We start from the raw sequence: 72,089 nt of genomic DNA, 5'->3' as shown, positions 1-72,089 counted from the left end.
GCCAATATCTTGATCTTGGACTCCCCAGCCTTTACAACTGTAAGAAATAAATTTCTATTGTTTATAAGATACCCAGTTTATAGTATTTTATTACAGGAACCCAAAGAGACTAAGACAGTACATGTTGTTTAGACAGGAGTATAATGAGGATTTAGTAAGAATACAGTAAGGTGAAAACAAAATGCAATCAATTGTGGAACAGAGGGGAGAAATGTTGCCTCTGCTTGGAGAGAGGGTTGGAAGGCTTCATAGCAGGGATAACCTTTGAACTAGGGGTTTCTGAAATAAACGTGTACAGGGTAGAATTTCCAAGCAGCAGAACACATGAAGAAAAGCATCAAGAAGTCATAAAATAGGTTGTTCTTGGCAAATGATACAAAGTTATAGGTGTGGGAATGTTGGTCGTGAGAGGAAGTTTCGTTCTCAGAATCAAAATCAGTAGCAGCTAGGTACTCATCTCACAGTGTTGCTTCAGAAAAATACAATTGTAAACTTATTCCTTGAAATATTGCAGGCTGCTCATTTTTCCTGGGTTTCTCTCTGTGACTGTCCACTTATCACTTCCTCTTTCCTTAGCTATTGTGCTTGCCATGTCTTCTATTACTCAGTAACTCAGGAGAGAGATATGGGCTTAAATTACCAAGGTCTAACAGGATGGGAGACGAGGCTTGTTGAATAAAAAAAAAAAAAAAGGAGTAATTCAACATACATGATGGGATTTGAAGATTTTAATTCATGTCAAAATTCTTTCTGGATTCCAGCTTTGGCTGCAAATTTCGTAAGAAATCGTTAAAGTATAGGTATTTGTAGTTAAAGGATCTCGACGGACAAGACATACTGTGGTCTTTAACCCCTGTGCTCCAGAAACTTAGATCCCTGGTGTTCCAGGCCAGTGTTCTTTTTATCCTGTTTTATCCCTGCTTAGGCCTGCAAAATCGAGAATAAACAGGGTTTCTTCCTTCGGTGGAAACAGGGTCACAAGCCACCAGGTGGCAGTGGTCGTTAAAAGTGGATACGAGTTACAGGACAAGAATATTCTGTACTCCTTCCTCTTTTCATTCTGGCCATATTGGAAAAGTTTTTCATGTTCTAAAATTTCATGAACATCTCCAGCTGGATCCTACTTTTCTATGGGCAATGCCATTCTTTCAGTTTCTCAAGTTCGTGTATTATTTACCTTTCTCATTATTTATTTTTTAATCCAATTACTCTGGTTCTTACTAACGCATTGTTTTTATCACATGAATTTTCTCAAATACTTGCAATGGCTTCTTAGCAACTACTTTGTTCTTGTAAAGTTGCTGTGAAGTTGTTAACAATTGCTTTGTAGTTAAGTCGTTTTCAAGCTCTTCAGGCTAATAACCAAAGCTCATACAACCTAGACCAATCCACCTTTACATAAGCATAGAATCGCATACTGTTGTACATTGAAAGTACTTAGTAAAATTTTTAGAAATTATAAACTTACAAATTTGTAGTAAAATAATCACTACACATAAAATAATAAAATACGTAAATATTATTCAAATCTATCAAAATATGTATTTAAAATATCAATCATTAAAATGGCATATAATTGATATTTGTATATAATTATAAATATACAAATTTATAGAAATGAAAATATAAGGGTTTTGGCCCTTATATTTTTTAACACCAATAAGTCACTTAAAGCTGTCGACTGAAAAGTGAAATAACAGGCACTAAAACTTAGAGAAATTATGGTTAGGTTTATTTTGAGCCAAGTTTGGGGTCTTAAGCCTGGAAACACAGACTCAGTGCAGACTGAGAATGAGCCTCCAAAGTAGGTTCCATGAGGCACAGTATATAATTTCCTAACAGAAGGATGCAGGTGGTACAGAAGGTGGGAGAAGCAGGGTCATGAAGCAGCAGTTACATTCCTGTGATTCTGACTGGTGCTCAGTGACACTATCCATAGGTGATATATATACATAAGGTGTACATGCAGTTGAGCGGGTAGGGAGTAAGGTTAGGCATCTGAGGGTCTGGTACAGGGTGAGCGATTCCATCTTGTCTTTGTTCTACCTCTGATACACGTTTATAACCTGTACCTGTTGGTGAAATACTTAACAAACTCCAGTTACACAGGTAAGAGGTCAAATTTAGTTTATAGGCCTAGGTTTTATTACCCATGTGCCTGACTGCAACCATCGTGGCCACTGTTAAAATTTTCTTTAGATTTTATTTTATTTTTTCTGACAAAGCCTATAGGCCCTTGAGGTTTAAAGATTACACCTTATAAAATTTCAGCCAGGTACAGCAGCTCACACCTGTAATCCTAGAGCTTTGGGAGGCTGAGGTGGAAGTATGGTGGGAGGCCAGGAGTTCAAGACTAGCCTGGGTAACATTGAGAGACCCCATGTCTAATAAAATAAAATAAAATAAAATAAAATATGTCAGTGTCATATCAGAATTTAACCACAGAGCTGTGGTATAAAACAATACATCATCCTGTGACAAGAGCTAGCTGTTTTTACATAGAATAAACTAGCTTGATTCATTCACATCCAGGAAACAAGCTCACCAACTGATTTAAGATTCTATGCTGACTGTAATAGTTATAATAGTTTCATCTTGTATGTATAGAATAATTTATAAAGGGATAAGGTGATACTTATTAGATCATTTGAGCCTCACAGGTGTCATATGAGGTTGACAGAAGAGTATTATTCATGTTCTGTTTTACAGAGAGAAGAATTTAAGTTCAGCAGAAGTAAGGTATTTGTCCAAGTAGGGATGACTAAGAAGTGGCAGAAATCAGATCTACACTGGGTCTCCAGAATCCAGGTAACAAATAGAAGTAGACAACTGCTAGGGCCCTTTACTACTAGATCTTCCATGGGAACCTGGAGGACTTGGGGCTGGCAGGTTCTGTCTTGGTATTCAGAGAAAGTCTAGAAAAATTCAACAAGTTTAGTAAAGATAAAATAACTTCTTTCCTGCCACCGACATGTAGTTTCCAAACTTTTTTTTTTTTGGCACAGCAGAAATCCTTTTTCATGGGAAAACTAAGTTGATCTGCTCTGGTTGCAGGAGAACCCAGGGAGCTGTTGGCTTGGGTTGACTGTACCCTCTCCACATGGCTCCTGAGAGACCTGCAGAATGGAAAGGTTCCAAGAAATACAGTCAGAAAAAAATGGTTTAAAAACACTTGTAGTATTCAGGATCCCTCTTTATAAGCAATAGAAACAGACACTAGCCCACCTAGGCAGAGAAGGGATTTATTTGAATCCTCTGAATGGTTTTGCTTCACTCACAGCATCACGGGGAGGCCTGGAGAAGTGGACCTGCTGCTCGCCAAACAGAAACCTGAAACAGCACCTGGAAGAGGTGTGGTGAGGAAAACTCTGTTTCATGTCTTGTGCTCTATTGGGCCTTGGTGCTTTGAGCCCATCCATATCTCTCCCCTGAGTTACTGAGTAATAGAAGACATGGCAAGCACCATAGCTAAGAAAAGGGGAAGTAATAGGTGGACAGAGTCTCCGTGAGAAAGATAGGAAAAATGAGCAGCCTGAAATATTTCAAGGAATAACTTAAAGAACTGTATTTTTCTGAAGCAACATGGTGACATAGATACATAGCGGCTATTGAGCTTGATTCTGAGAATAAACCTTTCTTCTCACAGCCAACATTCCATCATCTATAATTTCTTATCATTTCCCAAGAGCAACAGGCTTTTTTTTTTTTTTTTTTTTAGACAGAGCCTTGCTCTGTTGCCCAGGCTGGAGTGCAGTCGAGCAATCTCGGCTTACTGCAACCCCCACCTCCTGGGTTCGAGCGATTCTCCTGCCTCAGCCTCACGAGTAGCTGGGATTACAGGTGTGTGCCATCACACCTGGCTAATTTTTGTATTTTCAGTAGAGATGCGGTTTCACCATATTGGCCAGGCTGGTCTTCAACTCCTGACCACAAGTGATCCACCCGCCTCGGCCTCCCGAAGTGCTGGGATTACAGGCATGAGCCACTGCACCCGGCCTAAAATTTCTTAATGTCTTTATATTTTAAATGTTTTTAAAATTTCAATAGCTTTTGGGATACAAGTGGGTTTTGGTTACACGGATGAATTGTATAGTGGTGAAGTCTGAAATTGCAGTGCATCTGTCACCCGAGTAGTGTACACTGTACTCAATATGTAGTTTTTTAATCTCTCGCCCTCCTCCCACCCTTCCACTTCTGAGTCTCCAATGTCCATTATACTACTGCATGCCTTTGTGTACCTATAGCTTAGCTTCCACTTATAAGTGAGAACATGTAGTATTTGGTTTTCCATTCCTGAGTTACTTCACTTAGGATAATGACCTCCAGCTCCATTCAAGTTGCTGCAAAAGACATTACTTTGTTCTTTTTCATGGCTGAGTAGTATTCCATGGTGTATATATACCACATTTTCTTTATCCAATCATTGGGAGATAGACACTTAGGTTGGTTCCATATCTTTGCAATTGTGAATTGTGCTTAATAAACATATGTGTACAGGTGTCTTTTTGCTATAATGATTTCTTTTCCTTTGAGCAGATACCCAGTAGTGGGATTGCTGGATCAAATGGTAGGACTACTTTTAGTTCTTTAAGAAATCTCCATACTGTTTTCCATAGAGGTTGTACCAAATTACATTCCCACCAGCAGTGTGTTAGCATTCCTTTTTCACCACATCCTCACCAATGTCTGTTGTTTTTTAACTTCTTAAGTAAAAAAACATTCTTGCAGGAGTGAGATGGTATCTCTTGATGCCTTTCTTAATGCCTTCTGCTGCTTGGAAATTCGACCCTGCCACCTACACATTTCTTTCAGAAACTCTTAGCTCAGAGGTTACCCATGGTGAAAAGCATGATTCATACCTCAAGTCAAACTTCCACATCCTAGTCCCGTGACCAGTGGCAATTCACTGTTCTGGGCCATGGTCTCTTCATCTGGAAAATGCGGGCAATGCAGGTTGATGGAGTATTAAAGAGGTTAATTGAAGATGACTATAAACTATAACACAGTTTACAAATATAAGGTATGATTATTATAATATCCTTCTCTTCTTCTCTCTTTAGACTCACAGGGTTCTTGCAAAAAATAAAAAAGAGTGAAAGTATGCCCCTCTCCCACCCACACACACTTTCTCTATGATCCTTTTCCATCAGCACATTCTCCTGACTTTTGGAACATTCCTTCTCAGGTCTGAATTCTTTAATCACCATGATTAATCTGAGGCCTTGGCTCTCAAAGTTGGTGTTTTTCTGTTTGTTTTGTTTGTTTGTTTGGTGTGTGTGCAAAGGAAGAGAAGTCAGGAAATCCTAGCAAAATTTAAGGAAGTGGGAAACTGAGGAGAGGTGGGAAGAAGGAATTAGGGAGGCGGAGGGGACAGGTTAAACGTCAAGTCTACTGATGAGCATGTCTAACCTAAAGCAAAACTGACACACTTTTTCAAAGTTTCCAAGTTGACAATGTTCACTTTTTTATTCTTAAAAATTTACATACAGTAAAATCCATTCTTTTTGGTGTACAGTTCTAGGAGTTTTGACAAATGCCACTGAGATGACAAGTCTTCTCCCGATCGAAGGTCTTTTCTCGATCCAATGGTTCGTGGTCTCACGGGCTTCAAGGAACGAAGCTGTGGACTGCAGCGGTGAGTGTTACAGCTCGATGAGAGAAACGTGGATCCAAAGAGTGTGCGGCCGCAAGATTTATTAAAGTGAAAGCGGAAGTAAAACTTCCACGTGGTGGAAGCGGACCTGGAAGGCTTGTCGTTTCTCGCTTGGGTGTCTTATGCTTATATCCCCTTATGACCCCTCCTTTTTCCTTTTTTAGTCCTATAGAATTAGCTTATTTTCTATCCACTTGTGGATTGGCAGGCCTGATTAGTTAAAAACATCAGGCTGCAGCTAGAACTTAAACTCCCTATATGATTGGTTGAAGTTTCAATCCCTTAGCTTGCAGCTATGACTCACTTTGGCTTAGGGGAAAGTCCCCTTAGGGAAGTCCCTATTGACCCAGGAAGTCCAGCCAGCTTAGCCAATTAGTCCCTCACCACCATTATTTTCAGAATGCAGAATGGTGCTATCTCTCCCTACAAACTCCCTCTTGCTGTTCCTTTGTAGCTCACCCTCCCACAGTCTTTAATCCCTGAAAGCCACTGATCTGCTCTGGTTCTCTCTTGGAATTTAAAAATTGGAAATGAAAATTTTTTACCTGAGCAGCAGATGTGATTTACCTCTTACCTCAGTATTGCCTGTGCTCTGGATTTTTGTCGTAGGTACTTATAGTAATAAAGTATGTACTTATAGTAATAAAGTTTAGAGAAGAGCTATTGTCTTCAGAGCATTCCTATCATTATTTTGGCAAATGCTCTTCTGTCTGGGTGCTAAAGGAAGGTCCTGAGGGCAGGGAGGATATATTGTGTCTGCAAAAATGAACAAGATCTCATAGAAAGGCCATTTTTAGCACAGAATTGCAACCCTGGTCTAAAATTAAAATTGCTTCTCCATGAGAAACAACCTTTATTAAAGTAAGTACAAATTCTTTCAGGAGGATCCCAGGTTTGATATAATTTTTAATTAAATTTCTCAAAAGCTGGAGCTCATTTATTCTTCCCTCTGTCTGCCACCTAGCAGCAAGCTGCAACACCCTGTATTCATGGGGATCTTGCTTTGAATTCTAATTTCAAGTTGAGTTTTCGTACATAATTTTGGCTCATTCCAAATTTACTGAAATTATTTTCTTGAATATCATCAATATCTACTTTCGGCTCACATTTTCACTACGGAAGTCTCCCTGGATATGGCTATTAAGAAGTTTGAGCTATATCTCCTTTCAATACTGGATTGCAGTTAGTATTTTAAAACAAATTAAACAAAATGAATTCCCCCAAAAAATTAAATTCCAATATGCATTAATTTCCTATCCTGACTAGAGTTAAAAGGTGATAAAAATGAAACTTAGAAAAATGATTCTAGCAGCAATATTATGAAAAACATCAGCTTTTCACTGTTTATCTGACTAGTAAAAGACCAAATACGTACTGTGAAAAGTTTTAATCAACTTTGACATTTTGTTCCTGGTCCAAACTGAGGGTCAGGCAGCTATCTCTTGCGGGCCAATAATGAGATGCAGATGAATTGTGGAGAAACAGAGTTTTTATTTCTGTAACCAGTCACAGGGAGAAGGCCTGGATCACCAGACCAACTCAAAATTACAGTTTTCCAGAGCTTATATACCTTCTAAGCTATATGTCTACATGTAAGTGTGCATTCATCTAATGTTGTAAGTGATTAACTTCTTTTAATCTGTAACTAAGGCCTGAGTCCTGAAGACCTCTGGAGCCTCAGTAAATTTACTTCATGTAAATGGATCCAGGTGCTGGAGTGATTACCCTTATCTTGTCTCCTGCAAAATCATGGAGGTTTGGGGAGTTCCCACAGACCTCCAATAGACTTGTTTGTGGAGGCCTGGGGAGTTGCTTCAGACCCACAATAAAACTTTTTTAATCCCGAATAGGTTCTGTTAAGAGTTCCTTTGTTATTTTGTCATGTTTTAAGGCCCAGGAAAGGCCTAAGCAAAACTCTTGGTGGGCGTTTGTTACATTCCAGCCTTTGTATAAGGGTACTGGCTTTTAATATTTAACTTAACCACTCAGTCAGTACTGAAACAGTTGTTACCGAGGCCTGCATTAGTGAGACCTGGCCTGCCACAATTTCAACCAGCATTTCATTAGGCACCATAACTAGAAACACAGTATAAAATGGAGCACACATTTGTGAGAGGCAAAAATCACTGTACTTTTAAAAATTGTCTTTTCTTCCTTTTTTTTTGTTTTAATAGTATGGAGTTTTGGAGACAAGATAATCCACAGATCAATTCAGAATTATCAAAAAGCAAATTTTCAAAAATTATTGAGTTGATCTCCATAAACCTTCACCATCTTTGACCCAATCTGCATTTCACTGCTGCTAGAACTACACCAGTGGAAGTATTAATTTGGAGTAGTAGAGCAGAGAGGCTTTAAGTGCACTTTTGGGAACATTATACCTCTGTTTTTAACCATGTGTTTGTTAACTACAAATTTCACTTGATGGCACAAAATGTGTGCCAAATTGATAACTCTGAAATGTATTTTGCCAGAGATCATCTTTGAGCTACTTGAACTGACTGACACCCCATGCATAATGTCTGATTATACAACATCCTGGGAAAGGAGCTACTTCTTCTATAGGCATTGACTATATTTAAAAAGAACTGCTTTGGGAGGCTGACGCAGGAGGATTGCTTGAGGCCAGGAGTTCAAGACCAGACTGGGCAACACAGTGAGACTTCCCAACTCTACAAAAAAAAAAAAAAAATTAAAGTAGCCAGGCATGGTGTGTTATGCCTGTAGTCCTAGCTACTTGGGAGGCTTAGGCAAGGGGATTGCTTGAACTCCTGAGTTCAAGGCTACAGTGCGTGGTGATGGTGCCACTGTACTCAGCCTGGGTGACTGAGTGAGACCCTGTCTCTAAAGACAACAACAACAACAACAACAACAACAACAACAACTCTTAGAGTCCTATGTAGAAAATAATAAAATAAACATTGAATTCATATGCATTTTGTTTTTAATTAGCCATATTGATAAACAGACTTTAATTATTTTCGACTGCCTGAGAACATATGGGTAATTACTTTGATCCCCTTACGTTTTCCAAATTGTTAGTGCATCACAATGGTATAATCTATGCTTAGAAATGCAAAGTAGCTTTGAATTTGTATTAGGGAAGGAGGAGCACCAAAGAGTCAGAGAATGAGACACATCGAGTGCCAAATGTCTTACAAATGGCATCCTAATTCCAGCCTGAAATATGAGCCATGTCTCTGATTAACAGGTGTAAACTCAAGTAGTCTTAGAATTTTAGAACTGGAAGTGAATTATGGCATCTAGTTCTCTACATTTGAAGAAATTCAAGGCAACTGAATTAAGTGCTTGCTCGAAGTCACACAGGGAGTTAGTAAGCAGTGTAACATGGAGAGAAGCAGGAGCAGGAGTCGCCCATTAGTCCATCTCCTGACCCCCTGTGAGCACAGGAGGAGAAAGGGACAGACAGCTCTGAAATTCTCAGATCTGAAAAGGAATCCCGTCATCATGGGACTCCTAATGACCTCCCATTATCGGGTGCCTGCTGATGAGTTTCCCAAAACCCTGATAGATTCCCAAGAAATAGTTTTCAGCCAAATACCCTCATCAAACAAAGTCAGTCTTCTTAAAGAGTTCATGAGTACTAGCCCTCATTGACCTGTAGCTATCATAACAGACATCTTTTGTTTTCACTATTTTATCTGGCATTCAGTGAGTACTTAATACATTCTAGGTATTTTGCTTTATGCTTTTTTTTTTCTTTTTCCACTCTCAACAAATTAATTTACTATAGTTGGTGCTTGTTCTGGTTATTGCCTGTTTGATGCTAGATACATTTCTGGTCCTTCTCATCCTCTACTAAGTACTTTAAAAAGTTGAATCCTACAAGTTATATCACCCATGCTTCCTTGCCAACTGGTTTTCAGCTAGTTTTAGTAAAGTGGGAAAATTGGTTGAGATGAGGGGTCAGGAAGAGGAGACACTGGGTACTTCTGCCCATGTCCCGATGTTTCAGGCAGCATCCTCAAGAGTGCTTGTTCTACTTCCCACTATGCAGCTTGAGGTCCAGAACTTTGGTAACACCTGCTCCTACAAGTGGTACAGGTGGCAAGGGCATCCTGTCCTGAGGGCTTGCTCACCTTCCTTGTTTGCTTTTCAGTTCTTCCAACACCTTTATCATGAGCTACCCATATTCAAAATTATCTCTGGAATCCTGGACAGAGTTTTTGCCATTTGTATTGAAACCTGACTAATATAGCATTATTGTGTTCATCCCATAAATGAAAGAACTGAAAGTTAAAGAAGTCAACCTCACACCAGAGAGTTTATTATATGCCAGGTACTAGGCTGAAAACTTGATACACATTATTTCTTTTAATCCTCACAAATTTTTATGAGGTAGGAATTATTATCTCTATTTCACAGGTAAGAAAATAAGGCTCAGCCAAACCATATTACAAGGCATCTCAGATAGGAGAATGTTCTAGCCCAGGAGAATGTTCTAGTCCTGGGATTTGATAGACTATCTATATTTTTTGGTATATGGATCACATACTTCTTCACCAGATGCCAGAGAAGTTTGCTTACCAGAACCCCTCTATTTATAAAATTCCTTTTACATGAAACTTTTCCCTTCACCAGATCCCCACCTCCACACTGGTGCTACCCCTTATGGTGGTCACTGAAGTTTGCATCATCTGTAACATGGACAGTAAGGCAAAAGCTCATTTCATGAATTGTATTATTGTATTTTGGTTTGATTTTTTGTTTTGATAGCTGTCCAGTTCTTGCTCATTTTCCAGGTTCTAAATACTTACTGACCTTTACCTTTGAGAGGAGATCTAGTACTTTCAAGGTGACAAAATTTTTTTTGATTATTAAATGGAAAATTAGTTCACAGACTCTTTCTTTTTTGTTGTGCCTTATTCTTTGTTCATATCCTTAAATATTTCATATAAGCTTTATATCTCTAGAATTTCACTGATTACTCTTTATGTCTTTTAACAGGATTTGTCTGTCCATCTGCTCTCTTCCTTCTCAATTAATTATCCTCCAAGTATTTCGTCTCTATCACAAGATGGTTTGGTTTGTCCCTGATTGGGTATTTCGGGCCTTTCCTTTCTTGTTTTAAGTTAATTAAAACAAAACTATTATAAACTCCACATTAATAAAGTATAATTGAAACAACTAAGTCATTAATAGTAACAAGATATATGGCATTATTACCAGCTGTGTGACCTTAAGCAACTCACACTGGTACACTTGCCTAATACCATGAAGTCAAGGGGCTGCTTACCCAGAGACTATCTTTAGGTTATCATTTATGATTTATTGACAATCTTTAGATACAGTGGCTCTACTAGCTATGAATATATATACAACTACTTTTAGTTTCACAAGCCCACAAAAATTTATCTTTTTAGAAGACGGAAGGCATTTAACTAGAACTTCAAGAAAACTTAAAGATCATCTCACCTCTCTCATCTTTCCACATTTTTTTATATATGGAAAAAAAAGTTTAGAGCAGATTTACCTAGTAAGATGCTAGGCTTGTATAGCATTCCATTTTCTTGCTTCTTATTTCCATACTTATGAGAAACTTACCTAAGTCTCCTGTGGAATGTACGATTCCTGATGCCTACTATATTTGGCTGAAATTACCAGTCTAATCAAGCTCTAAAATTTTATGTGCTATAATTCCAATCCTTCCTTTGAGACCACAGTTGGGTCAATCTTCCTGATAACTTTCAAATAAGCTAGCAGATCAAGTAAATCAACCAATTTGTATAAAATACTGTCTTCCTACATTCTTGTCAAGTGAAAAGAAAATGTGATTCTTTGACCTATTTGACTAAGATATTTCAACACTATTGCTGTTAACATATACCTACGTAGTATGCTACTTAGATGATGGGACATAAGAATAAGAAGTTAGACCAATGAGCATGGTGTTCAGAAGACTAAAGACCAGGATGAATAGAAATATCTGAACAATGCTGTGTAGAAGAAAATGGGTCCTGAAGACTTTGCTACTGTTTTTTCGTCTCTTTTGTTCATTTGTTTATTTTTTGGTATACCACATACAGAGGAAGAAGAATGAACAAGGGAAAGCCTTTGTCTTTTGACCTAGCACAGATGGTGTTCTATTTAAAGGTGATAGAAATAACACAGAATTATTCCACTTTCTCTTTGCTCCTATCTTTGGAACATGGAAAATAATCTTCATATTGGAAAGACACAGAGTGGTGAGAGGTAATATGGCATAATTTTTTAAATGAGCCTTGGAATCAAACATTAATTTGGACTGAGGCTCTTCTCTTAGGAGTTATGTGGTCTTAAACTATTTATCTGCTCTGAGTCTCACTTGATGGTGTCAATAGTTCCATCCCCCAGAGTGTTAGAAGTATATAAGGTGCTTTGACACAGTAACAGCTTAATAATTGATATATAATAGGGGATAGATGCCCAAAATAAGTAAGAAAATAAATAAGAATTTTAAATTAGGCAATAATTTAAGGTCTAAAAAAATTACATTTCAATGTGCTGAAAGAACGTATAAAAGTAATACTGATGTCATTGCTGATAACTTTTGAAAAGTCATGGCAAATGATAGATGTCATAGATTGTTGCTTTAATTTTCCAAAAAAAAAGGGAAAAAAAGATTTTCAAGATTCAGTAATTCCAACCAGCCAGCTAGAAGGAAATTCCAGATGCAGTATGGATTATGAAACAGATATTCTATATGCAATTTTAAAAGGAAGTTGTGATTGCTGAAACCAGCACTTAATCAAACACAAATCATGCTGAAAGCAACAAGATTTCTTCTTTTTTTTTCTTTTGAGGGGCTGCAAGACTAATCAGAGAAATGTCATCGCCATGATATATTTGCATCTGAAGAGGACATGTGACAAAGGTTTTATGAATCTTTAATATACTAATGTGCATTATGAATATCCAGAGGAAGCTACTGAATTCAGCACTTTTTAAATTATTTGACCATGAAACCCATTTTTTGCAGAGTAAAATCTGAAAGAAGTTGGGTTGGGCAGAACTTTGGGAAACACTAGTGTATGCCTGGAAAATAAATCTCCACTTTTTATGTAGCTTTGGGGATATTGCATTTATTTTCAAACATCACCTTTTAAAGGAACCCAGACAAACTAGAATCTTTCCAAAGGAGGGGCCAGATTAATGAATTATATAATGCTATATTGTAGAATAAATAATTAGGAACTATGAAAGAGACACCTTGGGGAGTAAGGTTGTCCTGACAGTTGATTTCAAGTTTCTTAATGGTTGTTAGATGGAGAAAGAACTGGATTACTTCTGTTTAGTTTAAGCAACCAGAAATAGGAGTAGTATCTAAGAATTACAGGGCAGCAGGTTTTGGCTGAATACAAAAATTGTTGTGAGAGTGCTAGTCCTGGGGTTTGACAGACTATAATTCAACACCAGTCCCGCAGTTTTTGGCTACGTGGCTTAATCTCTCAGAAACTTGGTTTTCCCATTTGTAATAGGGGGAAGCTGATGGAAGTACCACAAAGAGTAAATTCTACATTAAATTTGAAAAGATCCATATAATTCCTGGCACATAGTAAGTGCTCAATAAATGGAATTCTGGTGTTATTGGTAACATATAGAGCTACTCAATAATGAAAAGGATGGAGGACATCTGATAGCAGAGAACAACTCAGTACTGTAAATGTTCAAGCATATTCTTAATTATTTAAAAAAGAACTGAAAGTCTACTTTGGGCAACACATCAGGGGAAGTAACTGTGACTCAGTTCCTGTCTTTATGAGCTAAGTCACATGGGGACAAGCAGGGGAGTTAAGGCAAATATGTTAAACAACAATAACACAAGGATGAATGCTTGCAAGAATCTCAGAAATTACGAGCGTGAGTGCTGATTATTTTGAGGGAAATATGGAAGGCTATATGAAAGTGGTAGCATATGAAGAATAGAAAATTTTTCAATGGATGCAGTAAGAAAGGAAGCAGCATGTTACAGAAGGGACTATTATGAGGAGATGCTGTAGGCAAAAAAGCATAGGAATGTATCCAGAGAAGCAGCACAATTTGAAGGGGATATAAATGCAAAACTAGAGGTAAACGAGACACAATTCTGTATAATTATGGGGGGACTGAAGAATGGATCTTGTACTTGACGTGGGGGTCAGTGGGGAGATTAAATATTATGAGAGAAAGAAAAGAGTGTCTTTATCCAAACTTACTCAAAAAAAAAAAAAAAAAAAACCTTGAAGTTGACAGTGGCAATAAAATCAGTTAGGATCTGTGTGATTCCTAAAGCAGGAAAGCCAATAAAAAAATAACACACTATAGTATAACTGGCCAGCCAAATACAGAAGGTTGAAACTGCATCCCTTCTTTACACCATATATAAAAATTAACTCAAGATGGATTAAAGACTTAAATATAAAACCCAAAACTATAGAAACTCTGGAAGACAACCTAGGCAATACCATGCAGGACATACACATGGACAAAGATTTCATGATGAAGACACCAAAAGCAATTGCAACAAAAGCAAAAGTTGACAAATGAGATCTAATTACACTAAGGATCTTCTCCACAGCAAAAGAAACTATGAACAGAATAAATAACCTACAGAATGGGGGAAATTTTTGCAAACTATGCACCTGACAAAGATCTAGGATCCATCATCTATAAGGAACTTAAACAAATTTACAAGAATAAAAAAAACCATTAAAAAGTGGACAGAGGACATGAATAGACACTTTTCAAAAGAAGACATACATGCAGCCAACAATCATATGAAAAAAAGCTCAACATCACTGATCATTAGAGAAATCCAAATAAAAACTACAATGAGATACCATCTCATACCAGTCACAGTGGCTATTATGAAAAAGTAAAAAAATAACAGGTGCTGGCAAAGTTGTGGAGAAAAGGAAACACTTATACCCTGTTGGTCGGAGTGTAAATTAGTTCAACTATTGTGGAAGACAGTGTGACAATTCCTCAAAGACCAAAAGACAGAAATCCCATTCAACCCAGCAATCCCATTACTGGGTATATACCCAAAGGAATATAAATTGTTCTGTTATAAAGACACATGCATGTGAATGTTTATTGCAGCACTATATGCAATAACAAAGACATGTAATCAACCTAAATGCTCATCAATGATAGACTGGACAAAGAAAATGTGACATATGTATACTATGGAATACTATGCAGCCATAAAAAAGAATGGGGTCATGTCTTTTGTGGGGACATGGATGGAACTGGAGGCCATTATCCTTAGCAAACTAATGCAAGAACAGAAACCCAAATACTGCATATTATCACTTATAAGTGGGAGCTAAATAATGAGAAAATATGGAAACATTAGATGGGAACAACACACACTGGGGCCTATTAAAGGTGGAGTGTGGGAAGAGGGAGAGAATCAGGAAAAGTAACTAATGGGTACTAGGCTTAATACCTGGGTGGTGACATAATCTGTAAAGCAAACCCCAATGAAACATGTTTACCTATGTAACAAATCTGTGCATGTACCCTTGAACTTAATTTTTATTTTTAAATAGCACAATAAGTGAAAAATAAAGAGAATCTCAAGTAAGGTGGAAACAGTGGAAATGGAAAGGAAGTCCTCACTGGTATCCACATGAAGAACTAGCTCTGTTGGAGAATATTTGACAGCAGGCAAGGGAGGTGATGGTCTCAGAAGACCAAGTTTCAGTTAAGGGAGGTCTTAGCAGCAGCTTTCCAAGAGAAAGTCATGTCAGGAGTATTCCTCAGCAGAATAGCAAATAGCGACTCTTACTAAACTTTTATTCAATAGGTGAATACATTATTGGCCATTTTTGGTTTTGGTTAAAATGAAACAAAAACAGATAGATGTACACATGAATGAATGAATGATTTGGGTTGAGCTCTAAAGAGAAAAATGGAAGATGGTAATAGAAGCAAAAGTTTGTCAGAGCCAATCTGAGGAAAGGGAAGGCTGGTTGGATAGAGATGTGAGTAAAGAACTAGCAAAGACCTTATCTAAGGATGAGTGAAAGGCAGAGGAGATAAATCAGGGCTTGGCCAAATAGGGCCTGTGGCCAAACCCAGTCCTACCCAACTGATTTGTGCAGCCCATGAGCTACCAATAACTTTTGTGTTTTTAAATGGTTAAAGTAAATTCAAAGAAGGATAATATTTCATGACATGTGAAAATGATATGAATCTCAAATTTCATTGTCCGTGAATAAAGTGACGATTGTTTTTGTCATTTTATATATATAATATTATATATAATATTATATATATATATTTTTTTTTTGCAGAAGGGACTGGTTTGCACTTTTCAAACATTAGTTATATTATTCTCCGTACAACCCTATGAGATAAAATTCGTTGTTCCAGTTTTACTGATGAGCAAACTGCAGCTTATGTTTCAGCCAAAGTCAGACAGCTCATTAAGGGCAGAGTCATCCATGGCAATCTGCCTGTCCAGATATTCCACTTTCCCCCAGGGTAAAAAACTGGCTCTCAGAATAGCGAGAACAAAACATAACTTATAAAAGGGAGCTGGGGGCTGGGCATGGTGGCTCACACTTGTAATCCCAGCACTTTGGGAGGCCGAGGTGGGTGGATCACTTGAGGTCAGGAGTTCGAGACCAGCCTGGCCAACATGGTGAAACCCTGTCTCTATTAAAAGTACAAAAATTAGCCAGGAGTGGTGGCAGGTGCCTGTAATCCCAGTTATTCGGGAGGCTGAGACAGGAGAATCACTTGAGCCCAGGAAGCAGAGGTTGCAGTGAGTGGAGATCGCGCCACTGCACTCCAGGCTGGGCGATAGAGCAATACTCCGTCTCAAAAAAAAAAAAAAAGGGAGTTGGGGAGTGTTTTGAATGCTTAGAGGGCAGCTTGGAAACTCAATTAGAAGAAGGGACGGTTTAAGCAGACGTATTTCTAAGAGACTTGTATGAGTTAACTCATTTGATCCTCACTATTCCTCCATGAGTTGGATGCTATTATTAACAAACCTATATTAGATAAAGGATAACCTTCTTAAACACCACTTCCCAGGAAAAAGACTGTGTGTGGGTACTCTGAAGCTTTGGCTCTTCTGGTGGGGACACCACTGGGTTTCCAAGGGCTCATCCAGCCAAGCGAAGTATCTATGACCTCGTCTTGTTCGGCGTGCTTAGGGAAGGATTCTATGGACTGGACTTTTACCCTGGCGTCCTGCATTCTTGCTCCAAGACTTCTCTCACCACTCTCATTCCCCTAAATGCAGCTTCTGACACCTTCTAGCTATGAGTTCTTGGGCTCCTCCTCCATGACTTCCTCTTAAGATAATTTCTGAGTTACAACAAATCAGCATTTGAAGAAATGCAGCAGATAAGTTGAAAATTCAAGTGCTGAGGGATGTAAAGGCCCAAAACAATCCCGTAGAAAGCACAGAGGCAGATGACAGTCTTTCGTTAAAGATTTCACTGCTGTAGATTTCTGAGAGTGCTGAGTAGCTATCCTCTTTATCCTGGTGTTTGCCACTTCGAACAGTCACTTTCCCACTTGGAACTTACTTGTGGCTCTGCTGACAAAACAGGAAGTGATTTGAATACAGTTTGTTTTTATGACCTTTCAACCTCAGGAATTTGAAAAGTTTTGGCAGTGGATTTACAGCCTTGCTTAATGCTTCTATTTCTTACAAAACAACCGTGTAGGGGTTAAAGTATCAGTGCAAAGTCCTGTTCAAATACTGACTCAGTAATGAGCTCTGCACGCCAGCCTTTGTGGCATGTTAAATTCAAAACAAGCTTAGCATTTTTTTTTTTTTTTTGGATAGAAACTGGTGGGGGTGGGGAAAGAAAGAGGGAACTGGGAAGAGAAGGAGGGGAACTTAAACCTTGCTTCCTGCTCTCTTTCTCAGAAAACCAAATATGGCATCTTCCATGAGGAGCTTGTTTTCTGACCACGGGAAATATGTTGAATCTTTCCGGAGGTTTCTCAACCATTCCACGGAACACCAGTGCATGCAGGAATTCATGGACAAGAAGCTGCCAGGCATAATAGCAAGGTAACAAAAGGGACGTTGTTGTCAAAGGGACAAGCCTCAGACTGGCTGTGCGTCAGTGATAGATGGGTCTCGCTCAGCCTCGCAGGCTGGGCACAGGGATAAGGGCGAATTACTGATAGCAGCTCCCCCTCGTCCCCTCCTCTCTGCCCTGCCCTGCCTTTCTCCTGCAGTGCTTTGGTTCCACGTTTGCTTTAAACACTCAAAGGCTCCCATTTGTGCTGTATTTCCAGCTGCATAGAGATAAGCGTTAACCATTTGAAGGCACAAATCCATGTTCATTTGGGAAAAGATAAGATGCTAATCTTCGAACTCAGATTTTTCAGCCCTCCTCCAAATTTTACATCCCAAAAAAGTCCCAAAGGGAGTATGGTATGCTTTTCATTAGAATCAAATATAAATAATTGCCAAAGTACGATTTGCCCTGAGGATTGAGTGCCTCGGTTCTCATAATATCCATTTAAATTAATTTTCCTTATCCATTGTTATAGTTATCACTCTCTTCCCCAAAATTGTCTTTTTCTTTCAACTTAATATTAGCAATGTGTTCCTTAAAAAAAGAACCATTTTCCCATTATCAGTGAAACTCACTGGTTCCTATCCTTCTTGCAGAGTTCTTTTTTTTGGGTGATTAATGTGTTCAATTTGTGCCAGAGCTGATAAGCATTATGAGAGTAACAGATTCCACATGCTAAAGATAATCAAATCACCTATCTGGGGGTGATTTGCTGTAACTCACTCTACTTCAGGAAATAATAATGGAAAACTGGGAAGAAATGACTATGGATCCAATTTGCAAACAGCAAAGGAAAGTGGTATTTTATCTTTTGCTGAATTTCTCTATTGTAGGGCTGAAATTCTTTCACCAGGGCAGTACCTATGTCTGACCAGAGCAGGCATTATTAGATGTATATAAAATTTTATTTCCTTTTCTATGAACATGATTCAGATTTTAAATGTTAGCTTTCAAAAAATAGGATATTATATATTAAAAATTAATATGTAATAGGATACGGATGCAAACATCAAAGCAAACAGCGAATATAGGTAACTTCTTACCTAGGAACTAATTATAGTTAACCTCTTTGGGTTTCTTTGCTCATTTCTAAAGTTAAAGGTAATGAGTTAATTTCCCAATTCTTTTTCAGTACTAAAAGTATTTGCTCATGTCTGTAGCTTACCAGATCCTTGGTTTTCTTCATCCATACACAGTTTGGTTTGAAGAGGTACCGTGGATGGAGATAACATAATCGATGATGAATGATCCCTTCCTTATCTTCAAAGTTTAAATCTAACTGGAAATATTATAAAATCTGTGAAAGACTGAAGAATTTTTAAGGGCATTTTAACCTTATGTTATAATTTTTAAGGGCATTTTAACCTTATGTTATAAGGGTTTGTCTTAGTAGTATATAGTTAGGAATGATCAGACGCAGTGTCATTTATTTAAAAAGTAATTTTTTTCCTGAAGGTAGTGTTTGAAAGAAGATTTAGCTGAAGGACCTTTAAAATTGTTACTTAGAGTTGTCTATAAGTTATGAAGTACCAAAATGTGATTAGGATACTCTTTGTGTATGTTAGGGCAGGGTTTGTTGAGTTGGTGGCTCACTGTGCTAATTGAGTGTGGAGCGAGCCTATTCAATTTTTATTAAAGCAAGACATGTTCATATTTTAAAACATCAAATGGTTCTCAAAACCATCAAATGGTTCTAAAGTGGGTGGGGACTATAACAAACCCCACCCACTCCATTCTTGATTCCCACTCTCTGGAAGCAACCACTTTCAGCACTTTGAAATCTTTTAGTTATTTATGGAATTTTCCTTCATAATTCAAAATAACATGTTATTGTTCTATTTCTTCATTTTGCTGTATTAAAATAGCTAAGTAAGCATGCATATTTCCCACCCTATCATGTCACTATATGTAGTCAGAATTTTGGTTAAATAATTTGAGTGTTTATGTTATTTTGCCTATGTACATATTCTTAATAATTGAGCAATATATTAGACTATGCTTACATTTCCTTTTATGTACAACTTTTTGTTTTCCCTAGAGTTGACTACTGCCTTGATTTTGGTTTCTTTTCTTAGTTCTCTATGTACATATTACTATTTTGATCCCCAAGCAGACATATATATTAATCTCCTCTCAATACATACAAACATATCAAGGAATCTGTTTATTTTACCCCAAGGGAACAACTTTTCTGAAGCCCTCTGTTCTTTTTTTCGGTTCAGGAAGATCTGTTTTGGCCTGCTATATAACTATTAAGGAGGGAGTTTATTTCACTTTCTGAGAATCATTTTTTTTCTCCAGTATTTGATTCCCTGATTCTGTATCTCATGCCTTTCTTTTCTTTGTTTCCTCGGTCCTTTGTTTCCTGAAGAATTCTTTAAGAGCTTTAAGAGTGAACGAGAGGTAAACTTTTTGAGACTTTGTATGTTTAAAAATCCCTTGGTTCTATGTTCATCGTTTGACTGGATATAGAACTCTATACTGAAAATGGTTTTGTATCATAGATCTAAAGGTACTTTTCCACTGTCTTTTAGATACCAGAATTGCTGTTAACAAATAAAATACTGGCCAGATGTGTTGGTTCACGCCTGTAATCCCAGCACTTTGGGAGGCTGAGGCGGGAGGATTACTTGAGCCTAGGAGTTTGAGACCAGCCTGGGCAACATAGCAAGATCCCATCTCTACACAAAAGTGAAAAAATTAGCTAAACAAGGTGGCATGCATATGCTACTCCAGACGCTGAAGTGGGAAGATTACTTAAGTCTGCGAGATCAAGGCTTCAGTGAGATATGATTGAGACACTGCACTCAGCCTGGATGACAGAGTGAGATCCAGTCTCAATAAGAGAAAAAAATACATCAAATACTACTCAAAATTCTCATCCTTGGCATGTGGAATAATTTTTACATTGTTATGTGTTTTGTTTTCCCTATTTTGAACTTTTTAGAATCTTCTTATGTCTAGTATTCTGAAATGTTAAACTACTGAGTTGTGAAATGGTTCCTTTTTACCCATTTTGTGGGTACTCCCTGGCTATTTCAATTGAGATTCAGATCCTTCAGTTATGAGGAACTTTGGTAATCATTCTTCCCCACTGTTTTCTTTTTCTGGAACTTTTATTCGTCAAATACTTCCTGGATTGATTACCTAATTTCCTTATATTTCCAGTTTGCTACAACTTTCCTCTTTCAGCCCATCTATTAATTTTTTACTATTATATTTTTAATTTCCAAGCATGTTTTCTATAGCATTCTTTTCATCATTCCCAGATGTAATACCTTCTTATTCATTACAAAATGTTCCTCTGCTCTCTCTGCCTCTTTCCATCTCTGTTTCTTATGTTAGAGGGCTCCCCAACCACCTAATGAGCCTTGGTTTTCTATTCAATCAAATAATGAGGCACTAAAGGGTAGTCAGATTCTCTTTGTGTAAGTCTGGGCAGAATTTGTTGAGTGAGTAGCTCACTGATGAATTGAGTGTGGACTCAGCTCTTTCCTGGGAGATCCTCAGATATAAAATCATGTTAACTTTATCACTGAGATGATTTGTTTCCTTATAGAGGAATTCTTCAGTCCCCTATTTGGGGGTAGATGGTGGGGCAAGGCTTGGAGGCAGGAAAAATTACAGTATATAACTATAAACAGTAAAGTTGGTTATTGTTGTTGTATATAAAACATTTAAATCCTTGGCTAGAAAATAGTAAGTTTTCAATAATTATTTGACATCATTATAATAGGTGAAATGGGATGAATAATAGTATCTAACTCATAGAGGAATTTTAAGGATTCAAAGAGTTAATTCACATAAATCACTTACATGTGCCTAGTATCATAATAATTGCTAATATATGTGGAGTGCTTGTCATGTGCAGATACATTTCTAAGAGATTTACATGAATTAAATCATTGACTCCTCACTTCTCCATGAGTTAGAAACAGTTATTAATAATCCTACAAGAGAGATGATATTATTATCTTATTTCACAGAGATGTCAAATAACTTGCTCAAGGTAACATATCAGTAACCTGGGATTTCAACTTTGGTGCTCTGCTTCGTAGCCTCCCTATGCTGTCACAGATGTAAGCATTTTAAAGAATGAACAAAAGGTGTAGATAGAAATAGATGTGTTAGGACTCAGGATTATGAGTTGGAGGATAATTAGAACTGAAGAAGGCAAATCATTTATAGGTGTTCTTGACCCTAGACTTTGCAAGATTCCTTTTGAACCTTACTTCAACCTTTGTTCCCATCCTATGACTGTGCAGGCTTTTGCACTGTAGACAAAACACAGTTTTGTTTACCATCCCAAAGTCCAAAGAAACAAACACCATCCTTTTCCCTTCATGGTTCCCCTATAGCAGTCATCTCTTTTCCTTCTCTTTCTTTCATCCTGTTTCAATAGACTCTAGATCTGCTTCCTCATTTTTGAGCTCACTTTTAATCCCACTGCCATCTGACTTCAGTCCTCAATCTTCTTTTAAAACTGCTATTATTAAAGACACTCGTATTGCCAAATTCGATGGAGATTTTTCCTTTTTTAAGTAGTACACTCTGCTGTTTTTGCCATGACGATGGGCTTTCTCTGCCTCCAATTACTCTAGTACCTCTCTGTGCTTTATTTCTTTTCTTCTGTGTCTTCTTTGTATATTCTTCACAATCCAGTGATCTTTAGAAGTTGGTATTGCATCACCATCCACTACTACTCCAACTGTGCAATATCTTTGGGTGAGGGAATCTACTCTTCTAGCGTTGACCATTACTTTATGATGATGATTCTCTAGAATACATCATTGACCCTGATTTCTCTCCTCCCCACTTAAATCTTGCAAATCCAAATGTCTGCTGAATTCATATTTTTTTTTAAAAGCCCTGACAAAACATAAGCTTGCTGCCAAACTATATTTCTCAGCTTCCTTTTTGGCATCACCCTTTGCCCAGTCATCCAAGCCTGAAACAGGGAAGTCATTGCGCATTCATATTTTTTTCTGACCTCTTCACATCAATCTAACAGCAAGTCCTACTGGCTTATTTCCCAATCTGTCCACTCCACTCTATTTCTAGTACCTGAGTGATAATTCGGGCTTTATTATCTCACATTTCATTTTGAGAGCAAAGTGATATCTGTTTTTTTAATGCCTAGGATAGAATACACATAATGCATGTTTAATAAACACTTATTCATTAAAAGGAAGGTTAAAAAAAGGAGGAGGAAAGAAGGCAGACATTATAGATGGTGCGAACCACCTGAGCCTTTCCTTTATCTACGATGAGTGGCTTATTATATGACTAGACTCAAAAATCCACTTTTTCTACTCTTGTTCTCCAAACCATATCCAAACAAATGGCATTTTCTACCTCTGAGATATACATACTGCCATTTCCAAGTCTCCCAATTCAAGATTGTTAATGAATAAAACCTATATTTTGAAATATACTCTAAAGATGGCAATATAACTGATATAATTGGGACATTTCATGTTGGCCTAGTTTTCATTCATTGTATTTTTAGTCTGTTCTCTTCAACTAGACTAGATAATCAGATTTCACAAAGCACCTAACACATTTTTCTAAAACTACATAATTTTTTTCTTTCAGGATTGGAGACACAAAATCAGAAATTAAGATTCTAAGCATAGGCGGAGGTGCAGGTATGAATAATATATTTTTAAAGTTCATATTTCACTTCAAACATTATGCTGTGTGATGACAATATTGCTCATTTTTTTAGGAAGCCTTTTTTTTTTTTTTTTTTTTTTGCTTTTGGAAGAGATCGGCTTATTAAAACTAGCAATATTACTTCAACTAACATTAACGCCCCCATAGATTTACAGGGTTTAGGACATTAGCCTTCATTACTATCTCTATTGTGAATAAGGGATGTGACTTGTTCTTTTGATAGATGAAAAATCAAATAGGATAACTTTAAGGATAACTCTTATCCAAAATGATTAAAATACTCACAGAAAAGGAAAATCTCATAATAAGCTTCTTAAGTTTGTGCCACTTAAAGCCTTGTTCATGGACTGGTTACTGTTTTTCAAACTGTTATTGGTCCATGTGAAGATTTGATATGTGCACTGGAGGCTGGGCACGGTGGCTCACGCCTGTAATCCCAGCACTTTGGGAGGCCGAGGTGGGTGGATCACGAGGTCAGGAGATCAACACCATCCTGGCTAATGCAGTGAAACCCTGTCTCTATTACAAATACAAAAAATTAGCCAGGTGTGGTGGTGGGCGCCTGTAGTCCCAGCTACTTGGGAGGCTGAGGCAGGAGAATGGCATGAATCCTGGAGGCGGAGCTTGAAGTGAGCTGAGATCGCGCCACTGCACTCCAGCCTGGGTGACAGAGCGAGACTCCATCTCAAAAAAAAAAAGACAGAAAGAAAAAAGAAATGTGTACTGGAATATAAACTGATGCACAGCTTTTTTCATTGAGAAAGTCTCACCATGGGGAAAAATGTGCTCAATGACAGAGTTAATTTACATTCTTGTGGACTCATTCTTTGAGTGGCATGGGCCTAATCTCTTCCCTTCCTCTTACTCAGTTCCAAAACTGAATGCTTAGAATTACCTGTAGCATTCAGATAACTCCTAAGCACTTTTTTTTTTTTTTTTTTTGATGGATTCTCACTCTGTCGCCCAGGCCGAAGTGTGCAGTGGTGCAATCTTGGCTCACTGCAACCTCCACCTCCCGGGTTCAAGCAATTCTCCTGCCTCAGCATCCTGAGTAGCTGGGATTACAGGCACCAACCACGGCACCTGGCTAATTTTTGTATTTTTAATAGAGACGGGGTTTCACCATCTTGGCCAGGCTGGTCTCGAACTCCTGACCTCGTGACCACTCACCTTGGCCTCCGGAATTGCTGGGATTACAGGCATGAGCCACACGCCCAGCCCTAAGCATCCTTTTATAGGCATTTTATAGTCTCATTACTTTTAGATCCAGCGCTTTCATTCTAGGGGAAAATTGAAAGTCTGGAAAGGTAGATGGACACAGGTAACTCGGCCTCCAGTGAACTGTATGATCTTGGCTGAAACATCAGTAAAATGGGAACAATGAATTTTATCTCATAAGGTTGTAGTGAGAGTGATATAGGTAACATTTACAAAGTGCTCAGGACATTCTTATTGCTCCTGGAGGGTGAAGGCTATTCCCTTCCGCAAAAGTAAAATAAGTTTCATCTCAAGACTTTTCCTCATATCAACTCCTGAACAGGGTTTGCTTTATTTTTAAGTCATCTGGAAGTTTGGGTTAATACATTAATATATAAAATATGTAGATGTATTATTTATATATTTATCTTTAGTTATTTTCTTTTGTCTGAGTGATAGTTCAGTAATGGTTACAACTTGATATCAAGTGGACAGTATTGTCACTTGTAACTTAATGCCAAGTGGTAATCCCTTGAACCTCTTAAGTATAAGTGTTCTAGTGCCCCATGCATGAGTTGAATTGTGGCTCATATTAACACAAAGATAACCAAGAGCTCTCTAATGAAATGAGATCACTGATTTTTTGTTTTTGTTTTTTTGTTTGTCTTTTGAGACGGAGTCTCGCTCTGTTGCCCAGGCTAGAGTGCAGTGGCACGATCTTGGCTCACTGCAACCTCCACCTCCTGGGTTCAAGCAATTCTCCCTGCCTCAGCCTCCCGAGTAGCTGGGATTACAGGAACCTGCCACCACACCAGGCTAATTTCTGTATTTTTTAGTAGAGAAGGGGTTTCGCCATGTTGGCCGGTCTAGTCTCGAACTCCTGACCTCAGGTGATTCACCTGCCTCGGCCTCCCAAAGTGCTGAGATTACAGGCATGAGCCACCACGCCCGACAGAGATCACTGATTTTTAATGTCATTATTTGTTAATTTTTCATGAAATACACTGTGATATAGTGTAATAAGAACTAATCGTTAAAATCATTTTACTTTATTATCATTTTTCACCAAGAAAATAGAAACCAACAAAGACAGACAATGAAGGGGATTGTCATGAACAATACCATAGAGTGTATTTAAGCTAAAATACTTCATTATTGGTTATACTTTAAGTCCCCAAAATTATAATAGTTACGAATTGTCTTTAGAATGTCTTATTAATTCATTTAACCAAGACAGTTATTTCCTGTGTGTTTTGGATATGAGTTTCAGGCAACCAACAGGCAATGAGACTATCATTTGATAGAGTCACTTGTGCTTGGACAAGAAGAGAAGCCCTACAAGAAAAAGTAATTAAAAACAATCTCTATCATGGCCAAGTTAATTGACCTTTTAATATAAAGTTAATTGAATTTCTAATGCAAATTTATCCAGATGCTTATAAGCTATCTAGACAAAGGAACATTTGGCCTGCACAGTGAGTCCTTACATAAAGGTGCACATGGAAGCTAATATAGAGAACTTAACAAAATAAAAGGAACAACTCTTGGAGTTCTTCTGGCTGAGCCCTAATAATGTACTAATAACAAACTCCACCTTGGGGAGAGTGTGGGTGCCCTTTAAGGTCACTTTTCCTAAGAAATCAATCAGAAATGTAAGAAAAACTCCAAGAAAAATTCAAGTTATATATACTTAGCTTTCACTACCCAACTAAGTTATATGAAATCAAAAGCAATGCATTTAAAATCGCTAGGTCTAGGTGTCTGTTGCTTGAAAGAGCAGTGTTTTGAGGGGAGAGGACACTCTACTTCATTTAGTTTGAGTGCTCATGTAGCAACTGGGAGATGGTTATCTAATCACCTATTATGGCCTGACTGCAAGCATCAGGCAGAACAACGCATTACTATACAGCAAGGAACTTTCTATCCTTGCCTTAGAGAAATGGTCTCCCCACATATTCTATGATCTACAGGGTGCCTGAGAGTTTTGTATTGTCCCATGGCTTGAGTATCCTTCCAAATCATTCATTAAACTCCAGTCCCTAGCAAATGAGGCCATTGATCCTGTTGAGTCCTTTGTGCTCAGCTCCTGTAATGCATCTCATAGGGTCCCATTTCTGTCTTAGTTTACAGGTTCTACTACCTCAATTTTCTTTCCTTGTTTGCACAAATAGATAGGCACATGGCTTTGGTGCAAATATCCTCTAAGCATTCATAATGATGCTACCACTTCTCCCACCGTGCTTCAAAAACACACAAAAGCAAACCAGCTGAAAGCCTTCCTAGATGAAACTGCTACTTTTATACCACTTAATTCTCATTTTTTTTTTTGGGGGGGGTGGTCTATTTGATTTTTTTCAGAAACATGAGCAGGGAGGGGATGCACATATGCCCTATCGATTAGCCTCTCCTCTTGAGTCTGGTGTTTGTGTGGAAAGAGTTTTCATAGTTTAAGAGAGAATGTGAGGTTTTTGCAAAGGTGCTTGGCACTTCAGTTTAGAAGCCAAGCAATTATTAGGGCTCTGAGAAATTCAAAAGAAAAGAAATAGATGGCAAACTCTTTGAGTCATCTACCATATCAATAAATTATACTGGTAAATAACACTGTTATCCATAGATTACACATTCTAATGTTAGGAAAATGTATGAAATAAATATTATGTGAACCCAATAGGAAGAAAGAGAGGAAAACAAACCATGAACAGAAAAACAGACCATGTAGCTTTTACAGAGAACAAACTCGGAAGTGTAAAGTTATGCATGTATGTTTATGTATATGAGTTTGTGTGCTTTAATGAGACACAATGAGTGGTCAGAATTGCTTTATTCAGGGTCTTGAAGTATTCATGTTGTTAATTTCTGCAATTGTTTTTAGGTTTTGAGAGTAATGCATATATTTTAAATCTCATAGAACATGCTTTTGGGTCCATCAACATTGATGCTTCTTTAAATTAAACCTCTTGATGGGAGTTTTCATTATTACTCAACTTCTAATGAGTGTTGTCTTCATGCTAGATGGTATGTGGGAAAAAGAAACTCATATACTTTTTGGTAAGAGAGAATGCTATTAATTTACAGTGCATATATTTATACCTGAAAACATGTTCCAGAAAGCAGTCACGGCCAATGTGTTCTCCTTGCTCTGGACTCTGCTTAAAGGATAATCATTTTATCTGTCCCACTGTTTGGTTCTTATGTTCAAATGCCAGAAAGTTTTTTAAGAGTTAGACAGAACTATAACTCAAATAATCATATTTAATCCAGCTTCCTACTTCTATTTTCATTAACCTATTGTATACTAACTCAACCACTATACCATTGCTATACCAATAATTTTATATGTGTTTATAGATAATTTTTTAACCCATTCAAGCAACTCATATATGAAATACAGGTGTTATCAACCCTCATAATATTTTTTGTAATAATTTTTCTGACATATGTTGAGAGCAGTTTGATGGTTCTCCTGTTCTGCAGTATATAGACACCAGCATTTCTACAGAGGTTAAAACCTAGAAGAAAATTTAGAGACCATCAACACTCTCACTTCACAAATAAGAAACCTAGGGGCCATCAAGGCAGAACAAAACCCAGATCTCTTGACTTTAGTCCAGTCCAACAAATTGTACTAAACAGATTTAATAGTTAATTCTTAACCTGGTAAAGGAGAAAGTGTCTGAGACAGCTCTCAATCAATTTAGAGGTTTATTTTACCAAGGTTGAAGATGCAACTGAGAAAAAGAGACATAGGTTGCAGTAGCATCTGTGATCTGTGCTTTTTCCAAAGAGGTGTTTGAGGGCTTCAATATTTAAAGGGGGAAGAGCAGCAGGAGAGGAGGAAAGAAAAAAATAGGGAGGGTAGGGAGTGAGGTAAGTGGTCACTTTCTTGTGAGGGTTTGATTAGTACTCACTGAATCCACATGTTATATGTAAAAGGAATGGGGCCACCTGGAAAAACAGTGGCCCTCTGTCATTGCACCTATCTGTTTAGGTACAAAAGGGAAAGCAGTTTTTGTGTGACCCAGTTCTCAAGTGTAACTCTTCCTTTTAGCATAGTGAGTTTGCAGTCCCAAGATTTTATTTTCCTTTCACGGGAGAGATTAGGTACTTAGCAATGACTAGCTATTTGAAAATCTAACCTTATCAGATTATTAACCTTGTCTCCTTTCATAAATAACATGTTAAGGTAACACAGAAGCTTAATACTTTAAGCTGATTGGATGGCAGTAGAATGAATGTAATTCAAGTAGGAACTGGGAGATCCAGTGTGTCAGGTTTAGAAACTAGGAGGTGGCAGGAAGCAAAGGTTAATGTTTACCAATGATCCATAGTAAGCCAACAGTACAGATCAACAAACTTAAAATGTGCGAGAAAATACAGGGAATTGAGGTAGTTTTTGCTTGGAAAAAAGAATTTGATTGTGCTTATTGCCATTTTCGTATATTTTCTGATGGGCAAACAATAGAATATTTGCCCTCAAAGGCTAATGGTTGAAAGCTTCAGAGAGTGATTTCTTGGCTCGGTGTAAGAGCATGTTCGCTGGGCCTGGTGGCTCACGCCTGTAATCCCAGCACTTTGGGAGGCCGAGTGGGGTGGATCACCTGAAGTCAGGAGTTCGAGACCAGCCTGGCCAACATAGTGAAACCCGGCTCTTCTAAAAATACAAAAATTAGCCGGGCATGGTGGCACATGCCTGCAATCCCAGCTACTCGGGAAGCTGATGCAGGAGAATCTCTTGAACCTGGGAGGAGGAGGTTGCAGTGAGCCAAGATCGGGCCATTGCACTCCAGCCTGGGCAACAGAGCAAGTCTCCGTCTCAAAAAAAAAAAAAAAAAAAAAAAAAAAAAAAACCTGTCCATAAATAGAAAATAACTTCCACTCCTTGGGAGATAAAATGTTATCTGTCATTCTAGTGGTGTCAGCATAGGTTGGAGAAATACTTTACAGATATGTTATGGAAGGGACTTAGGCACTGATTTCTTGTGTGTTTTGGCTGTCAAACGTGCTTTCAGTCTTGAAATCTTGTTTTATGAGTCACCTTCTAGAAAAGAGGTAGGAATTTTTTTCGGAGTAGTGTGGCTATTACCATGTTTGTTGTATTGAGGAAGTGGTATTCTAATGGGGTTTCTAGACTGCAGACAACTTTGGGAATGGATTTTAATTGCTTATAACTAAAAATGAGTAAAAACTAGTACTTATATGCAGCATCATAGCAGTTAACTCCTTTACCAGAAGGATATAGATTATAATCATAAACTAATCTACAAGATTTAGAACTGCTTTAGATAAACACAGTTATAGTTTGGGGCATCATTTTATTAAAGGCATTTGTTAAATATATGATTAAAAATAAAGTATTCTTCTTAAATAATTTTACCAAAATAGCTTACCCCATTGTATTGTATTTAAAACTTTCAGTGAGCATTGAGGTATTGTTAAAGACAGGTAAGTTACAGATTCGAGAGAATGGAACATAGTGTTAGAACACTGGAGTGATTGTCATTAAAAGCAGAGTGAACAAGATTGCTTTGTCTAATTCAACAAAGTTAGAAACAGCAAAACAAGGGATAATGAACCAAGTGAGGACAAAACTATCATTGCAGATTAAATGACTGTATACTTACAAAAGCAAATAAACTTAGTTCTAAAGCCTTAGAATTAATAAGAATGCAGCAATGGGCTTAAACAGGTAAAATAGAAAAAAAGCAGTATGGTAGGTTCTCATTTTGTTTTGTTGTTGTTAACGTTAGAGTGTTTTCCATTCCCAATTCTGATTATTTACAATCTACCTAAAAGTCCATGGCATGTGTTTATCTGTAATTTTGCTGAAGGACAAATTTGTATCTTGCCAGTTTTTGTGCCACTTTGGTCTGCAGTCTCTTAATCAGTGCACAAGTTTCCTCAACAGTCACGCTGAATAAAACTTTGCAATTTAATATACACAGTCATGCAACTCTGGTGTAGGTGACTTGTTGTTATCTTCATTTTATAGATAGTGAGCCTAATAATATATGCCTGAAGGGGACTGGGGGGCGTTGCAGGGATTGAGATCAATTCCCTGGGTCTCCTTCAGCTTGATCTCTATTAACAATAACAATCTGAGAGAAATGACGAAAAAATATTTGGTTCATTAGCTAATAATATATTTTATTCAAAATATAAAAAATTTAAAGAAATTTCAAATGTTTGCTAAGAATAATTCAAAAAGACTTAAAAAGCCAATAACATATAATACTGATGAGGTTATAGTGATATGGAAGTTTTCATGTGCAAAAGGTAAGGGTATGAAATTAAAATTTCCCTGAAAGTAATTTGGCATTATATAGCAAGAGCAGTTCCGATTTTCATCTAATATGCCCTGGCCTGGCCCTGCTGGTTGTTAAAAATATTGAAATTCTTGATCAACAGCTACTCTTCTCCACATTACCACAGCCCCAGATACTGCTTCTGTGCTTTCTCCTGGACATCCCACCTTGCCTCCTCACCCCGCATCTCCAGGGCTCCAGCAATTGGCCTGGCCTTGCCAGTCCAGGAGGGCTGTTAGGACTGTGCTACAGTTCCTCAGCCTGCATCCTTTCTGAGCACCTGCCACCCTTGGACTTGAGCTTTTTGTGGTTGTTGTTGTTGTTTATCACTGTTTTTAAAAATATCATCACAGATTAAGAGTCTTATTCCAATCATTAATTCCCATTATGGAAATTAACTTTAAAAATTAAGATTTTTATGCAAAAATTTGTGGCTTATTTTCAGTCTCCTCACAATAGGAAAATATCTGAAACTATATATGAGACTAATGATAGTCAATTTTAAGTATATTTATATGTGTATATATTAACTATACTATACTATATACAATTATATAATATATAATATATTATATAATATGGCATATAATTATATAATATTACATAATTATATAATATATACGATTATATAATATAGTATTATATAATACTTTATAATTATGTAATATAGTATAATTATATAATTTAGTATTATATAATATAGTCATATAATATATAGTATAAAGTATACTCCATATTACATAATTATAATAAGTAGTATACATAAAATAAGCAATCTATTATATTGCATATAATAAGTAATATATAATATATAATTGGTAATACATTATATATTTATATCATATACTATATAAGCATACTATATTATATAATATAGTAAATTGTATAATATATAGTAAGTTTACATATGTTATATAGTATAGTTAGTATATATATTATGTGTTATATATAGTATATAATATATAAAGTATAATTTATGTATATATAAGACAAACTATGTAAAATTATATATTCACATATAAAAATATATCCATATATATTTCCATATATAAAGTACATATAAATACAAATATAAATATATTTTACATAAATGTATACATTTATTTATTTATTTATTTATTTATTTATTTATTTGTTTTTTTGAGACGGAGTCTCGCTCTGTCGCCCAGGCTGGAGTGCAGTGGTGCCATCTCGGCTCACTGCAAGCTCTGCCTCCCGGGTTCACGCCATTCTCCTGCCTCAGCCTCCTGAATATCTGGGACTACAGGCGCCCGCCACCACTCCCAGCTAATTTCTTTTTGTATTTTTAGTAGAGCCGGGGTTTCACCGTGTTAGCCAAGATGGTCTCGATTTCCTGACCTCGTGATCCACCTGCCTTGGCCTCCCAAAGTGCTGGGATTATAGGAGTGAGCCACTGCGCCCAGCCATATTTTTATTTTATTTATATTATATATGAAATATTAATAGTTAAATGAATTATTTCACATGTCCATTTAAGAGAATATAGTATAGCCACTACAAATAACACATTAAAATAAATTTTGATATATTCATAGTTTAACACTCAAGAGAAAGGCAAAATAATTTATATACATAATAATCTCACCTAGATAGACTAAGAAAAAAATTGATTTGATCAATGGAGAAAAATAAAAGTTTAGGAAGCAGTGAGATGTTTCTTTTCTACTTTTTACCTTTCTCTATGTCCTGAGTTTTCTGCATTGTTAATTTTTAGCCAGAGAGAGAAAAAGACAAAACTATAATTTTATATACGAGAGATGATGGTAAGGACTAGACCCCCGGCCTCTCCTTCATCTCCTTCAGCTGAACAGCTGAAGCCCAAAGCACTGCTTCAACAAGTGTGTTTTCCTGACAGTTTTTCTTCCGAAGATTTTGATTCACCTGTAACAGGTTTTTTTTTTTTTTTTTTTTTTTTTTTTTGAGACAGCGTCTCCCTCTGTCACCCAGGCTGGAGTGCAGTGGTGCGATCTTGGCTCACTGCAAGTTCCACCACCCAGGTTCATGTCATTCTCCTGCCTCACCCTCCCCAGTAGCTGGGACTACAGGCGTCCACCACTGTGCCCGGCTAATTTTTAAATGTTTTTTAGTAGAGACGGGGTTTCACCATGCAGGATGGTCTCGATCTCCTGACCTCGTGATCCTCCCGCCTTGGCCTCCCAAAGTGCTGGGATTACAGGCGTGAGCCACCACGCCCAGTCCTGTAATGGTTTTATACCTGTGCAAATACTTAAAGAGCAATCCCAGCTATGTTGTAGATAAGCAGAGCTTTTCTTCAGAGCCTATAGATTCTTAGTGCCTAGCACCGAGTATACTTCAGCTCTGAGGACAGTGAGGATGCTGCTGATCAAGAGAATGGTGGCTATCCTCTGTCTCTTGAGGTATTTGATGTATCTTTTCTGAGTTTTCCATCAAATATCTGTACATTTCAGTCTTCAGCACCCTTTGAAGCATTTTCTCTAAGTTTGTGTTTTGTAGAACATTTTGGTTGCATGACTTTTCTTAGACTTCCTGAAGTTGCAAAACCCTCAGGCAGTAGATTTCCTGGACCAAGGGCCAGAAGACACGTGAAAACAAATGGCAACACCCTTTTGACTAAGAATTTATATTTATAATCCCCTTCTTGAAACTCTACAGCTATTTTAATATTTTATACTCATATTTTCATACAGACAGAATTGCTTCAATACTGAGGTACCCAGGGGGTTGGAGGGAGATAGAGAGAGAAAGAGAGAAGTAAAGAAAAGAAAGGATCTTGTCAGGAATCTTCTATCTTTCATATTGCAGTTCACAATCAGATTGTTCTTGCTCTGGCTGCAAACCCACAGCTGAAATTATTTTTCATCTCCAAGCACGGAGTTATATGAGCAATCACTCTTCCTAGAAACTATTTTTTTCTGCCTGATATTCTAGTAGAGGGAACAAAAATGATAATAATCTTAATGCAACATGTAATAGAATTAAATTTTTCCTGCTGATAATATATATTTCCATATGAGAAATGAAGCAGGGATAGGCTGAAATCGAATGGCAGGAGATATGGCTACAGTCTTTAATCCCCTATTTTCTTGACCTGCAGATTTTCTCATTCGGGGAAGCTCCAGGGTTCTCAAGTGGAATTCGTGTTTCATTTTGTGTAGGACCCGTCAGAAAGACAAGCCAGGCATGAGGCTACGTGATGAGCGCTCTTCTGACTCGCCATTTGGAGCTGCCCGTTTAGAAAGCAAATCTTCATTTCCCTCATTCCTAGTTTCCTTCATCCTCTTTTAAGTGTCACCTTTTCCATGAAGCCTACTTGATCACACAGTTGAAAATTGCAAAGCCTTCACACTGCAGCTTCCCCTTTCTTCGTTGCTTTGGTTTTCTCCGTGGGACTTCTCACCATCCGTAAAAATTAGGTGTTTTTGCCTGTTTTATTCACTGCTACATCTCCAGTGGTTAGAACCTGACATTTAGTGGGTGCTCAAAAATATTTGTTGAAGTAATGTATAATAACTTCACTTTCTTGAGTAATTACTATATATCATGAACTGTGGTAAATTATCTCCATATAATGCCTGTAATCTTTACAACACCTCTAACCCTATAGCATAAACCATGTTATACCTATTTCACACATATGCAATTTAAAAGAGAGAGAGACCTACACATTTGCATAGGATAATTCTAGTGAATAAGAAATTTGGGTTGTTTTGTCTGTCTATATAGGCTGCTTCTTCTTCTTATTATTATTATTATCACTATTTTGAAACAGAGTCTTTCTCTGTCACCCAGGTTGGAGTGCAGTGTCGCGATCTAGGCTCACTGCAACCTCCGTCTCTCAGGCTCACGTGATTCTCGTGCCTCAGCCACCCGAGTAGCTGAGATTACAGGCTCACACCACCATGCCCAGATAATTTTTGTATTTTTAGTAGAGATTTCACCATGTTGGCCAGGCTGGTCACGAACTCCTGGCCTCAAGTGATCCACCAGCCTAGGCCTCCCGAAGTGCTGGGATTACAGGCGGGAGCCACTGAGCCCAGTCTTAATTTTTTCTTTTCACGATTTTTTTCCATTTTGAATTAAATGTCTTTGGATTTTAAAAAATGCAACATTCCTCTGCTATCTTATTAAACGTATCCTTGAACTTCAGGGAGTGGAGAATAGTTGTCTGGAAAATGAGACACTTGCTTTTCTTTGTTTTTGAACTTAACAAGTTCCACATTCAGAAATCTCAATTATACGCCCTTCATTGAATGTAAGTGTGATGCATTTAAAATACAGCTTGTGTGAAAGCAGGATATTATAACCACAAAAATATCTGACTTTAAAATTAAGTAAAATACTCGACATAGCCCAGAATGGAGACATGGGAATTAATTCTATGGCTGTGGCAGATGTGAGGGACAGGGTGGTACCAAAAATTGAGATTTACAAAGAAGGAGATTTTTAATAATTCAGTTTTCATTAACTTCCCAAATCAAAAAGCCAGCATATTCTGTTTGGTAGGAAATTACACAGGAGTGAAAAAAAAAATCCACAATTCAGCTGATTAGAAAACACGTTTTCATTAAACTAAAATTTATTAAATTTTTAAGAAATTTATAGCCAGCTAGCTTCCAAAAATTTGCTCATCGATATTGCTTAATAAAAAGGGTTTTCTTTCCCTTTATATGCTGTAATAACACAAACTACTTAAGTGCTATCTATTTTGGAAGCTGAATCATAGAGGGGCTAAGTGTTACGAAGGCTTATTATTTTCCACACACTTTGCTAGCCACTTGACATACGTAATCACATTTTATTCTAATGGAAACTCTGTGGGGGCTTCCTTTAAAAATGAAAGAGCTGAGGTTCAGATATTTTGAGGCTCAGATGGTTTAAGATGCATTTCATCAAGTAATAGATGGTAGAGCCGATCTCCAAGCCCAGGTCGGATTTTTCCTGAAGCGCATGATTTTTTCCTGTTACCACAAAACCTCATCCATAAATATCATGCAGAACCTATGTAGTTGCTCATTATAGAGAAAGTTCTAGAGCCTAAAGTAGTGTAAAGTAAGTGACCCAAAACCAGGAAGAGAGCTAACAGTAGAATACACAGACTCGCCCAAGGGGTATATCCTCCACATCCTCCACAAAGTATTTCCTGCCCTTCTCCTTGGACTCAGCCTCTCCTGTCCTCACTACAGTCACTAACTCTGCCTTTGTATTTTCACTGTTTGCCCTGAAGAATTCCATTATACTATTGTTATAATTTATTGCACTTAATGTGTTTTATGTTTCCCATTACCAATCTGTACATTTTTATTCTCCTATTGTATATTTTTATACAATATACATATAGTGTATACAATATATATTGTAGAGAACAAAAAAAATTCCTCCTCAACCCTCATGAATTCTTAGTTGGGATGGGTCCCTATAACAAAAGATAGATTAATAAGAGAGAAACAAACATGTTTCTTAACGTGCAGTGCTCATGACACGGGATAAAACTCCAAGGAAAAGTAACTGGAGGTAGTGGTTTGGAACTCTGGCTCATAGAGCACCTTCAACAAAAAACAATAAATTTGTGGGGAAATGATAGGACAAAGGAAAATTATTTTAGGCTTCCAAGGGAGGGAAACTGTGGGAAGGTAAATATATGGGTGGAAAATACGAGTAAGTTTGTTTGCAAATTCCTCTGGTGCTGTCTCTGGGCCAGTAAGACTTTAGAGTTGTCTCCAGTAAAGGAGAATTTATATCCTGCCCTTAGGCAGAAGAGCAGGAGGATAGGGAAAATTTTCCTTCCATTTGCTGCTTCTTAATTGCCTTTAGCTCAAAAATAATTTTCTTGTCAAAGAGGTAGATGTCGAGGTGACCTATTCTGGTTTCCCTCAATATATTACTCTTTCTTGCATTGTCACTGAGTACTAAACCCTGAAGATTACCTGTATTGCTAAATATTGATCTGATCTATGGATTCTGACTGTTACAGAATACTGAGTGTTGTGCATCCACCACAATTTTTCTGCCTTATAACTTTCCATCTAACCCCCTTCTATCCCAAGCAATGCTGTAGTGAACGTGGTTCAATATCTCCTTATCCACCCATGTGAGAATTTCTTTGGATTATGCATTTTTATTACATTCTCAATTCAGAACTCCTGGGTCATAGGTTATGCATATATTTAATTTGAATAAGTATTACCAAATTAGTCCCCATAGTGGCTGCTCCAGTCTGTATTCTCAGTGGCCTGGATGAAATTTCTCTATCTGAATATCCCTGGCATCACTTAGCATTCTTTAGCTTTCTGATGTTTTGCAAGTCCAACAAGCATCAGGTGATATTGTATTGCCATTTTAATTTTCATCTCTTTAATCATTAATGAGTTTGAGCAATGTCAATGTGCCTATTAACTTTTTAAGAAATTATCTCTATAAGCCCAACAGTGGGCATTTCCTGGCATATAATGGATCCTTAGTGGATGTATGATTGAAAGAAAGACATTATAGCATGCAAAATTCCCAAATTAGTCTCAGGCTTTGATTTTTGGTACTTGCTGGTTATCTCGAAATCTGAACAATAAGTAAATATTAGAATTAAGTTTTTGAGTTAATTAACTACATTAATCAGTTGTCCTGATTTTACAGTCGAAGATTGTTGATAAGTTTAACATAGGGAAATTAAACTTAAAAAAAACATAAAAATAACATTTTTTAAAAGTTACCATATGATGTAAGGAGTGACTGTCAGTTATATTTTCCCATTTTGTAGATGAGCAAATGAGTTCAGGAGAGATTTACATACCCTATGAAAAGTATGCAGAATTCGGGTAGCACTATAAGGATAAATAAAAAAGATTGGGTCATTTGGCTAGGGCCGGCATCAGTTAATTATAACCATTATGTGATTAATAAAACATTTGATATACCAGCAATCATGTCATGAAGTTCTATTCTCTGCTTTTGAATAGTAGCAAACTAGGATTATAATTTTATAATGACAGACCAGTTTAAGATAGAAGAGACATGACACATAAGACTCCCAAATTCTCACTATCTGCCTAAAACGTGCATGGACAAAATTGGTGCGTGCTAAAGGCAGCGTCACCGGAACCGAAACTAAAAACAAAAAAAAGGATTAACAATGTATAAAACCGCTCTAACTCCATCCCTTGACTGCCTTGGAATCTCAAATAGCAGAAATGTATGTCCATCAACAATGCAAGTGGAAGTGTATGTCCAATTTAAAGCTGTGTCCTAAGAATACGATTTCACATAATGTGCTAGCTGAAGAGTAGAGGGTTGGTAGAGCTTTTGTTAGGGATTTTCTTCCAGCCTATCTTCACATCCTACCCTTTAAACATGCTTTTTAAAATGTAACAGCAGAGCACCTAGAAAACCTATTTTTCCAAGTTGTGACTTCTCTCTTTCCTACATACTTTTATTCTTCTAGTCATCCAAGTAACTATCTTACTAGTAGCAGTATGTGAGTCTGTCTATGCATTCATGCCTCCATCTAACCAGCTGTCTACCTACTTATCCATATTTTTTAAGCAATAAAAATTTCATTTTATAGCCTCTTTTACTAGTGCACTTGCCCAGAACAGAAAGTCTCCCACTCAGAAGACCAGTTCTTTGAGTCAGCAGATAAAGTTCATATATGATATAAGGCAGTCACATCTTCAGTATACTGACATTTACTATAATACAGCAATGCCTTTTAAAATCAAATACATGTGATTTTACAAAACCAAATGTAAGCCTCCAGGATGTAAGAGAACAACTTGCATTATAAAGTATCCTTGAACCCAGGAGGCAGAGCTTGCAGGGAGCCAAAATCATGCCACTGCACTCCAGCCTGGGCGACAGAGTGAGACTCCATCTCAAAAAAAAAAAAAAAAAAAAAATTACAATTAAATAAAGATGTTTAATTAGATACTTAGTGGTAAATGTGGTACTAGTGTTAGTGGTAAATATGGTAATTAGCATAGAGAGGTTAAATGATTACAGTAAGTTAAAGGCCAAATTATTGCTAATGTGAGTTGTTTCATATATGTTGATAAATGCCTTGAGATAGTCACTTGCATATAAAATAATAACAGAATAAATTTAGACCTATGGTAATTAGTCAGGGTTCTCTAGAGAAGCAGAACCAACAAGATTATATATATATAATATATATACAATTTATATATATACCTTAATATGTAAAATCCTTATTAGTTCATGTGATTATGAAGGCTGACAAGTCCCAAGACCTGCAGTTGGTAGGCTGGAGACCCAGGAAAGCCCATGGTGTAAGTTCTAGTCTCAAAGCCAGCAGGCCTGAAGGCTTGAGACTCAACAAGGGCTGATATTTCAGTCTGAGTCTGAAGGCCAGAAATGACCAGTTCCAGCTCAAGCTATTCTCTTCTGGTCTTGGATTGATTGGATGAGGGAGGGCAGTCTGCTTTACTCTGTCTACCAATTCAAACATTAATCTCATCCAAAAACGCCCTCACAGACCCACCCAGAATCATGTTTCTCCAAATATCTGAGCACCCCATGGCCCAGTAGAGATGACACAGAAAACTAACCATCACAGAAAGGCTTTCTAATTGGGAGATGAACACTTCAAAAATAGTTAATTTGAATAAATTTTTATAGAAACATTTCAAATTATAGATAAACAAAAAAAGAGAATTAAAAATAACCTATAATTCTATCACTGTTAGATAACTCTTGATTTTAATTTGGTGCATATCTTTCTAAACATTGTATATTGAAATGAAGTGCTCTGTGTCCCATTGATTTATGCTGATACATACTTGGATTTGCCCAACTTTGCTAAAATTACACACATGGGATCAACTGAGAAAATCAGTTACATCATCATCACAAGCACAGACTGAAAAGTCATTAATTTGCTTTGCTATTCACAAAAGGGGAGAAAAGAAAAAAAGAAAGAAAATACTATGATATGTTTAAATAGAGTTTGTTTAATCATCAAAATTATTTTTCTATTTGTCACAGAAAATGCTGTAGACTTTGTTTCTTTAGGGAGAAACATTTAATGTCATTTCTTAATAGGGCTTTTGTTAACCCAAACAGCTGTTGGTGTGTGTGTATCTAAAGGCCTCAGGAGGTCAAAAATAAGTAGTCTTCAATCATCAGAGTTATGACCAAGCAATGGTCATGAGAGGTCACATGTGGGAAGAGACTGACTATAAACTGAGCATGTATTGCCCTACTCTCCTTAAATGCCATTTTCTGGATCTCAAGTTTAAGATTCCTAGAAAGTTTTGCAATGTACAATAAAAGTAGATTGTTGCTTTCCACATTTTTTTCACTTACCCCTGAATTTGTTGAAAATTTCTGAATTATTTGACTCAAGTCTAGTTTACTTTCTGCCATTATTTTGACACATTAGTTTGGCTTGTGTTCTCTCTGAAAGCATTTGTAAGGCACTTCATACTTGATACTGGAACATGGTCATAACATCGTGGGTCCTTCTCTGAAGGATTCAGTTAGAAAGGACAATGGCCACTTTTTTTGTTTTTTTTTTTTTAACTTTGAATTCTTATACTGATGGCTCATGGTTCTAAAGAGTATAATAACCCCTCATATGCCTGCAATGATTAATGATCAAACCAGCTCAGTTATTCAATCCAGCATTTTAGTATCCTTAGTTCTTTTTAACAAACTTGTTGGAAGCAAGCCTTTGCTAGTATATCACATAAATGAAGAAAAGCAATAATTTAGATCAGGAAAGACAAGTGTGTTTTTTTTTTTTTTTTTTTTTGAGACGGAGTCTCGCTCTGTCGCCCAGGCTAGAGTGCAGTGGCGCAATCTCGGCTCACTGCAAGCTCCGCCTCCCGGGTTCACGCCATTCTCCTGCCTCAGCCTCTCCGAGTAGCTGGGACTACAGGCGCCCGCCACCGCGCCCGGCTAATTTTTTGTATTTTTAGTAGAGACGGGGTTTCACCATGGTCTCGATCTCCTGACCTCGTGATCCGCCCGCCTCGGCCTCCCAAAGTGCTGGGATTACAAGCGTGAGCCACCGCGCCCGGCCAAGTGTGTTTTATCTGTGTTGCCAACTCCAGTCAGTTGATGGGTAGTTAGTGTCTCGAGGATTCTCGTGCTGCTTCTGGGCTCTGTGGGAAAGACCACTAAGATTATCAGCTATGAGTGGTAGAGTTTTAGATGTGTAGGAGTTAGCCAGTTGAAGTGAAGAAGTGAGGGAGAGCTTTTTAGGCAGAGGAGAAAGCATGGGAGAGGATGGTACATAAAGAGGGTAGAATGCAAGCAATTCAGGGCTCCTGGAGCCACAAAATTCAGAATATAAAACTGTGTAGGCCAGGCGCGGTGGCTCAAGCTTGTAATCCCAGCACTTTGGGAGGCCGAGGTGGGCGAATCACGAGGTCAGGAGATCGAGACCACGGTGAAACCCCGTCTCTACTAAAAATACAAAAAATTAGCCGGGCGTCGTGGTGGGCGCCTGTAGTCCCAGCTACTCGGAGAGGCTGAGGCAGGAGAATGGCGTGAACCCGGGAGGCGGAGCTTGCGGTGAGCCGAGATTGCGCCACTGCACTCCAGCCTGGGCGACACAGCGAGACTCCGTCTCAAAAAAAAAAAAAAAAAAAAAAAACTGTGAGCGATGAGAATAAAGACCAGGCCAGATAGTCTATGTTTAGTGGAGCAGCTTGACCTTCATCCATTTTATAGTCACTAGAAGATTTTAAGCAGGGAAGTGATGGGTTTGCTTAGCAGGGTTTAAAATGGTTATCATGGTAAGTGCTTTGAGGAATACAAGACCAGAGGTAGGCTGACCTTTGAGGATATTATTGCAGTATTCCAAAGATGAATAATCTTGGCCTGAATAAGGGCATTGCTAGTAGGGACAGAATAGAGAAAGCAAACTTCTTGATGGCCAGGAAAGGAAGATAAAGGAAGAAGAAACTTTGAGTGATGATGGATAGCAAACAGCATGGGTGAATGTTTCAAGAAAAGATAATACTTTAAAACTAAATGTTAAATGGTTAAACAAGACTATAATACGACAGATCTGAACTATTGACCCCCCCGCTTTTTTTAAACAGGCAAGAAGATTATATACATCTTTTTGTTAGCCAGGCGTCGTTACTCATGCCTGTAATCCCAGCACTTTGGGAGTCCAAGATAGGCAGATCACCTGAGGTCAAGAGTTCGAGACCAGCCTGACCAATATGGTGAAACCCCGTCTCTACTAAAAATATGAAAATTAGCCTGGCATGGTGGTCCGTGTCTGTAATCCCAGCTACTTGGGAGGCTGAGGCAGGAGAATCGCTTGAACCCAGGAGGTAGAGGTTGTAGTGAGCCAAGATCGCACCACACACTCCAGCCTGGGCAACAGAACAAGACTGTCTCAAAAAAATAAAAATAAATATTTTTGTCATTGTTGTTTTATTTTAAAGACAGTTTTTTTTAAAAAGAAGTTTAGAGTTTGCAGATAAATTAACAGCAAGGTACAGAGATTTTCCATACAACCCCTGCTCTCAAGCATGCATCATCTCCCCATTATATATATATTCCCTCCCAGAATTACAATCTGCTACAATTTATAAACATCCATTGACATATAATTACTAGAAGCTCATAGTTTACTTTAGGGTTTACTTTTGGTGTTGTATTCCATGGGTTTAAACAAATGTATAGTGACATGCATCCACCATTATAGTATTATACAGAGTAGTTTTACTGCCCCCAAAATTATCTATGCTCCACCCCTTCACCTCCACCCCTCAGCCCCTGGCAACCACTGATCTTTTCACTGTTTCCATAATTTTGTCTTTTCCAGAATGTCATCTAGTTGAAATCATACAGCAGGTAACCTTTTTAGATTGGCTCCATTCAGATAGTAATATGCATTTAAATTTCTTCCATGTCTTTTCATGGCTTAGTAACTCATTTCTTTCTTGTGCTGAATGATATTCTATTGTCTGCATGTACCACAGATTTTTTGCTTGTTTGTTCTTTTACTTATCAGTTTATATGCTGAAGGACACAACTTGGTTACTTCCAAGCTTTGGCAATTATGAATAAGCTAATAAACATCTATGTGCAGATTTTTGTGTCACTATAAGTTTTCAACTCCTTTGGGTAGAAACCAAGGAGCTTGATTACTGAATCATATGGTAAGATTATGCTTAATCTTTTAAGAAACTGCCAAACTGTATTCCAAAGTGGACCCAAAGTTACCTTTTCCACCAGCAGCAAATGAGAGTTCCTGTTGCTTCACATCTTTCCCAGCATTTACTGTCATTAGTGCTCTGGATTTTGGCCCTTCCAGGTGTGTAATGGTATTTCATTAATGTTTTAATTTGCATTTCATTGATGGCATATGATATGAAATATCTTTATATATTTATTTGTCATCTGTATATCTTCTTTGGTGAGGTGTTTAGGTCTTTGGCCCAATTGTTAATTGGGCTGGTTGTTTTCTTATTGTTGAGATTTAAGAGTTCTTTGTATATTTTGGATAATAATCCTTCATCAGATATGCTCTTTTCAATTATTTTCTTTCATGCTTATCATCTCATTCTCCTGACATTTTCTTTTGTAGAGCAGAAGTTTTTAATTTTAATAAAGTTCAGCTTGTTAATTACTTATTTCATAGGTTATGCCTTTGGTTTCTATTTAAAAAGTCATCGCCATACCCAAGGTCATCTAGGTTTTCCTCTGTTATATTTTAGGAATTTTACAGTTTTATGTTTTACACATAGTTCTATGATTCATTTTGAGTTAATTTTTGTGAAGGATGTAAGGTCTGTGTCTAGATTCATTTTTTCGCAGGTGGGTATCCAGTTGTTGCAGCACCATTTGTTGAAAAGACTATCTTTGCTCCATTGTATTGCCTTTGCTCCCTTGTCAAAGATCAATTGACTATATTTGTGTGGGTCTATTTCTGGTCTCTCTATTCTGTTCCACTGATCTATCTGTCTATTCTTTTGCCATTACCAGGCTGTTTTGATTCACATAGCTTTATAGTAAGTCTTGAAGTCAGATAGTGTCGGTTGTCCAAATTTATTCTTCTCTTTCAATATTATATTGGAGATTATGGGTATAAATTATTTTTTAAAAATACATGTCTCCTATTTCTGAGGGATACTGAAAAGCAAATCATGTAGAATACAATGTAAAGGAATATTTTATTTTATGATTTTATATCTTACGGATATGTATATATACACACATATATTTATACGTACGTACATATATATATATTCTGATGGAAAATCTCAAATATTTTCCTCTGTTCTCACACCACAACAATCAACACAGAAGACTTCTGTGACCAAATGCATGAGTTTTTTTTCTCCCGACACCAAGCAGCAGATACCACCAGGTATCTTCCAATTCAATTCAATTCTGATGCTGTCTCCCTGAAAATAATGTCAGATCCCACAGGTTGAGGGCTCAGTCCCACAAGACTGTCCCCTTTCAGACACCAGTTGCAAGTTTGGGCCTCCAGAACTTCTGAGCAGCCAGCTTCAAGTTGAGGTTTCCATGACCCCTCTTTGGGTTTGATTAATTTATTAAAGTGGTTCACAGAACTCAGCGAAACTGGCTTACATTTGCTGGTTTATTATAAAGGATGTTACAAAGGCTACAGACGAAGAGATGCATAGGGTAAGGTATGAGAGAAGGTACACAGAGCTTTCATGCTCTGCCTGGATATGCCACCTGCTAGGAGCCTACACATGTTCACTATCTGGAAGTTCTTCAACTCCTGTTCTCTTGGGCCTTTTATGAAAACTTCATTGGACAACCATGTAGTAATGTGATTGGACAAAAAGGTTATAATCTAATGCTGATAGGCTGAGTGGGAAACCCGGTGAGGCCTATCTGTTCAGATTCTTCTTGACCTCTCTGTGCAGCATTAATTCCTCTAGGATGTGGGACAGGACCTCCTCTGAAATGAGATCTTATGACCCTCAATCACAAAGGTGGAAACATGTTATAGTCCTGCCTTGTGTAGGTGAAAGGTTTTCTGAGGTCTGCTCCTGAGGCCAAAAGCACCATAACATTATAATAAAAGACTATTAACAAGGGCTATGGGAATCATAAGCCAGGAGCCATAGATAAAAACATATATATATATATAAAAAATAATATCACACACATATATTGCTATATGCATATACGCACATTTCTATAAAGATACATATACGTATGTAAACAGATAGAAGTAGATATTTATATAGCTAGATATAGATATCGATAATTGTATTATTTCTTACATATATATCACAATAAGAAATACTATACCTATTATAAAAATAACGCAGGGCAGGGTCAAGATGGCCAACTAGAAACAGCAGCATTTGGAGGCTCCCGTTGACAAAAAAAAAATAATAAGCTTGTGAATACTTCACCAGCAACCAAGGCATCCAGATTCTCTCATCAGAACTGACTAGGAGGTTGGCCTGACCCACAGAGAGAAAGAAGAACAGTGTGGTGCAGCAGCCCACATGAGAGCCACATAGAGTGGGGGAGCCCTCTCCCCCCAGCCAAGGGAGGCAATGGGTGAGGGTGCTTTTTCCACAGAACTGTGCAACCCACAGATTGGAAGATCCCACTCATGAACCCACACCACCAGGGACTAGCATCCCAACCCAGGAATGCACAGACTCTTAGCTTCTCAGTTGGAAGGAATCTGCTTAAGCCTACGGGACTCCCGGGAGGGAAGGGTGACCAGCACTGGCTGTGGCTGCCTGCTGTCAAAGCTATTTGAGCTCTTTGGGGGAGGAGCAGCAGTCAGCACTGGGATTTGCATCTGCCTAACACAAAGCTCCCTGGGCAGGGGAAGGGAGGCATCCATCTCTATAGCCCCAGGCTGTGCCTTTCCCCTGCTGGAGACAGGGAGGCTGGATGGCTTGGTCCCAAGACAGTCCAACACACCAGCTTTCAGTCTGTGGCCAGAGTGCCTCTTCAGGCCTGACCCTGACCCATCCTTCCTCATTGGGTGAGGCTTTCCCCCTGTAACTGCAGTAACACCAGCCAGAGGCTCAGGGACAGATCCTGCATCTCCCTGGTCCTGTGTTCCTAGGGGGAGGGATGGCTGCAATCTCTGTGGACCAGCCGACTTAGCCTTTCCTCCCGGTAGGTCTGAGGAATCCAGGCAGCCCAGACAAGTGGGTTCCCTGCAAGTGAGGCACTGTGTTAAACAGGTTCTGTTCCCCATGCCACCCAACTGGGTGAGACCCTTCAATAGAGGTTGTCAGAAACCATATACAGGAGTGCTCTTACTGGCAACAGGCTGGTGCCCCTCAAGGTCAGAAGTCCCAGAAAAAGAAGCAGGCACTCATCTTTGCTGTTCTCCAGCCTCTTTGAGTGACATCTCCTGGCACAGGAGTGAATCAGATAATTAGGTCCTGAAGTGAACCCCCAGCAAACTGCCGCAGCCCTACAGAAGAGGGACCTAAGCACTGAAAGAAAAACAAACAAGCAGAAACCAACAACAACAGCATCAACAACAAGAACAACAAAAAATCTCCACAAAAACCCCATCCAAGGGTCAGCAGCCTCAAAGACCAAAACTAGACAAACTCATGAAGTTGAGAAAGAATCAGTGAAACAATGCTGAAAACCCAAAAGGTCAGAGTGCTTTTTCTCCTCCAAATGATTTCAACGTTTCTCCATCAGGGTCACAGAACTGGAGGGAGGATCAGATGGACAAATTGGCAGAAGTAGGCTTCAAAAGATGGGTAATAAAAAACTACACTGATCTAAAGGAGCATGTTCTAACCCAAGGCAAAGAAGCTAAGAACCTTGATAAAAGGTTAGAGGAATTGCTATCTAGAATAACCAGTTTAGAGAGGAGTATAAACAACATGATGGAGCTGAAAAACACAGCATGAGAACTTTCTGAAGCATACTCAAGTATCAACTGCTGAATCAACCACAGCATGAGAACTTTCTGAAGCATACTCAAGTATCAACTGCTGAATCAACCAAGTGGAAGAAAGGATATCAGAGTCTGAAGACCACCTTCTTGGAATAAGGCATGCAGACAAGACTAGAGAAAAAAGAGTGAAAAGGAATGAACAAAGCTTCCAAGAAATATGGGACTTTATAAGAAGATCAAACCTACAATTGATTGGAGTACAAGAAGGAGACGGAGAGAATGGAAACAAGCTGGAAAACACACTTTAGGATATTATCCAGGAGAACTTCCTCAATCTAGCAAGACTGCCAACATGCAAATTCAGGAAATACAGAGAACATCATTAAGATACTCCACAAGAAATTCAACCCCAAGACACATAATCATCAGACTGAAGATTGAAATGAAGGAAAATTGTTAAGGGCAGCCAAAGAGAAAGGCCAGGTCACCTACAAAGGGAAACCCATCAGACTAACAACAGACCTCTCAGCAGAAACTCTACAAGCCAGAAAAGATTGGGGGCCAATATTCAACATTCTTAAAGAAAAAAAAAATTTAACCTAGAATTTCATATCCAGTCAAACTAGCTTCATAAGCGAAGGAGAAATAAAATCCTTTCCAGACAAGCAAATGCTGAGGAATTTTGTTGTCACCAAGCCTGCCCTGCAAGAGCTCCTGAAGGAAGCACTAAACATGGAAAGGAAAAGCCAGTAGCAGCCACTGCAAAAACACATCAAAATACAAAGACCAATGACACTATGAAGAAACTGCAACAACTAGTGTACAAAATAACCAAATAGCAGCATGATGATAGGGTCAAATTCACACATAATGATACTAACCTTAAATGTAAATGAGCTAAATGTCCCAATTAAAAGACACAGTCTGACAAATCGGGTAAAGAGTCAAGACCCATCAGTGTGCTGTATTCAAGAGACCCATCTCATGTGGAAAGACACACATAGGCTCAAAATAAGGGGATGGAGGAAAATTTACCAAGCAAATGGAAAGCAAAAAATAAGCAGGGGTTGCAATCCTAGTCTCTGACAAAACAGACTTTAAACCAACAAAGATCAAAAAAGACAAGGGCATTACATAATGGTAAAGGGAACAATTCAACAAGAAGAGCTAACTATTCTAAATATATATGCACCCAATACAAGAGCACCCAGATTCATAAAACAAGTTTTTAGAGACCTACAAAGAGAAGTATACTCCCAGACAATAAGAGTGGGAGACTTTAACACACCACTGTCAGTATTAGATCAATGAGACAGAAAATTAATAAGGATATTCAGGACTTGAACTCAGCTCTGGATCAAGTTGACCTAGTAGACATCTACAAACCTCTGTACCCCAAATCAACAGAATATACATTCTTCACAATGCCACTGGGCACTTATTCTAAAATCTACCACATAATTGGAAATAAAACACTCCTTAGCAAATGCAAAAGAACTGAAATCATAACAGTCTCTCAGACCACAGTGCAATCAAATTAGAACTCAGGATTAAGAAACTCACTCAAAACCACACAATTACACAGAAATTGAAAAACCTGCTCCTGAATGACTCCTGGGTAAATAATGAAATTAAAGCAGAAATCAAGAAGTTCTTCGAAACCAACAAAAACAAAGAGACAATGTACCAGAATCTCTAGGACACAACTAAAGCAGTGTCAAGAGGGAAATTTATAGCACTTAAATGTCCCCATCAGAAAGGTTGAAGATCTCAAGCTGACACCCTAACATCACAATTAAAAGAGTTATAGAGGCAAGAACAAACGAATCCAAAAGCTGGCAGAAGACTAGAAATAACTAAGATCAGAGAAGAATTAAAGGAGATAGAGACCCAAAAACCCTAAAAAAAAAAAAAAAAATCTATGAGTCCAGGAGCTGGCTTTTTGAAAAAATTAACAAAATAGACTGCTAGCTAGACTAATAAAGAAGAAAAGAGAGAAGAATCAAATAGACACAATAAAAAATGATAAAGGGGATATCACCACTGACCCCACAGAAATACAAACTACCATTAGAGAATATTATAAACACCTCTACACAAATAAACTAGAAACTCCAGAAGAAATGGTTAAATTCCTGGGCACATACACCCTACTAAGACTAGATCAAGAAGAAGTCGAATCCCTGAATAGACCAACAACAAGTTCTGAAATTAAGGCAGTAATTAATAGCCTACCAACCAAAGAAAGCCCAGGACTAGATGGATTCACAGCTGAGTCCTACCAGAAATACAAAGAGGAGCTGGTACCATTCCTTCAGATACTATTACAAATGATTGAAAAGGTGGGACTCCTCCCTAACTCATTTTATGAAGCCAGCATCTTCCTGATAACAAAATCAAGAAGAGACACAACAAAAAAAGGAAACTTCAGGCCAGTATCTCTGATGAATATCGATGGGAAAATCCTCAATAAAATACTGGCAAACCAAATTCAGCAGCACACAAAAAAATTATCCACCACGATCAAGTCAGCTTCATCCCTGGGATGCAAGGCTGGTTCAACATACACAAATCAAAAAACATAATCTACCACATAAACACAACAAAACAAGAAACCACATTATTATCTCAATAGATGCAGAAAAGGCCTTGGATAAAATTAAACATCTCTTCTTGTTAAAAACTCTCAATAAACTAGATATTAATGGAACGTATCTCAAAATAATAAAAGCTATTTATGACAAACTTACCCAACCAATATCTTATAGAATGGGCAAAAGCTGGAAGCATTCCTGTTGCAAACCAGTACAAGACAAGGATGCCCTCTCTCACCACTCCTATTCAACATAGTATTGGAAGTTCTTGCCAGCGTAATCAGGCAATAGAAAGAAATAAAAGGTATTCAAATAGGAAGAGAGGAAGTCACATTGTCTCTGTTTGCAGACAACATGATTGTATATTTAGAAAACCCCATCATCTCAGCCTAAAAACTTCTTAAACTGATAAGCAACTTCAGCCAAGTCTCAGGATACAAAATCAATGTGCAAAAATCACAAGCATTCCTTTACACCAACAATAGACAAACACAGAGCCAAATCATGAATAAACTCCAAATCACAGTTGCTACAAAGAGAATAAAATACCTAGGAATACAGCTAACAAGGGATGCAAAGGACCTCTTCAAGGAGAACTACAAAGCATTGTTCAAGGATATAAGAGAGGATGCAATCAAATGGAAAAACATTCCATCCTCATGGATAAGAAGAATCAATATTATGAAAATGGCCATACTGCCCAAATTGATTTATAGATTCAATGCTATTCCCATCAAACTATCATTGACATTCTTCACAGAATTAGAAAAAGCTATTTTAAATTTCATATGTAATCAAAGAAGACCACATATAGCCAAGATAATCCTAAGCAAAAGGAACAAAGCTGGAGGCATAATGCTACCTGACTCCAAACTATACTACAAGTCTACAGTATCCAAAACAGCATGGTACTGGTACCAAAACAGCATGGTACTGGTACTAAAACAGACATATAGACCAATGGAACACAACAGAGACCTCAGAAATAACACCACACATCTACAACCATCTGATCTTCAACAAACCTGACAAAAACAAGCAACGGGGAAAGGATCTCCTATTCAGTAAATGGTGCTGGGAAAACTGGCTAGCCATATGCAGAAAACTGAAACTGGACCCCTTCTTTACACTTTATACAAAAATTAACTCAAGATGGATGAAAGACTTAAATGTAAAACCCAAAACCATAAAAACCCTAGAAGACAATCTAGGCAATACCATTCAGGACATAGGCATGGACAAAGACTTTATGACAAAAATGCCAAAAGCAATTGCAACAAAAGCCAAAATTTACAAATGGGATCTAATTAAGCTAAAGAACTTCTGCACAGCAAAAGAAACTATCATCAGAGTGAACAGGCAACCTACAGAATGGGATAAAATTTCTGTGCTCTACCCATCTGACAAAGATCTGATATTCAGAATTTACAAGGAACTTAAATGAATTTATAAGAAAAAAACAAACCACTGCATCAAAAACTGGGCAAAATATATGAACGGACACTTCTCAAAAGAAGACATTTATGTGGCCAACAAACATATGAATAAAAGCTCAATATCACTGATCATCAGAGAAATGCAAATCAAAACCACCATGAGATACCATCTCACACCAGTCAGAATGGCAATTATTAAAACATCAGGAAACAATAGATGCTGGCGAGGCTGTGGAGAGATAGGAACACTTTTACATTGTTGGTGGGAATGTCAATTAGTTCAACCATTGTGGAAGACAGTATGGGGATTCCTCAAGAATTTAGAACCAGAAATACCATTTGACCCGGCAATCCCATTGCTGGCTATATACCCAAAGGAATATAAATCATTCTACTATAAAGACACATGCATATGTATGCTCACTGCAGCACTATCTACAATAGCAAAGTCATGGGACCAACCCAAATGCCCATCAGTGATAGACTGGATAAAGAAAATGTGGTGCATATACACCATGTTATACTATGCAGCCATAAAAAAGAATGAGTTCATGTCCTTTGCAGGGACATGGATGACGCTGGGAGCCATCATCCTCAGCAAACTAACAGGAACAGAAAGCCAAATACCGCATGTTCTCATTCATAAGTGGCAGTTGAACAATGAGAGCGCATGGACACAGAGAGGGGAACAACAGATACCAGGGCCTGTTGGGGGTTTTGGGTGAGGGGAGGGAACATAGAAGACAGGTCAATAGGTGCAGCAAACCACCATGGTGCATGTATACCTATGTAACAAACCTGAACATTCTGCACGTATATTCCATTCTTTCTCAGAAGAAATTTAAAAAAGCACAGAATATAAGTGCCTATGAGCACAGTGGTATCATTTATTGTCCAATGTAGGGTACTTTAGAGAGTGAAGTGGAGAGAGTAGGTAAAACAATTAAAATTATTGTAATTTTTGAAATTAGTATGTATTAAACAAGTTTCTCATATTAGTAAATTTATGAAATGTTCTTTTTTAAAAACTACTTCCAAAACATAATGATATTTTATTAAAAATGAACAAGTTAGGACCAAAAGACAAAAGCACATGGACACTAAGACAACAGGGATAAAATGGAAATGTCCCTGACAAACGAGTATGGTCACCCTACTTATGAGGTCAGAAAGAGATTTTATGTTCTAACTGACTCTTAATGAAATAGTTGCATTATCACCTCTTCTTAAACTTAATTTATTTTTGCTAGGAATCCAGCACACATAAGCTTATACTCTAGAGGCTGTTATGCAAACCAGTGGTTTCCGTATGTCAATTGTGACTCTAGCATTGTGTCTTCTATCAGTGCCCCAGGAAGAGGGACTGCCTGGCCTGAGCATGTCCCAGGCTGTGCTAGATATATTTTGCCAACCAGGCCAACCTGAAATGTCTAGGTCCATCTTTGGAGGAGAGCTCATCAAGCCCTGAGGGGATATAATTGCATTTCAGTTATCTTTTTCAAAATGTCGAATTTGAGATCCTCACAATTGATAATTTTTCATTTAAAAATGTATGGCTAAGTTAATATGAGGCAATAACAGAAAATTTTGGTCTCTAGTCTTTTGGGGGCAAACTGGAATCTATTTCCCATTAGCCCACAGCTATTCTTATCAGCCTTTTGTCTTACTTATCTTTTTTTCCCTTCAAAATAGTTGCCAAACAGAAGAATAAAAGGCTTTTCATGTCTTTTTAGCATTTGTTATCTTTCTACTTCTTAGTTGAATTAGAAGAACAAACATTGTAGATTTAGAAAAGTGTGACTTAAACTTCAGGTATATCAATATCCCTTGAATGTCAACATACTCAAATCACCTAATCCAGTTGGGAATATTAATATCATGGAACTTGCTGTCAGGATTAATGAGATGTTCCAGGTAAAAAGCCTTGCACAGTGTTTGGCAAATAGTAGGTGGCCAATAATAAATGGCAGCTATAGTCATCAGTGAAGAAATACAGATTTCAAGTAGGTAGGGCTGGCTGTGAAGAAAATTGTCACATAAGTGACTTCATACTCTATTTCAGCTTTCTTCCCACTCTCCCTCCTTCCCTCCACACACACCATGTACGCCATCTCCTATTGCCAGTACTTGGGACTCTCATATGCCCCTGGACCGCTGTCTTTTCCTAGTCTAGCATCTTCTGTTCCTGGTTTATCTTCCTCATCTCTTTCCTTCCAGACCTCCCAGTCTTATGACCTCTGCTTTTGCTGCCTGCTATGTGCAACCTTGGAAAGGTTCTGTTAATGTCATTTATGCCAAATGTTAAAGACTAACATCATTTTCCTATGCTAATCTTGCCAGGAGGCATTTCCATTTTAATGAAGGTCAACATCATAACCTAATTGAATAAAAGTGCAAAACATAAGTTAGAGGCATCAGCAATAGGGAGAGAAGAGATATTTTCGAAGAGATGGACTCAAGATAACAATAAAAATAATGAACAGCTAACATTTATTCAGTGCCAACTTTATTTTGCACTGTGCATTATTTGCATTACTTCATTTAACCCTCACAACTAATAAATTAAGTACTATTATTATTTTTATTTTTCTAATTAAAAAAAGAAGCGTGGAGAGGTAAAGCAAATTGCCCAAAGTCATATACACCAAGTAAGCGAAGAAGACAGGTTTAAAACTCAAGTCCATCTGACTTATTGTCATCTCTCTTATACTATCCCTTACAGGCTGAATTTTCACCAGGGCAGGGATTCTTGCTCAATATTCTAAGAAATCTAGACTGCTAGTAGTTCCAAATATACTCTTCTATTTTCTGTGTGTGCGTCTGTCATCTTGTCCCCTGTACATGCAATCCTTCACTTCCCCACAGTTTCTGGGCTAACTCCCACTTACCCTGGGAGTGACAGAGTTCATGAGTGATCTTCCCCCATGAAGCACCATCATTCTGGCATCATCTCTCGTCCTCTCCTCATATGTTCTCTTTCCTCCTCCTACCTTGATTCAACTGAGCCAGAGCTATTTCTGTGTCTGTGTCACAGATAATAGTGTTTATGAGGGCAGATATCTGACATGTTTTTCTTCTTTATTTTACCTGACATATGCTTGTACCCTTTTTTTAATCTGACATTGTTTTTGTATTCTTCTGGCCTAGCCTACTCTGCCAGTTCTGAGGTGCATTTTTTGTCATATTTTAATACCTCTGATATTGTTATGCTCTCCAGTTGATAAAATCTTAAAATTATAATTGACAGTGGCTTTTTTCTAACTTGGTGAAACAAAAATAAGGGTTAATTTCCTTCTACAATCAACAGCATCTTTGATTTGATGAAATATAGTGATAGATGTTAAAGATCATATAAACGAATGGATGGCACTCACAGCCCTCCCTGAGTCACATTACTATGCCTACTTAGAACCTAGCTGTTCTGCATCACAGGCATCATGGCAGGGCAGCAGTTGAACATTATTCTTTATTTATGCTAGGCTTTCCTAGTAAAGGTAGGGCAGATAATAAATCAGCTAAAATTGTTTTTAATCATTTCTTGCTGGAAGGATGTGACCTGTCCCATATGTTTATCTTCTAGGTGAAATTGATCTTCAAATTCTCTCCAAAATTCAGGCTCAATACCCAGGAGTTTGTATCAACAATGAAGTTGTTGAGCCAAGTGCTGAACAAATTGGCAAATACAAAGGTACCTATAACTCCTGGTCCTCTGCACCAGATCCTATCCCAAAAGACTTAACTCAAATTGTTCCCTTGAATGATTAATAATATAGTTACTGTGGTATGCTCTTCACAAGCTTATTGGGAGAAGAACTGAATTAGTTCTTGGCAGATATGACTAAACATCTCAAAATGTGAACAGTGAATAATAAACTCCCTTTTCTATTGATGCTTCATCCATTCCCCAGTTGTCATCAATGATTACCTTTTGATGTTTATGCTTAGGTACAGATTCATTCATTGATCCAGAATTATTTAAACCAACCTGAAAGAGCTTTTGTTTAGTGGGTTACAGTAAAAGTTCACAAACTTTTCCTGGCAAAGGCCAAATAGTAAATATTTTAGATTCAGAAGGTCAATCCAGTCTCTGTCACAACTAATCAACGTACCATGTGCCACAAAGGCAGCCAAAAAAAAAAAAAAAAAAAAAAATAGGCAAACTAACGAGCATGGGTATGTTTGAATAAAACTTTGTTTGTAAACACTAAAATTTGAATTTCGTATCATTTTCACATATGAATTAGCGTCCTTCTTTTGTTTTTTTAAATCATTCAAAAATATAATGACGTGAAACATGAATGGCAGTGACACAAAGTCAGGAAGTAGAACAATACATGTTTTTAGCTTGCAGTTCATACAAAAATAAGTAGCAGGCTAGATATAGTCCCTAGACTGTAGTTTGCCTACTCCTGAATTATACAAACATATCATGTTTCCAATTCATTTTCCATTGATAAAATTCACCAGTTGACCCTTCATTAATACTAAGACAATATAACCTATGTCTGCCCAGGGTTCTTGTAATTATTTCTTACTGACTGTTTCTTTCACCTCTAATATCATTAAATACTAGAAAAAAAAAAAAGCAGTGTGAACTCTCTGGTCTCCCAGACATAAGAAAGAAAAATGTTCTTTCTATCTGTTTGTATATAACATTGATTGCATTAAAATTCTAAATGGAAATGGGTTCCACATTTGCAATTAAAATTGATGGTGTGTCACCTCTTCTCTGTATTTTAGAGCTTGTAGCCAAGACATCAAACCTTGAGAACGTAAAGTTTGCTTGGCATAAGGAGACATCATCTGAATATGAAAGTAGAATGCTGGAGAAAAAGGAGCTTCAAAAGTGGGACTTTATTCATATGATTCAGGTAAGAAATGTGTATTATAATATATACTCAGAAAGAAGACTTTTCAGATATATATATAATGAATACCTACTATTCTAACTTTTAAAAGAAAAATGAAAATCTTCTGATTTCTAATTTTACAAGTGACCGTGATCTGCCCAAATAAAGGATAAAGATGTTTATAATACTAAGATTCTCTTTAACATTCAAAAAACCAGTTTTCTCTAATCAAAATACCTCTATGATTATCCATTTTAAAAAATGTTGGCTTAATTCTTATTTCTTTTTTTGAGATGGGAGTCTCGCTGTGTCATCCAGGCTGCAGTGCGGTGGCATGATCTTAGCTCACTCTAGCCTCAACCTCCTGAGCTTAAGCAATCCTCCCACTCCAGCTTCCTGGTTAGTTAAGACCACAGGTGTGCACCACCACACCCAACTAATTTTTTTATTTTTTGTAGAGATGGGGTCATGCTATGTTGCCCAGGCTGGTCTTGAAATCCTGGGCTCAAATGATCTTCCCATTTCAACCTCCAAAATTGTTGGAATTACAGGTGTGAGCCACTGCACCCAGTCTTTAATTTATTTTTATATCATTGAATGTTTATATAGAGATTTGAGAATGATAGCATCATAACATATTCTCTAGTGGCTCTAATGGTTTGGGTGGACCAGTGTCCCGGAGTGTTTCTCTAGTGGACATATGGTCGAAGGGGCAGATTAAATGATGCCTCACTTCAATAAATTTTTACTTCCATCATCCAGATCCAACAAACTGACTCATACATGTTATAGAAAGGGAGCGACTATTGAGTAGATAGCATGGGGCTGGATTTCCAGAGATAACTAATATTTCTGAATAGCATAAGGGATGTATGGATTTTAGAAGTTGGTTACCATAGGGAAATGTACATATTTTGGCAATACCACTTGATTAACAACAAAACACTATTTTTCTTCCTGGTCTACAATGATAGTCACCCCAAAGGAATAAACTTACAAGAAGTCAAAGGAAGAAATACTCCAATTTTGTCATATACAGGCAATTCTATGTCTCTGCTTCTTTAGCTGATGAAATCTTTTGCCTGTCAGGTAGTACTTATCACTGTCCAGGATGCCAAGATATTTCTCTACTAGACTTGCTTTTGTTCCCACTTCCTCACATAACTATTTCATAACTCCCCTGTCTCCTTACTACTCCTGCAGTCTCTCCCAGACCATTCGTTCCGAACCGATGACCCTACTTCATAATGTATAGAGAAAATAGAAACTACCAGATAGAAACTCATTTTTTACCCACTAACTTTGCAAACATAACTGCATTTGTGCATCATCTCCTTCTTCCATCTTATTGCAAAAACCTCCTCTTATCAAAAACCACTCCCTCTGCTTAACCCTGGATCCCATTCTTTTCTGTGTTATAAATGTTGTGATTTCAGGAATCAGCTTCTCTTTCCTATTTCTCTTAAAACTTCCATGTTTGTTCCTTCTTTCTTATAGCAACTCTGTTTCCCTCTGCATCTCTATCCTGTTCCTCTCTCTCCATCTCTGTCTATGCCCCATTTTTCTGTGCAGCGTCTCTGCCTCTCTGTTACTCATTATAGTCCTCACACTCTCATGATACTTTTACAACCTCACTGTCAATTCAGAAAATTTCACTGTCTTTGAGAAAAATTTAAGGTATATTCTACGGCCCACTTCCACATTTCTAGCCAAGTCATATCGTAGATTGTTAGCGATCATATTGATTCATTATAGTTGGGTACCTGCCTATGGTCCCTGTGGTGGAAAATGTGGAGTGTGGCCCCTACGGCACCAAGAGCCATCCACAGGTCAGGTCCATTTTATTTCATTCATTCATATGAAAGAGGCATAGCTAAAGTACTTTTCCTTTGTGCAATGAATTCTCTAAGGACAGGCTATATGGAATATTGAATTCTTGTCCAACAAAGATGAAGATGAGATATAAGAAGTGTCTATGGGGGTGGGGTCCAAAGATACAAGCCATAGGGAAAAATTTCCCACTGTCAATGCATAAGTCCAAGCTCTGTGTTGGGTGGAAACGCCTGTACTTCACTGGAGATTGATCCAGAATTATTAAAAATGGGTGTCCTGACCCCTAAGCACCCTGTGACCAAGCAGATAACCTCATGCTTTATTTAGTCCAACTTCCTACAGAATCTGTCATCATCAGAGCCTGTCACATTTTCTGTGAATTTAAAAAAGCATCTGTGAGCATATGGAGAAGCTAGTGCAAAGGGCTTAATTGTAAAGTAACGTTCCATGAAATGGGGTCTGTTTTTATGGTGCCGGAACCATTTTCTCCCAGAAGAACTGCAATTTACGAATTATAGAATAGGCATAGGATTCATGTCCCCATGTGGAATGGTGACTAAGTGTCTCCAGCTATAAATGTCTGTGCTATGGAAGCCAGAAAGAGTAAATTTAAAACCATTTGACTCTAGTCGAACAAATACCATACTTTTCCATTTCCCCAAATATTTTCTCACATTATTGTTCTATGTCTTCATGCAATGTCTTTAATCTTTAAATTTCTTAAGTGTTTTCTTGGGTAAAAATTCACTCAACTAGAAAATCAAACTTTCTAGGAGTATCTAGCCCAAGCAATAAAGACTTCAACATAGAGAAGCAGCTCATTTCTCTTTTTCCTCCTTTCTAGATGCTGTACTATGTAAAAGACATCCCAGCTACCCTGAAATTCTTCCATAGTCTCTTAGGTACCAATGCTAAGATGCTCATTATTGTTGTGTCAGGTAAGTTATTTTCATTTAGCCTGAATTTTAAAACAGCAATAGTACGTGTATACATGGATTCCTGTGTTTGAAAGAAGCTTATATATTTTGTCTTCATTATGAAATTCTTGCCTTGGCCTCTAATCATAGCCAATTAATTTTCACAGTATTAGGGAAGTCATTCACAACAGTTCTCAATTTAGAAGGTATAGTGGAATTAAACATCTGTTTACTTCTTTCTTTTGGGAAAATATGTCTTTGTCTTCTACATATGAATCCTTTTTATATAGCTTAGAGTAAATTCAACTGATAAAAGATTTTAAATGAGACTAAAAATAGGAAACATTGATTTTACCTACTTTGTGTCATTTGTTTCTTTTCCCTCTATGATGTTTATTAATAAATAAAGGTTTAAATATTTCAGATGTCATCATTTTTAATTGACTTGCATTCTTAGAGCCATGACCAACACTGCTTGCTATAGGTTTTTTCAAACACCTATCAAAAACAGTTCATTTGTTTTGTTTTGTGTTGGTGTTTTATCTTCCAAGGAGGCATGTGAGCATGTCCAGTTGCTGCCAGGGATTTAGTAAGTATCATACAGAGAACACAAGTAAACATTTTTAGGTAATGAAACATCGACATTGTTGAGGACAATATTTATTACTTCTTTCATTCAGCAATCTTTATGGATTGTCTACCAGTACTTACGGGTTGATTTTAGATACACAGCAGACTCTGTCTTCCTAAGGTTACACCAGACCCCATACTTGAACACCGTATGTCACAAAAATTGATTTGTTCTTAAATATGAAGAATTGCTTTAAAGATGGCAAACATGGTTATAGCTTGTAATCCTGGGTTTGACCTTATGTGAAAGTTTGGCAATAGAGAGCTCCTATACACAACCTCTCCTCCAAGAGAACATTTAGATATACTATTTTTATTTCTAGTTTAGTTAAAAATACTCATTTATGTGGGAGAGGTCTCATTTCCCATTTAGAAGGGCTTATGGAAACTGGACTCATCCTACTGACCTCTCTCTGAGCTAGTAAAGCACTATGAACTGCATTTAGAATTGCAAGGTAACTTAGTTATCAACATTGTAGGCAGCCTATTCTTGATGATATTCATCAATCATACAGAAAAAGTATTGTAGACAGAAATAACAATTCATTGAGAAGTCATGTATTTTTTATCTTAGAATATATTTCATCTCAATGGTAGGTCTAATCTCTTATTTATATTTGGTTTATTCTAACATATTTTCAGAAATTAAGTATCTGAGCACCCAGAAGTTAGCTTTCTATGAGTATATATTACCAGTAAGACAAAGCCAGCCTGAAGTTTAGAAGGGAGCATGAATAGTCCACAAGTAACTGAGAACTGATTAAGTGCCCTTATGGCTACAATATTCTGCTGGCTGTATCATGAATGAATTAATTGATGATTATTGGCATCAAGAAATTTGAAGACCAAAATAAACCCGATGAAATGTGTTGTATGTTAATACATGGTGCAAGAATACTGAGGCACTTCTAGCTATGTGAATTTGGTCTCTTCATCTCAGTTTATTCAAGGGCTATTTCTGGATAACCATATCTGCATTATATTACATCTTTTCATATATGTGGTTCATAAGTACCATCTGTAAATAAACATTCATCATTAAAAAAATCAAAAGAAAGGGAGTAAAGACTCAAAAATCAGTTAGCTTTTTTTGAAAAGTATTTTTAGTCAAAAATTATTTAACCAAAGTATTTGATGATGGAAATGTTTTATTCACTTTCTCAATATGCAGTTAACAATTCTTCATTACTGCTTATAGCACAGGAGACAGCTGTTCCAAAGAGGAAAACATTGTTAATAGACGTAAGAATGCAACGAATAACATTTGACAGATTATTAAAGAGATTCTGATGATCTCCTTCCTTTACCATATCACTTCTTCTTAGAAGAGATTTACACAGCTATAGCCATCCATTTCTTCCTAACAGAAAAACCACTTAGCAAAAGTAGCAGAAAGATTTCAATATTTTATTTGGGGTTTTCTATGTCTCTCTCTCCTAAGCCTAAGAATGTCTTGGCTTTTTTTTGCCTCTATTTGTCAGAATGCTAAGAAAATAAACGAATAAAATATAAGTTAATTTTTTAAAAACCTACTTTTCCCAATAATGATTACTTTGCAGTGAAAAATAATTCTATCTGAAAAGAGAAATAGAATTGTGAAATACGTTGATCATTGTCATCAATTTAGTATAACTGGAATGTCCCCAGATTCTCCAGTCCTATGGGCATGTCATACTTAACTCTTAAACATCCAGAGTAAATGACGGAGCTCTCATTTCAAGTAACTTGGGTAATCCATCCCCTCATCATCACTCCTTTACTCCTGAGGGTTCCTGGGGGTCAGACTTAAATGCTCCTGGTGATTGCCATCCACTGCTTGCTCCAAGTTCAACTTTTGATTTCTTCTCTCCAAATCTTGCATGTGCTGCAGCCACCCTTTCTCATCTTGTTTCACACTGCCTTAAACATGGACACAGTCCTACCTCCTTCCTTCTCCAAAACACCATTCTTGCTTTTGACAGACGTTGAGACTTGTGGGGGAGATAGAGGAACAAAGAACAGAATTCAGCATTAAGGTCCCACCGTGACTCTTTTCCTCACTTTTGCTCAATCTGGACACACTTCCGTTGAATCTGCTCTCATAACTTCTCTCAGTCTTCCCTCATATCCTCTTAGTTCAGTGCTAAGATGCCACCTCCTCATTTGCTATTGCAACCCTCTTTTTTAACTTTTAAGTTCAGGGGTACATCGAAAGTTTGTCACATAGGTAAACATGTCCGGGGGGGTTGTTAAACAGATTATTTCATCACCCAGGTATTAAACCTACTACCCAATAATAATCTTTTCTGCTCCTCTTCCTCCTCCCACCCTCCATCCTCAAGTAGACCTCAATGTCTGTTGTTTCCTTCTTTGTGTTCATCAATTCTCATCATTAGGTCCCACTTATAATTGAGAACATGCGGTAGTTGGTTTTCTGTTTCTGCAGTAGTTTTCTAAGGCCAATAGCTTCTGGCTCCATCCATGTCCCCGGAAAAGACATGATCTCATTATTTTTTATGGCTGCATAGTATTCCATAGTGTATATGTATCACATTTTCTTTAACCACTCTGTCACTGAAGGGTTTTTAGGTTGATTCCATGTCTTTGCTATTGTGAATAATCCTGCAATGAACATTTATGTGCATGTGTCTTTATGATAGAATGATTAACATTCCTCTGGGTATATACCCAGTAATAGGATTCCAAACTATACTATAGTGGGGTACAATAACCAAACAGCATGATACTGGTACAAAAACAGGCACATAGACCAATGGAACAGAATAGAGAGACCAGAAATAAGGCCGCACACCTACAACCATCTGATCTTTGACAAAGCTGACAAAAACAAGCAATGGTGAAAAGACTTCCTATTCAATAAATGGTGGTGGAATAACTGGCTAGCCATATGCAGAAGATTGAAGCCGGTCTCCTTCCTTATACTATATACAAAAATCAACTCAATATGGCTTAAAGACTACCTAAAACTATAAAAACCTGGAAGACAACCTAGGCAATACCATCCTGCACATACGAACAGGCAAAGATTCCATGACAAAGACACTAAAATCAATAAAAACATTGGCAAATGGCATATCATTAAACTTAAGAGCTTCTGTACAGCAAAAGAAACTGTCAACAGAATAAACAGACAACCTACAGAATGGGAGAAAATATTTGCAAACTATGTATTTGACAAAGGTCTAATATCCATCATCTATAAGGAACTTAAATTTACAAGAGAAAAACAACTCCATTAAAATGTGGGCAAAGGACATGAATAAACACTTCTCAAAAGAAGACAGAGATGTGGCCAACAAGTATTTGAATAAAAGCTCAACATCACTGATCATTAGTGAAATGAAAATCAAAACCACAATGAGATACCATCTCATACCAGTCAGAATGACTATTTATTAAAAAGACAAAAAATAACAGATGCTGATGAGGTTGTGGAGTAAAAGGAACACTTACACATTGTTGGTGAGAGTGTAAAGTGGTTCAACCACTGTGGAAAGCAGTATGGCAATTTCTTAGAGAGCTAAAAGCAGAACTACCAGTTGACCCAGCAACCCTCTTATAGAGTAGTTTAATTCCCTTTTGTTTTCTTTCTTTTTTTTTTTTTTTTTTGAGATGGAGTCTCGCTGTCACCCAGGCTGGAGTGCAGTGGCGCGATCTCGGCTCACTGCAAGCTCCGCCTCCCGGGTTCACGCCATTCTCCTGCCTCAGCCTCCCGAGTAGCTGGGACCACAGTCGCCTGCCACCGCGCCCAGCTAATTTTTTGTATTTTTAGTAGAGACGGGGTTTCACTGTGGTCTCGATCTCCTGACATGGTGATCCACCCGCCTTGGCCTCCCAAAGTGCTGGGATTACAGGCGTGAGCCACCGCGCCCGACCCCTTTTGTTTTATTTCTATCACCTAGATAAACCTGTGCACAAATGAACTTGTCTTAACAACAACACATTTCCCTGAGATAATTTTGCCCCCCTCAGTGTATGATGAGGGTGATGGTAGTTTCCTATTTAAAAAAATAGCAATAGTTGCTTTGTTATATTGACATACCCAATAGAAATATATTGGTCAGCTTTTGGAAAAATAGATCAAGTCTAGTTTTCAACATTGGGAACAAATTTGATCACAAGAAATTTCCAATCAGACATTTTCATATCAATGTCAGTGAACACATATAGGAATGATCCACATAATCATTACTCATTGTTTTCTTTCAATGATATAGCTTCAAATCCCTATCTGCTAGACTAGTCAGTGGATACAAAACAAGTTTGAGAAACTTCATCAGCTGAGGTGTTCCATCTACATCCCTCCTTACCCCTGTTTAGGAACCATTGCCCAGTTTGCCTTCTCCACCAGAACTATAATTCTTTAAACCCCATTTTTCATTTACTCAACAGATTGAAACATTTCCTAAAGTTGAATATTGACCCAGAACTTGGAATATCTATACCACATTGGTTTATACTAAGTTCTGTTTTTATCAAGATTCTTTGGGTCACTTTCTCAATGGAATTTGCCCATAATTACCTAAAAGGGAAGATGCTTCTGTGTATGTTCATTTGTTTCAGGGTAATATTGTCATCCATAGCTGCTCTCCAATGCAAAAAACTGAGTACTCATGGTATATAGGGAGGCAGATAGGGAGATTCATCTCTGTTCCTAGATCTTTGTAAAGACTTTGGCACAGAGATAATACTCAGTAAATATGTTTTAATTGAACTGAATAATTGTTTATTATTTCTGCCTTATGATATCAGAACTACAATAACCTCTGAATATACATCCAAAAAAAGAGAATATATTTCAGCTAAAACTGACTTGATGAAATCAGAGAACACAGGAAGTTCTGGATATCTGCAGATGGAGTTTAATAAATAGGAATAAAAGGCTCAATAAAAAAGACACACACACACACATACACACACACACACACACACTGCAAATGGAAGCAGCCAGACAAAAGCAATAAAGAACAAACAACTAAAACTAATTAGGGAAAGAAAAAGAAATTGAAATCAGAATTAGATGACAAAATTTACTGGTCAGCTTATGGAAATATATGTTGCTTGATGGAAATCAGCCTTTTCTCTGTGTTTCTAAATATCCATTACAGAATTACTCCAACTCAAGAGATAGTCATTTAGTGATAACTAGTAGAAATTCCTGATAATGGAGATGAAATAAATTTGATTTGGGGATAAAAAAAGAAGAGACATAAGAACAAGAGAGTTGGATTTCTTAAAAAAATGTGGAGTATCCCACACTAAAATGATATCAAAGAAATGTTTTTTTCTGCAAATGTTATAGCCAAGCATCGATTGGGAGGGTTGCTATTTAAAAGGCAGCCTGTCTGGTTAAGGGAGATGAGCCAGAAGATCACTGAAGCTTTCTGTCTGTCTTCTCCTTACCTGAGTAAGGAAGGAGGCAAATCATTGTGTGTTATTTTTAGTGCAGTGAGAAAAAAATAATCTGGTTTATATCATGTTGAAAACAAAAGTAACACCATATGTTGTACCCACCGAGAGCCATTATGATAATACATCAGTCGGGAAGTGCATAATTGCTCAGCTCAGAAATGGCACCGAGTCACAGCACTGACACCAGCAAATTTTCTGCAATTAGTGTTTGGTTCTTTTTTCTCTGCCAGGTTAAAAATAATAATAATGATGATAACAGAGCCTCTCTTCAACCACTGAAATGCTGATTTTCTTGTAATGTCTTGTTTGCCGGCAAACTCTTATTTAGGAAGACAATCCACTGTCTTTGGAATAAAAGATTTTGTAATAAATACTCACAATCCTCATTTATTTTCATTGAACAGAGGTTTTATTCTTTCTGCTTCATTCCAATTCCACCTTCTCCTAGAGCATATCCTGCAGTTACCTCTCCCTCTTCTGAAATATAAATAGAACATCAGTTATCCTAGGCTATTTATTATTTAGCCTATTATTTGTCTTGGTTCATCTCTTGAGTTTAATTAAATCTGGGAACTTTAGCTTAATCCGTGCACGAGAGCCAAGGGTCTTTGAGCATTCTATAATCTTATGCAGAACTGTGTGGGTATGTATTGTTTGTGTATTTTTCTGGAGAGTCAGTTACTCTCACTAGATCATAAAGGGGACTTGGTAACCAGAAGTATCTCAAGACATTTAATCCTAGAAGCACAAAGAAAGTATAAGTTGTCTCTTATATTGCTTTTGCCAAATCCAGTTTAACACTTCAGTAATGTTAACTATTGTGTCATGGTTCTAAGGGTCTTTACTTTATTAACTCAGTGAATCCTTGTAGCAGTCTATAAATGGATTATATTATCACCCCTGTTTTACAGATAATAAAACTGAGACACAGGTTCATAAAGCTGGTAAGAAGGAAAGCTAGGCTTCATACTCAGGCAGTTGGGTTTTAGAGACCATGCTCTAAATTGTGTATTACCATTACACAATAATTCACTTAAATTATCTTATGTAATGCTTGTAGTTGTATTCAAGGTAAGTTTGATAATCCCCATTTAACAGATGAGGAAATTTAAGTTCTGAGAGGCTAGATAACAAGCGTCATCTCATTCATAAAGCATCAGAAGAAGAGTTCAGCTCATGTCTGTCTCCCTCAGATAAGGTATTCGTAGCTTCTCTGCAGGGCTAGAATTTCAATTAAATACTACAAACATTGCTAAAAGGTCTTCTAAACTTGGGGAAAATATTTATAGAAATCCACCTAGTTATTGTCAGTCCAAAGCAGCGTATTTTTTTATATAGGGATGAGAGTAAAAAATCATTGATTTGAGTAAATCATCATTTACTGTGCTTTCTTTCCATTTTAATTTTTACTGTTAAACATTCTTGTCTGAATTCCAGACTAACAACTACCTTCCTCATATCACTACCTGGATGTCCAGTAAGTATCTCAAATCTATATTCCTGAAACCAGAGGCCTCATGATACAAAACTGCTCGTCCTTCATTCTTCTCCTCTCCAACAATGGCAACTCTGTCTTCTCAGGCGCCCACACAGAAATTACTGGGGTCATCACTGATTCTTTCTTTTTACCCATATCCTACATCCAAATTGCTGGCGAGCCCTGTTGGATCTAGCAGTATAACACATAAAAACTCCCACCACTTCTCTTCACCTCCCAGCTCACTGGTCTGTGGGACCCGCCTCCACCTATCCCCCAGGTGATTACAGTAGCCTTCTCGCTGTTCTCCCCACCTCTGCCTTTATGCTCCAGTACTCTCTTCTCATCGGTGTGGCCAGGGTGACCTTATTAAATGTCTATTTAGTCATTCTAATGTGCTGTTCCATACAGAAACCATGTTTTAGTAGTGAAGTTGAAACTGAAGTTAATTTAAATGAATGAAACTTAAAATTCAGGTCTTCAGTAACACTTGAAACTCAAGTCCTAAGCCACCTTTCAAGTGCTCCATAGCAACAAGTGGTGAGTGACAATCCTGCTGGACAATGCAGATATAGAACGTGTCCATTGGTTCAGAAAATTCTATCAGACAGCATTACGGTGGTTTCCCATTGGGCCCCAAGTGATCTGGTTCCTTCATCCACTCCCCACCCCTAATCTCTCCAACCTCATCTCTTTCCCCTCTGCCCTCACTCATTCAGCTCCAGTTTCACTGGCTTCCTGGCTAGTTCTTTAATGGGCCAAGTATCATCCTGCTTCAGGTCCTTTGCAGCTGCTCATCTCTCTCCTGGAGTCATCTTCCCCCTGATATCTCCATGGCTTGCTGTCAGGTCTCTGCTCAAATGTCAGGTTATTAGACAGACTCTGTGACCACCCTAGTTTAAAACAGCAGCCCATCAAAGTCTTTAACCCTCTTAGCATTTACTCAGATTACTTTTTCATTTAGCATTTATCACCATATATTTACTTATTTTTCTCTCTCCTCCCATACTCCTTGAAATATGAGCTGCACGAAGGACAAGATTATTATTTTGTTCTATTCTAAGCATCTAGTGTACTTTCTGGCAGACTGCAAATGAAAGAAAGAAAAAATGAAAACATGAATTGTGTTTTATTGCACAGGAAGCAGTGGCTGGGACAAGCTGTGGAAAAAGTACGGATCACGCTTTCCCCAGAATGACCTCTGCCAGTATGTCACATCAGGTGACCTCACTCAGATGCTGGACAACCTAGGGCTTAAGTATGAGTGCTATGACCTTTTTTCCACCATGGACATATCTGACTGCTTTATTGATGGGAATGAAAATGGAGACCTGCTTTGGGACTTTTTGACCGAAACCTGCAACTTTAATGCCACAGCACCACCTGATCTCAAAGCAGAGCTTGGGAAAGATCTACAAGAGCCTGAATTTAGTGCTAAGAAAGAGGGGAAGGTTCTTTTTAATAATACTCTGAGTTTTGTAGTGATCGAGGCATAACTATCAATCACAGAAGTATATTCAAAAATTATATTTTGAACAACTCGGATCACTCATTTATTTCCATATTAAAATCACAAACTCATCCATTAATGTAGATAAAGCACCGTTTGGATATGAGATGTAGCAAATTCCAAGACATTATTGGGCTTCCATTTGGAATCATATGGGATACTGCTGGTCTTATCCTGTCCCTCCTCCAGGTAGAGAGACCACATGCAGGCTCAACATAACATAAGCTAGAAAAATTAGACGACTGAATTTCTATGGCATATTGATAATAAAATTCATTCCATTTGCTGATTGTCTGAAATTTTCTAGAATACTAATAAAATATATACTATAGATTCTTCATTAGTGAAGTATGCACTTATCAATACTTTGAACACAAAGCCTGTGTTACTGATTTGGCCCTTTTGTGAAGAAACATTTATCTTTGTATGTTCTTCTGTTGTACTTTCTATCTTAATTTTATTAATTTTTAAGAGTAAGCACCTTTAGAATATTAAAAATTAATTCTTTATCACGTGTTGTCATTTCTTCCCATTGTGTTTTCTCTTGTAATTTTATCTGTGAATTAATAGCTTTTTGTTTGTCTTTTTGATATACTGAAGTTTTCTATTATATTCAGCCAAAATTTTTTTTTAAGTCTGGGCTTCTGACACATTTTAAAGGCCTTCTAAAACCAAGGTTTTAGAATACTAACATTTTATCAAAATAATATTATAGTTTTGCTTTTTTTAAAAAATGAAATCTTTAATATGTTTGAAATTTAGATAAGTATAAACAGTGAGAACTGTTTCCCCTCAAAATAATAGCCAGATGTATAAAAAAAAATTATCAAAGAACAAAAAAACACAAAACTAAAACCTGTTCTAGCTTAAAATGCACCTTTTACCAGATTTCTAGGAATTGGGTAAATGCAAGGTTCTAGAAAACCTTCAATGCGTTTTGATACTTTATAGTTTCTTCTGTCACTCTCAAGACCTCCTATAACACCAAGAGTCATCTTTGGACTGTAGGATTTCAGGGGGGTTTTGAAAACAAATTTGATGTTTCTTATTTTTAATAATAACCTCTGTCATTTTTGACGTAAACAGTACATATCTTTAGCTAAGTAAATAACTAATTTAATAATTAATAAATAAATATTTTAAGTATGTAAATAATTAGTACTCCCTGTCACAAACAAAACAAAAGTAAGGTTTTACTAAACAGCTCATGAGCCCTCATTCTGCCAATGAGGAAGCCTTCAACCCGGTGTGATACTCACTCTTTCATGTAATAGGGCTTCCATGTAATGCTGCTGTATAATCACTTTAAAAAGTTAAATGACCCCTCTCGATCACCTAGTTTATCCCTAGGGAATACACCGGCATAGAGAGCCTATTTACACTAATAAACTACCAAGCTTTGTTGTTCATAATAAGTAAAATGGACTTGCATTGCTCTCTTTTTTTGGACAACTTCATCAATGCTTTTTGAATTATACGCTTCAACAAATGAAACGACAGTTATCCAATCAGGTTCCTGAATATGAACACTGAACCATTAATCATACTGATATGTACTACTGACAAAGGAAATCTGTGAGGCACACATGATTGATGGGTATGCAGCCATGAAGACCTTGAAGAGCTTCACCAGAAGTATGGAAACCAAGACTTTACAGAGTCTTTTGTACAAAGCACACGTGCAAAAACAAACAAAAATAGAACTAACAATGCTATATTGAAAGATACGAAAGAATTGCAATCCATAGATTGGTGTTTGTAAACATGGCCTTTTTCTTGTCCGCATTAAACCCTTAGTATACAAGGATAAATAAATTCTCACCTGCTTAATTTTAGTGCAATTGAAACACACAAGCCTTTTTAAAGAGAGAAATTAGAAATTCCCATGAAAACCTACTAGTTAGCAATGGGAAGCTGTATAAATTCAAGGGATAAACCTATCCCTGTTTTCTTCTTGCACTGTATGATAGTACCAAAATTTGGGACAGTCACATACTGACTTTTCAGGTTTGTTCTTGTGTTTCAGAAAGAAGTGCTCAGCGTGAATTTGGAATATTGTTTGATGTATCGTTGTGGATCTCTCAGTGTTTAACATGGTGCCTTGCATATGGTAAATGCTAAGTAAAGCGGATCAATGAATTATTTCCTTCTCAAACATTTATCTTATACCTTGTGTGTTCATATTATTATTATAAATAGAGCTCAAGAAACCCAACAAAGTTATGTGTTGCCAGTGTAAACCTTAACTTATTTAGGACTCTTTCAGACACTTTTTTGCATGTATTGTTAGGGCATATTGCCAAAACCCAAAGAGAAAGCATGATGTGGAGCACAGCATTTTAGGGCTTGATATTTGCTTATTATAAAAATTGGTGACTTTTTTATGGCCCTGCCATTCTGGGCCATAAAAGTTAAGTAATTTCTAATGCACATCCATAAAAAGAGATGCAAAGGCCATAGGAGAATACTAGATCTTAAGTCTGTGGAACTGCACAGACCCAAAGGTATATTTAATCTATTTTAAATGTTTGTTTAATGAGAATAGCTGGCACATAATACTTTATTATTGAAATCATATTTATATGTGTCACCTCATCAGAATGTTACTTCTAAGAAAATGTGAGCTTCTTGCGAAGTCCCACAGTGGAGTGAGTGGATTAAAATAATCTTGTTAAATAAAGCTGTAGAGGCAGACTTACTGGGTACAAATTCTGGTTGTATTAATTACTCACCAAGTGACATTAGGCAACTTATTTTTTCTCTATTCTCATATTTCTTCATCTGCACAATGAAGTGAATCATAGTATCTACCTCAGAAGATGGTTATGAGAAGCCCAGGAGTTAAGCTTCATAAATATGCACATAAAGTGTTAGACTCATCAGGAATACTCAAAAATATTAACCACCACTGTTATTAGTTACTCATGGAAACTCAATACAAAATGCAGAGTAAATAAAAAGTTTAAGGAAAATTACAACTAAGGCCAGAGAGCTAGTACTGGTAGGAACTGACCCAGTTTCTGACCTTGCAATTCTTAGCCACAGGAAGATGGCCTCTGTGTCTTTCAGAGCTAAGCTGCTCCTCCAGGAGACTCAAGGTGCCATCAGGATTGCACCATCCCAGCCCCACCTTAAGGGATCTGCCTCCCTTAGCCATCCATGCTCTAAGTGCCTGTGCTCAGTACTATGTGAAATGGCCCCATCTCAACCCTGCCTGACGAGACTATCCAGCTGGCACATGGATAGAAACCTATAGGCAGAAATTGATGAAACAGTCTTTCTGAAAATTACGAAATGCATCCATTAAAAATTCTCTTAAAAATGTGAAATAACAAATCTGGGGCAATGAGACATTCATTCACTTATTCGTGATATATACAATTAATCAATATTTATTGAGTACCTCTTAGGTGTGAGGGAGTTTTCTAAGCAAAGGACATATCACAGCAAAACAATAACAACAACAACAACAACAACGAAGTTTCAGACCTCATGGACCTGATTTCTAGTGGGTGAAATAGACAAAAAATAAATATATGCCAGAGAATGATAGGTGGTATTAAGAAAATAAAAGTAAAGAAGGGGAAAAAGAGTACCAGATGGGGTAATATTAAGTGGAGTGATCCGGGAAGCTCTCTTTAAAAGAACAAGATTTGAACAGAGATTGAAATGCAGTGAAGGAGCAAACCACGCGTAGAGTTGGGAGAAAAGCATTTGAAGAAGTACAAATACAAAGGCCCTGATGTGGAAATAAGCTTTACATATCTAAAGGATAATAAGGAGGCGAGGTGGCTTTCTATAGTAGCTGAGCTGAAAGGTCCTAAGACAGATTCAAGTCTAGAGTCGCCACTGTGGGCCACATGTGGGAGGACCTCACTGGGATGCCATGGTTTGAAGGTAAGGCATGGAACCAACTTGCAGAGAGAATGAGAGATGCCAGGAGTGTAAGACCACATGGCCTTTGAATGAGAGATGAGCTTTGGCTGTCTCAAGGAAGGGTTCTTGGAATTTCTATTCCCATCTGTGTCTAACCTGAAAACAAATACCATTTTACTCCAGGCGTCCTTGTGGGTGTCTGCTTCTTGCCTCCCAAATGTCTTAGGTAGAACAAAATAGAAGATCTTATTTGGTTCTTACCTCATGAATTAGAAAGATTATTTATTATTATCCTATTTCATAGGTGAGGAAACTGAGATACTAATACATTGAATAATTTAACACAGCTCCCAAAGCAAGTTGATAACAGGAAGTTAGCCAAACCCTATACCTGCCAACTCACACTGTATGTCTATATATTGGGCAAGTTAAATATGTGATCTTCATTCATCTTAGATGCAGAGTATGACTTCATAGAACTAAATCACCTTTGTCCCCAAACATCCACTTGTACATTGAAGGGGATCTGATTATAAAAGGGAAGAAGAAGCAATCAGAGGATCAGAGTACTATGAAAAAAAATCACTTCCTTGAATAATGAGATAGTACTCTTTCTAAATACTACGCTTCACTAACAAGTTGTAAGCTTGTCATAAATATCTGATTTTTCCATCCCATTGCCTTGACTTTTGCCTGTATTTCTCTGCCTCACCTCCTACCAGGTCCCAGACATCACCATTTTCAGTTTAAATTATCTGTCATCCATACCCTAGCTCCCCTATGATTCATAAACTGTGCAATACACATCCATAGTACACGATCAACTAATGCAGGATAGTTAAAGCTA

General features: G+C 37.5%; 1 protein-coding gene across 4 annotated transcripts; it reads left to right on the top strand.

The window, feature by feature from the left end:
- The first annotated feature begins 17,494 nt into the window (after positions 1 to 17,494).
- Positions 17,495 to 67,704, top strand: HNMT (histamine N-methyltransferase). 4 transcript variants are annotated; one of them, XM_032145832.2, is made up of 6 exons: positions 17,495 to 17,672; positions 23,281 to 23,333; positions 54,318 to 54,425; positions 55,478 to 55,608; positions 58,265 to 58,358; positions 66,997 to 67,704. In XM_032145832.2, the coding sequence occupies exons 1-6, from the start codon at positions 17,536 to 17,538 to the stop codon at positions 67,350 to 67,352; spliced, it is 879 nt and encodes a 292-aa protein (XP_032001723.1). In that variant the 5' UTR covers positions 17,495 to 17,535; the 3' UTR covers positions 67,353 to 67,704. The 4 variants fall into 4 exon arrangements, 3 of the variants coding, with proteins under 3 accessions (XP_032001723.1, XP_032001724.1, XP_032610024.2); XM_032754133.2 differs by lacking the exon at positions 17,495 to 17,672 and adding an exon at positions 20,245 to 20,509; XR_009211928.1 differs by lacking the exons at positions 55,478 to 55,608; positions 58,265 to 58,358; positions 66,997 to 67,704 and adding an exon at positions 20,220 to 20,509 and having other exon boundaries at positions 54,318 to 54,351.
- Positions 67,705 to 72,089: the final 4,385 nt, after the last annotated feature.

This window comes from Hylobates moloch, unplaced genomic scaffold (genome assembly GCF_009828535.3).
Source record: "Hylobates moloch isolate HMO894 unplaced genomic scaffold, HMol_V3 SCAFFOLD_24, whole genome shotgun sequence".
Lineage (NCBI taxonomy): Eukaryota > Metazoa > Chordata > Mammalia > Primates > Hylobatidae > Hylobates > Hylobates moloch.
The sequence above is the reverse complement of the archived record's forward strand: the minus strand, read 5'-3'. Positions and strand labels throughout refer to the sequence as shown.

Excerpts from the sequence above, each read along its gene's own strand:
- HNMT (XM_032145832.2), top strand. The coding sequence starts at position 17,536 with ATGGCATCTTCCATGAGGAGCTTGTTTTCTGACCACGGGAAATATGTT. Across the intron at positions 17,673-23,280 it reads CTGCCAGGCATAATAGCAAG|GATTGGAGACACAAAATCAG; the intron begins GTAACAAAAGGG and ends TTTTTCTTTCAG. Across the intron at positions 55,609-58,264 it reads ACTTTATTCATATGATTCAG|ATGCTGTACTATGTAAAAGA; the intron begins GTAAGAAATGTG and ends CCTCCTTTCTAG.